The 72,089-nt window shown below is 46.3% G+C and overlaps 3 protein-coding genes across 3 annotated transcripts; 1 reads left to right on the plus strand and 2 right to left on the minus strand.

The window, feature by feature from the left end:
* Window positions 1–20,605: 20,605 nt before the first annotated feature.
* LOC109758611 (probable xyloglucan endotransglucosylase/hydrolase protein 12) lies at window positions 20,606–22,807 on the minus strand. The gene is made up of 2 exons (XM_020317476.4): window positions 22,467–22,807; window positions 20,606–22,340 (listed from the first exon to the last, which is right to left on the minus strand). The coding sequence occupies exons 1-2, from the start codon at window positions 22,734–22,736 to the stop codon at window positions 21,741–21,743; spliced, it is 870 nt and encodes a 289-aa protein (XP_020173065.3). The 5' UTR covers window positions 22,737–22,807; the 3' UTR covers window positions 20,606–21,740.
* A 17,938-nt stretch (window positions 22,808–40,745) lies between these two features.
* LOC109758610 (probable xyloglucan endotransglucosylase/hydrolase protein 12) lies at window positions 40,746–42,561 on the minus strand. The gene is made up of 2 exons (XM_020317474.4): window positions 42,241–42,561; window positions 40,746–42,114 (listed from the first exon to the last, which is right to left on the minus strand). The coding sequence occupies exons 1-2, from the start codon at window positions 42,508–42,510 to the stop codon at window positions 41,515–41,517; spliced, it is 870 nt and encodes a 289-aa protein (XP_020173063.3). The 5' UTR covers window positions 42,511–42,561; the 3' UTR covers window positions 40,746–41,514.
* Window positions 42,562–43,900: 1,339 nt separating this feature from the next.
* Window positions 43,901–44,413, plus strand: LOC109758613 (uncharacterized). The gene has a single exon (XM_020317478.1). It carries the CDS (start codon window positions 43,901–43,903, stop codon window positions 44,411–44,413), a length of 513 nt encoding a protein of 170 aa, XP_020173067.1.
* Window positions 44,414–72,089: the final 27,676 nt, after the last annotated feature.

The raw sequence follows: 72,089 nt of genomic DNA on the forward strand, positions 1-72,089 counted from the left end.
CAGAAGGTGATCCTTAGGTGTATCCACAAAAATCAGTATGGGTTCCTTTAGGGTAGGTCAATTCAGGATTGTCTGGCCTGGAGTTTTGAGTATATCCATCAATGTAAACAGTCCAAGCGTCCAATCATAATTCTTAAATTGGATTTTGCTAAGGCCTTTGACACTGTCGAGCATGAGGTTATTCTACAGATGTTGCAGCACAAAGGGTTTGATGCCAAATGGATATTTTGGGTTAAACAATTACTGTCCACAGGTTCTTCGTCTGTGCTGTTAAATGGAATTCCTGGAAAGCAATTTAAGTGCAAGTGTGGGGTCAGACAGGGTGATCCCCTATCACCATTGTTGTTTGTCATCGCAGCGGATCGGTTGCAGTCTGTGGTCAACCAAATGTTGGAGCATGGCACGCTCTCTTTGCCTATTCCAACCCATGACAGAGATTTTCCTATCATTCAATATGCGGATGACACGATTATATTTCTTGCAGCTAAGGATGATGAGCTTGTTGCCCTAAAGAACATGCTACTTACCTTCCAACAATCCAGAGGTTTAAAGGTGAACTTTGCTAAATCTTCAATGATTCCATTGAATATGAGTGATGAGGAGGCTACTATGCTTGCTGCTATTCTTGGTTGTAGAATTGGGCAGCTACCATTTACTTATCTTGGATTGCCTTTGGGAACTACTAGGCCAAGGATCATTGACCTAATGCCTCTAGTTGACAGTCTTGAGAGGAGGTTAACTGCAAGCTCTTCCATGCTGAATCAGGGCTCTCGCTTGCAGCTTCTTACCTCTGTCCTGACCTCTCTGCCAATATACTTTCTATGCAGCCTCAATATTCCACCAGGGATCATTAAGCAGCTAGATAGAATCTTCAGGCAATGTCTCTGGAGGGGCAATAGCGATGCTCCAAAGCAGTCTCTGGCTGCATGGGAGCTAGTTTGCAGGCCAAAAGATAAAGGGGTTTAGGAGTTATTAATCTGAACATCCAGCATAAAGGACTCCTCATCAAGCATCTTCACAAGTTCTATAACAAGGTTGATATTCCTTGGGTGACCTTGATATGGAACAGCTACTATGATCATGGGGTTCCACAGGCCATAGCTCAAGCTGGATCTTTCTGGTGGAGGGATGTTCTGAAACTGCATGAGGCTTATACTGCTATTGCCTCAGCTCATATCAACATGGGTGACACTGCTCTGTTCTGGACAGATTCTTGACAAATTGGGGGTTCTGCTAGACCCCTATGTTGGAGATTGCCTAGGTTGTTTTCTTTTGTCAATAATGATAAGATCTCAGTGTAGGAATTTCTTCAATCACAGGATCTATTCTCCATGTTTTATTTGCCTCTCTCTCTCATGAGGCTGTTGCTGAGTTACATATGCTGGAAGGTTGGATCATGCAGTTAGACAGAGACCCCACTATACCTGATGTTTGGATATGGCCTGGTAAATTAGGGGAATACACTGCCAAAAGCTTCTACAAGATCATGCACTCCCACGTACCTACAATACAACCTTGCAAATGGTTGTGGCAGAGTAGGTGCACTATGAAGATCAAGGTGTTTGGGTGGCTGTTATTCTTTGACAGACTCAACACCAAGGATATGCTAGTTCGAAGACATTGGCGCTCAAGCCAAGATGACAATCTCTGTCTCATTTGCAGTGAGCTGGTGTATGAGGATAGAATCCATCTGTTTTTTAATTGCACATTCAGCTGTAGAGTCTGGAGCTACTTGGGCATTGATTGGTCTAGAGGCCCCGATATACTGCAATGTATCATGCATGCTAGATCTAGCTTTAGGCACCCTTTCTTCTTTGAAGTTATGCTGACAGCAGCCTAGAATATTTGGATTTTAAGAAATGGCAGAACCTTCAGAGCTGAGAGAGCTACTTTCAGTGCTTGGAAGTGTAAATTCATCCATGATATTTCATTGCTTGCTCATAGGGTGAAGGATTGTATTAAACCAAAACTCTTGGCTTGGGTTGATTCTTTGTTGTAAAGCAGGTAAGGATGTTTAGTCATAGGTAGGCTCTTTTCTTTTTTCTTTGTATAGTCTGTGGCTTTGCCTCACAGTAAATATTCAAAAAAAAGTGAAACAAGATGAGATCAACCTACGCAAAAGGGGTCGCAAACTAGTTGATCAACAAGGTATCCTAAATATCCACCTACGGTTTCATTCATCAACCCACCTTGTCATCTTCTTGCTTGCATACCCACATGAAGGGACAATCACAGTACACAAGCATTGATCAAGTTTTAGTCATTAGTTCAAGTTATCAATTTCTGGCATTATAAATTTCTATGTCGTTCGTAACCGCGGACATTGGTTTCTAAAATATTTAACCCTGTAGGGGTGCTCCAACTCTCCATTAATATAGATTCCACATGCATACCCGTTCCTCCCGGTACATGGCCCCTTTGAACCGTCGTGTAAACATGATACGATCCGGAAGTTTAGAGGTAACAAGTTCCTCTAGCTAATGCCAAACTAATCCAGAAGACCTCCCGGTGCGTCGACGTCTGGATCAAAGCATACGACTAGCCAAACCCAGTTTCCCATTGTGGCCCCGCACACCGCCCAATGTGGACCAATGCTCTCTGGGTGCTTGTCCAAGTTGTTTTGAAAATACTTCAGATGTCGTTACACCCTATGCAAGTTTTATGTTTGCGAATTTTAGTACCAATGTTGGGCCTTCTGGAAGAGTTCAATGCTAGATAAAGGAGTTCAAGGGGCCCATAATAATCCACGTCATGGTAGGATGGGATAATCAAGGAACATAATAACCAGGTTCTCGGTGCTTAAGGTTGACCAGAGTGGAACAAATAACCAGGTAATAGGCCTGAGCCTTCCTCCCTTAGTCAGGTATATAGGCAAGATTAAACCATTGATAATAATAATGATGATGTCCCAGAGATATTCATGTTATCACATGGAAAGACCCGCACCTGCAACTAGCAAAGCTATAAGAGGGTTTGAGCAAGTGGTAACATAGCCAAACAAAATGTTTTTGCTAGGTAGTGGAGGTTAGAGGCTATATCGTGGCAATTGGAAGACTGTAAATAAAGTGGTAGGTAACGAGACCAAACGATAGCATCATGACATCTAGCAAGTAAAGATAGTAATGATATTCAAGGTAATGATCATCCTTGCATGTAGACTCCTCAAGTTGATGATAAGTTTGCTCATTAGAGTAGTTGTTGGGGATATTACTACTAGGTGTAAACCGGCCAAGCAAGCCGGGTTATCCCCATAATGGATTGTTTATACTTAAAGCCCATGAAGACAAGGAATAAAGCGGTTTACTACAGAGACTCGAAGGCCCAAGGCCCAAAGGTAGATTAAGGCCTGTAGCTATAAACCGCCATGTAATACATGACTTGTATTGTAAGGTATGACAAAGTAGAGACCGAGCCGGTATGTGTATAAACCGGCATCGGGACTCTGTAAGCCGGCGGGCGTCGACCTGTGTATATAAAGGCATGACCCGGCGGCGGTTCATGGACAAGAGACAACAACTTGAGATCTAGGTAAAGCGATTCCGCTCCTTGATCCTCGAGACCACAGCAATTCCACCACAACTAGACGTAGGCTTTTACCTTCATCACAAGGGGCCGAACTAGTATAAACCCTCGTGTCCTTTGTCCGTTTTAACCCCTTTAAGCTAACCCATTGCGATGGCTCCACGACTAAGTCCTCTCGCTAGGACATCTGCCGTGACAAACCCACGACAGTTGGCACCCACCGTGGGGCTATCGCGCGATGGTTTCGAGTTCTTGAAGGGCAATTTTGAAGGGCTCAAGGGATACGCCATGGGCCGGATGACCAAGAGTCGTCGCGGCAAGCTCTACATCGACGACGCAGGCTGGGGCCCCGAGGCCGGCTCAATCGAGTACGGGTACCGAGTCCCCTTTGGAGGAATTCACGTCTTCATCGGCAAGATCGGCGAACCGGGCCCTGAGCCAGACATCTGCACCGACCTCGTCGAGACGGCTCAGCGTGCAAGCCCCGCCCGGGTTCAGCCCGCCGTAAAGCGTGCGTTCGTAGGATTCATCAATGGTGCGGAACTTGAACCGGCGTCCGATGGCGGGACCGTCGTCTACTCAGATGGCGAGTCGTCCACCGGGGAGACCGAGTCACTGTACCAACTGCAAGATGGCCAGTTTTGGGGCTATTCCGATGGTGACAGTATTCCGGACCCCTTTTGAACCGTCGAACCGGTTTGCGATCTTCATGGCTGGAACTCAGCCCACGTTGCAATCTTCAGCCGCGGGAGCAATAATTGCAGGATCGGCAACTGGGGTGGGAGGCCCCACGCGCCAGCCGGCCCAAATCTTGTCCGATTTATTGGACGCCTGGATGACCTTACTGACCACACAAGTTACCGCTGACACCCAAGATCAGCATAATGCGGAGGTGGCTAAGCTGCAGGATCAGGTAACTCAAGCTAAGGAGGACTTAGCAGCTGAAGAAACCAGGATGGCTGAGGAGCGGGCCGCTTTAGAGGCACAAGCACAGCGGATTCAGGCGGAAAATTATCGACTCCTGTTGGATCAGAACGCTTCAAACGACATGTTAAGGAGAAGGCATCGGTCACGACTACCACCGGTTTATGAGGCAATGAACCTCTTTGGCACGCTAGGAGCAGGAACCAGTAATCCGGCAGCGGTGAATCGGATTGAGACGCCGAGGACCGGAGCACCGGACCAGCCACGGGTAACGGATCCCCCTCGACGGACCCATAACCCGCTGCAATATGTACCGGCGCCGCCGGGTCACTTCTCCACCCCTTTGGATAATATGATCGCCGCCGCATCATGATTAGCCGCTATTCCAATGGAGGGTGAATCCCCAGCGGCGGTTGAGACGCGGCGTACTAGGGATCTTCTTCAGACGGCTATGGTGCAGCAGCAGGCTTATTCATATAGCCGAGACAGAATTCATTCAACCCCACGCCCGAGCCGGAGTTATAGCAGGCACCTCGATGAACCGGCTGTGTCAAGCAGTGCGCGAAACCGAGACGCTCCTCGAGGACCTAATCCGGCGCGTGGTGGGGCAAATGCTTAGGATGTGGTGAACAACGGAGCACGTCGAGAAGCCGAGTTAGCAGCGCAGGACCGTCAGCTCACTCCGTTTCGTCCGGTGGCTTCCGTAGAGCAAGGCCTTACTTTCAGCTCGTAGGGGGTGCCCTACCTCGTCCCGGCTTTGCGCAATGTGCGGCTGCCCAAGGATTTCAAGGGCCCCCATAAGGTGCCTAATTATACCGCTGATGTGCCTCCCGAGTCATGGATTGAGAGTTATGAGATGGCTATGGAGATGTTAGATGTGGATGAAGCGGCCTGCGCGAAGTATTTCGCTATGATGTTGGATGGAACAGCTCGCACGTGGTTGAAAAGCTTACCAGTTAATTCCATTGGGTCATGGGCTGAGTTAAAAGCCCGGTTTATAGCAAACTTCAAAGACACGTGCAAGCAACCTATGTCAATTGTGGACTTAGCCGCCTGCGTCCAGGGAGAAGGCGAGTCAACAACCCATTGGGTGCGCCGGGTTTCAGAGATCTTACATTCTTCGGAGCGCATCAATGCCGACTAGGCGATTATAACATTGGAGGGTAATTGTCGGTTTCAACCTTTAAAGTTGAAGTTGGGACGGCTCAAGCGTCACTGCAATGACATGGGAACACTTATGGGTGCTCTGGTTAAGTATGCTGATTCTGATAGTACCAAGGACCCCGAGTCTGACGATGACAAACCGGGGAAGGGAAAGAAGAGCGGCAACGCCAAGGGGCAGCAGCATAACCCGATGGGCCACAATAATAATGGTAAGCGGAAAGCAGATCATAATTCAGATTTTGTGGCTAACACCAATACACAGGGTAATGGTCAGCGTCATAAAGGAAAGCCGCCCCCAAGAAGGGCAGAGCCCAGTCCTAATCCGGAGCGCCTGAATTACCTGTTGAACCAGCCCTACCCGAAGCATGGAACGCAGGACAAACCGGCCACGCACCTCTGGAAAGATTGTTATATCATGCGAGAATTTAAAAATTCAGATTTCTTCCAGAATGATCATGGACCATCAGGCGGTTCAGGACCTGGGTCCTATGGGCCGGGTTATGGAGGAGGCAACTCCAGTTCAGGATTCCAAGGCAATCAGGGTGGACATGGCAATCAAGGCAATCAGAGCAACCAGGGTGGTTATAACCAACAGGGACCGCAGCAGCAACAGTCAGGATACCAAAGTCACCCAAAGCAGTTGAATAGAAACAATACCACGTTTTCACCACCAGCTTATGCAAACGCGATCAGAAGCTTCATAAACGAGCGGTGAACTCGGTTGAACCGGCAGTGCCTCGCTATTTGCGATGGTCTGAGCAGCCTATTGTCTGGAGCCGAGAGGATCACCCGCCCTGGGTTGACACTCCGGGTCATTTGGCGTTGGTGGTGGCGCCTCAGGTTGGAGGTTATAAGTTCACTAAGGTACTCATGGATGGAGGCAGTAGTATCAACATCTTATATTATGACACCTTCCGTCGTATGGGGTTGACAGATAAGAATCTTAAACCGTCAAACACTGTTTTCCATGGTGTGGTGCCTGGCAAATCAGCTTATCTGGTTGGTAAAATAGCTCTGGAAGTCGCTTTTGGAGATTAGTATGACTCAAGATCAGAGACATTGACTTTCGAAGTGGTGAAAATCCAAAGCCCGTATCATGCCCTGTTTGGACGGCCGACTTATGCTAAGTTCATGGCACGACCCTGTTATGTTTATCTGCAGCTCAAGATGCCGGGTCATAAAGGGACTATCACAGTACATGGAAGCCGCAAGATCGCTTTGGAGTGTGAGGAAGGTGATGCTGCCAATGCTGAGTCGGTTTGTGCAGCAGAGGAGTTGAAGTTCTATAAGGACAACGTTGATCCGGCGGACATGACTTCTTTGAAGAAACCAACCACGGAGCATGATCCGGCCTTGAAGTTTAAATCGGCTGATGAGACTAAGATGGTTGATTTTGTGCCCGACGATTCATCCAAACAGTTCATCATCAGTGCAAATCTGGATCCGAAATAGGAAAGCGCGCTCATCGAGTTCATCCGTGAGAATCGGGATATCTTTGCATGGAAGCCTTCTGACATGCCAGGTGTACCGAGGGAACTCGCTGAGCACACCCTTAATATTGATCCCAAGTTTAAAACGGTCCGACAATTCCTTCGCCGGTTCAATGAAGAGAGGCGGAAGGCTATTGGTGAGGAGGTAGCCCGGCTCTTGGCGGCAGGGTTCATTGTTGAAGTTTTTCATCCGGAGTGGTTGGCTAATCCGGTGCTGGTGCTTAAGAAGAATGGCACCTGGCGTATGTGTGTGGATTACACGGATTTGAACAAAGCGTGTCCGGCTGATCCTTTTGCCCTCCCCCCTATCGATCAAATCATTGATGCTATGGCGGGTTGTGAGCGTTTGAGTTTTTTGGATGCTTACTCAAGTTATCATCAGATTAAGATGGCAGTTAAGGACTAGGAGAAGACAGCTTTTATAACTCCCTTTGGAGCCTTCTGCTATGTGTCTATGCCCTTTGGGCTCAAGAGTGCCCAGGCAACTTATCAGCGTTGTGTTCAGAATTGTCTTCATAACCAGATTGGGCGCAACGTTCATGCTTATGTGGATGACATTGTGGTGAAGTCCAGGAAGGAGGAAACATTAATAGATGACTTAAAGGAGACCTTTGATAACCTCCGGGTTTATAAGATGATGCTCAACCCGGCCAAGTGTGTTTTTGGTGTGCCAGCAGGCAAGCTTTTGGGTTTTCTGGTGTCTAACAGGGGCATTGAAGCTAATCCGGAGAAGATCAAGGCTATTACTTCACTGGCTAAACCGAAGTGCATCAATGATGTTCAGCGACTGGCAGGCCGGATTGCAGCATTGAGCCGGTTTATAAGTCGTCTCGGGGAGAAGGCCATCCCTTTATATCAAATGCTGAAGAAAACAGACAACTTTGTGTGGAGTGATGCGGCTAATGAAGCGTTTAAGTCTCTAAAGCGGCAGCTTGCCGAACCACCTTTTCTTGTTGCTCCCATTGACAAGGAACCATTGCTGTTATATGTGGCTGCTAATGCTCGGGCTGTCAGTGTGGCTATTGTGGTGGAGCGCAAGGAGGCAGGAAAGGAGTATCCGGTTCAACGGTCGGTTTATTATATCAGTGAGGTGCTCATTGAGTCAAAACAGAGATATCCACATTGGCAGAAGCTTGTATATGGGGTTTTTATGGAGAGCCGAAAGCTGAAGCAATACTTTCAGGGCCATCCCATTACCGTGGTCAGTTCTGCTCCTTTGGGAGATATCATCCAGAACAGAGAAGCGACTGGCCGGGATGCTAAGTGGGCTATTGAGCTTGGGCCTCACGGATTAAAATATATGCCTCGCACAACCATCAAGTCTCAAGCACTCGTGGATTTCATCAATGACTGGACAGAGTTGCAGGCGCCGGAGGATAGACCGGATAACAAATACTGGACGATTCATTTCGACGGATCCAGGCAATTGGAGGGCTCGGGGGCTGGAGTGGTTCTTACTTCCCCTCGAGGTGACAAATTTTGTTATGTTCTCCGCTTGATGTTTCTGTACTAATAATGCAGCTGAGTACGAGGCCCTGCTCCATGGTCTTCGGATGGCTAAGGAGATGAATCTGAGCCGGGTTAAATGTTTTGGTGGCTCGGACCTAGTGGCTCAACAAGTTTCTGGTACTTGGGATTCCAAGGACCCCCTCATGGCAGCGTATCGTCGAGAGGTGGATATTGTTGCAGGTCATTTCAAGGGTTATCAGGTTGATCATGTGGACCGGCGAAAGAATGAAGCGGCGAACGCTTTAAGCCGGTTGGGCTCCCAGCGTAAACCGGTGCCGCCCAATGTTTTTCTTGATGTTTTGCATAACCCGTCGGTCAAGCTACCCACGGAGGAGGACTTAGCTATTCCTGATCCGGAGGCTCAATTGGTGGCGGCCCTTCATGTCACCCCGGATTGGACGATCCCATATTTGGTGTATATGAACCGGGGTGAGTTACCAGAGGATGAAGTTCTGGCCAGGCAGATAATCCGGCGTTCCAAGTCCATGACTATTGTCAATAGCGAGCTACATCATTGCAGTGTCTCAGGGGCTTTTCAACGTTGTGTTTCTCCTGAAGAAGGTCGTGAAATTTTACGCGAAATTCACGAAGGTGATTGTGGCCATCATGCCGGTTCAAAGTCCCTGGTGGCTAAAGCTTTTCGTCACGGTTTCTATTGGCTAACGGCTCATGCTGATGCTGAGGACTTGGTCAAAAGGTGCGATGGCTGTCAGAAGTTTGCACGCCGGGCTCATGTTCCGGCTCAGGAGCTGAGGATGATTCCAATTACCTGGCTGTTTGCAACCTGGGGGCTTGATATGGTTGGACCCTTTAAGAGGTCTAAGGATAAGACCCACCTCTTGGTGGCGGTTGATAAATTTACCAAGTGGGTGGAGGCAGAGCCAGTTAGCAAGTGTGACGCAGCCACAACGGTTCAATTTATGAAGAAGGTGATATTCCGTTTTGGTTTTCCACACAGCATTATAACAGACAATGGCACGAATCTTTCCAAGGGTGTTATGGAGGAGTTCTGTCAAAGAGAGCACATCCGTCTTGATGTGTCTTTAGTGGCCCACCCCCAGTCTAATGGTCAAGCGGAGAGAGCTAATCAGGAAATCTTGAAGGGGATCAAGCCCCGGCTTATGGTTCCTTTGCAGAGGACACCGGGTTGTTGGGTTGAAGAGTTGCCTTCCGTTTTATGAAGCATTAACACCACCCCCAATAGATCTACGAGTTATACACCCTTCTTCATGGTTTATGGAGCGGAAGCTGTCCTTCCAAGTGATATTCGTCATGACTCACCACGAGTGGCAGCTTATGTTGGAGCAGATAATGAAAGAGCACGCCAGGATGCGTTGGACCTGTTGGATGAGAAACGGGACGTAGCAGCGGCTCGCTCGGCGATTTATCAGCAAGACCAGCGGCGTTATCACAGTCACCGGGTTAAAACCAGAACTTTTCAAGAAGGTGACCTAGTGCTCCGGCTTATCCAAGATCAGACCGATATGCACAAGTTATCCCCGCCTTGGGAAGGGCCCTTTGTGGTTAGCAAGAATCTGAACAACGGATCATATTACCTCATTGATGTTCGAGAGCATAAAGACTCACGCAAGTCAAAGGAGGAGACGATCCGGCCGTGGAACATAGCTCATCTACGGCCTTACTACACCTGAGCCATAGGCTCCTATCATGTACATATTTTGACGATGTATATATTATGATCAATATAATAAACCGGAGCCCCAGCTAAAGCGGGGTATCTGCTGTTCTTCTCATATCATGAGTGGTTACACGGAGGTTTCTGTTTGTAAAGCGACATCCGGTTTACCCTTTGATTCAGCTTCTACAGCTGTCTATCAATATAAGTCACTTGGGGGCTTGGTCGTATTTGAACCATAGCTACACCTCTTGGCTGGCTCAAGGCCACAAAAGAAAGTCACTTGGGGGCTTGGTTGTATTCGAACCATAGCTACACCTCTTGGCTGGCTCAAAAGCCACGACAGTAAGTCACTTGGGGGCTTGGTTGTGTTCAACCATAGCTACACCTTTTGGCTGGCGCAATGCCATTACTTAGGGGCCAAAGAGTGTCGTCAAGAACAACTCAAACATAGGCACCCGTTGAGCACAACTCAAAATGTTGCTTGGGGATTCTTTGCTATCGCAATGAACAAAGAAATCTACACTTGCAATAGGCTATCAAGCCGTGGCTTGGAAGCCTGGTGTATACACCTAAACCCCCGGGTTAACCTACCTTCATTAAGTAAGTCACTCCGCCCAGGTAAGCCTGGTATGACCCGCCAACTTGACAAGTCAATCGCATATGACCCTGAACTTGTCAATGATAGACCGGCGATTGGTTAAGGATTGAGGACCATCTTAAAAGGCTTTGTAAAAACGGTTTAACTCAGTGGCCTGGCAGCCCATGAAAAGCCTCGTATTTGGGCCTGGCAGCCCTTGAAAAGCCTCGACTACAAGTTTTTTCTCTGGTTTTTATTGGTCAGTTTTGTTTTTCTCCCTTGTTAAAGTTTTGAGCTAAACCGGCGTCCAATGGCCCGGCCTGATTATAATTCATCCGTATAAACCAGTGTTTATTTAACCCGGCCTGGAGTTAACTATAAGTTGCCAGGATGATCATCCGGTGTTTATCATAACCCGACATCACTTATTATATACCAGCATAACATGGTTTGAGTTATCAATACTCAGTATTTGGGTCGTCACCCTTATTACAAGAATGTTGGTAAACCAACAAAGTGATTCAATATCACAGGTATGATATGTTTCATATTTCATTATTTAAAGCTATGGTTATCAACCTTGGCTATATATTGGGCATTATGACCCGTCCGGCGGTAAACCGCCAGGACAGTTTTCACTTTGTTTTATGCAGAAACAGGGCTCTATAAAACCAATAAAGATCATAAGCAAATATAGCATGACGGATTAACAATATTGTGTGCAACAAGTATGCACGATGGCATATCAGATCAGCTGTTCAAACTAGCCTATTACAAGGCGTTTCGACGGCCGAAAAGAATGATTGTTTTTCACAAGGAGGACAATAGGCACAAGTTAAACCAGCTTCCGAATTTTGATTCTGCCTCAGGTTGATGTGAAGGTTGCGGATCTTTCTGCGCCGGTTCATCCTCCTTCTCTCCACCCAGTGGCTGGAAGTCAATAGTTGTCCAATCAATTCCTGTTAAGGCTTGAGAGACAGATTCGTCGTGTATAAGATCAGATGGTTCAACATCAGGAGCGTAAGTGTGCTTACGGATCGGCGGGATCAGATTTTCCACGTCATAAGTTGCAGCACTTATTCGCTTGCCGCTGGCGTCATATACATTCTGGTAAATTGACAAGTTAGTATCTTCAGCCAACTTACTTGCCAGTGGTCGCATCTCTCTTGTGATAGCCCGGAGATCATCATTGTTAAATTCTGAACCGTCCTCTTTTTGGCTTGGGTAACCATTTCCAACATCTTCCGGATCAAGGTCAGAGATCCAGGCCTTGGCGCGCATCAGTGCAGTAAGGGCACCGGACCTAGCAGTGGATTTCTTCAATTCCACAATCCGAGCAGGCATCATAGACAATTTTTCCAGTGTTTCCTTGATTAGCGACGGGGGCGGATGGTTATTGGAAGCTGTGCAGATGGCTCGTTGTGCGCCGGTATAAAGCTGCTCTACCAAAGTATAGACGACCTTCAATTTTTTGCGCATATCTGCGCCAAGATGAGTAACACGGCTACCTGCAAAAGGATCAAATTCTTATTAAACCGGAAGTTTTTATAACTGGTGTTGTTACATATTGGTGAAGAGATTGTTACCAAAGATGGCAGAGGTCATGGCATCAATCTGCTGCTTCAGGCTGCTCAGCTCTTTTGTGGCTTGTTTAAGGGCGTTTTCCGCATCTTCTGTCCGCTCTAACAAGGTGGCTTTTTCAGTTTCCCAATCTGCATGTTCACCTTTGAAGAATTCCTTCAGCTGCTCCATGGTTGTTAAAGCGGTGGTCAGCTCGCTTTTAACTTTGCAACTTTCGTCTTGCTGAGACTTGATGTTTCCTTGGAGGTCAGTGATTTGGGAGTCTTTTTTGGACAGCTCAGCCTGCAAAATACAGATAATAAGTTAGCATTACAACATTGAAGTCCCAACCACATAACAAGTTATCTACTTGACACTTGGGGGCTAATGCGGATTGCTTCTTATCAGCTATTAATTTAAAGTCTCAAGCACATAACAAGTTATCTACTTGACACTTGGGGGCTAATGCGTATTCCTTCAGATTCAGATGGATTGTCATCATTATAAGTGGTGAGATTAATAGGATGTACCGGTTCATTCTAAAAAGATATAAGCCGGTTCATGGGGACTACATCAGCAAAATGCAAATATCGATTCAAGACCCGGTTCAAACCAATGTTATGAAATGGCCCTTGGGGGCTACTGGAGTTGATACGTTAGACCGGTTCTAACAAAAGGACTATTGGAATATTTATGCAAAGGGAAAGTGACATTTACCTCATACCGCTCTTTCATCAGGCCTACTAAACCGGCTTCAAAGTCGCGGCTGGTATACAGGCGGTTTAAAAAACCAGAATGAAGGTCTTGAGCGCTGAGGTTGGTATAGTTGGATAACTCGGATTTCCATTTCCCTTTGTCCATAGCAGAAATTTCTTCTTTGGCGCTATGCTTTGATAAAGCGACAGGACGACCAGGGGAGCTGAAACCAAGGCCAGTTACGACAACATCGTCGTCCGTAGTCTTGGCAGGGTTTGGCGGTTTATCGGATGCTTTAGCCGGACTCGGCGGATCAACAGTTGGACTTGGTAGATCAGCTGACTGGTTTGTTGGATTATTTTCTACCGGTTCAGCAAGCGTGTCGGTTGCTTGAGGTTCCGGATTATCAATAACAGTGTTAGCCTCCGGGTCAATAGCCTCTGGGGTTTTCTCCGGCTCAGTAGCCGGTTCATGGTCGGTTGGCCTATTCAATCTAGCCTTCTTGCTTGGTCTGGCCTTAGCACTGAAAAAGAGCAGACACGAAGATCAATATGACAATATAATACAAGAGCAAAAAGTTAAAAGTATGTTATGCTTACCCAGGGACGATTTTCAGAGGAGGAAGTTGTGTCGCTGACGACTCACCGGAAGATGAATGGGAAGTTCCCTGATAATTTGAGTCAGACGGATTAAGAGGATATCGGATGTAACCCGCCTTAGGGTAAAGGGTGTCAGGAGTATAAGTAACCTCTTGGCGGCGTTTGCGAACCGGCGAATTTGGTAAACCGGAGGAGGTCACCACTTGGCAGCTATGCCGAGTTGTGCGGCGAGCTTCATGCTGCTGCGTCTTTAAAAGAAAGTGCGGGTCCAAATAAGAAAGAGGGCATGAAAATTTTACTTTTCGAATAGCTCGACGGATTCTTGGTACTGGCACAGGATCAGAATCAGAAGAAAGAATAGTTACCTCATCAGCATGGCTGGCTTCCGCTTCATCCTGATAATGATCATTGTTAATAAGGTGTATAAAAAATGAACCGAGAGAGTCAAGTTCTACCTCTGAATCCGGATACTCCAGATCATCATCAATAATGGGCTCGGACGGTTCAATGTTCCTTCTTTTCGCAGGCTTTCTTGAAGCCTTGATCTTAAGCCGAGGATTCTTTACCGGTTTATCTTGTGATTTTTTCTTCCAGAATGGATCATTGGCCTGCATAGACAAATAGTAAGTCATCAAAGGAGAAATTTAACAAAGGTGGATAAAGGCAGAAATACGGTAGATTATACCTTTGGCGGTTTATTGGCAGCATAGAAAGGACTGAGCCCGGTTTTGCTGCATACATCTATTAGCTCATTAAGCATCTTTTTAACAGCTTCGGTGACTTCATCATCAGTCAGCTGGATGTCAATATGGCGTTGCGGGTCTTTCAGATCCCCTGTGTATTCACACATTAAACCGGCCGCCGGCTTAAAGGTAAAACGCTCCATGAAACCCAGCATCGGACAAAATCCACGCCTGTCAGCCCATTTGCAACAAAGGCTCTGAGCTTTGCCAGTTGAGGGGCATATTTTGCTCGCTCCTGGGCGGTCAACCGTTGAGGAAAGGGATGAGCTTGGGTAAGCCGGTGTGGACAGTAACCCGGCAAAGGATTTTCATTGGCTGGGGCTGTGTTGCGGCAGTAGAACCACGTCTGATTCCAGTCCTTAGGATGACTATGAAGCTTGGCATGAGGGAAATCAACATCTCTCCTCTTCTGAATTGAAACCCCGCCTAGTTCAGTATTGGGGCCATCCGTAAACTCAGTACGGCGGTTTAGATAAAAGAAATCCCGAAACAGATCAACAGTAGGTTCCTCTTGCAGGTACACTTCACAGAATACTTGCCAGTCACAAATATTGGATATGGAGTTTGGACCGATATCTTGGGGATGGATTTGAAAGTCGGCGAGCACATCACGGAAATTTTTTGATCTGGGAGGAGTGAAGCCTCGGCTCAGGTGATAAGCAAATACAATAACTTCTCCGTCTTGGGGTTCAGGAGGAAATTCTGGACCGGGGACTCGCCAATGGATAGTGTCCTTATTTGCTAAAGCGCTCGTTGCAACACAACCAGCCAGCTGCGCTTCCGTAACCCGGGAAGGAACCCAATTACAGGAACATAATTGTTTGGCCATTTCTGGTGACAAACTGGAAAAAGGCACGATATCCGGTTTAAAGTTCATAGTTACAACTTACAAACCGGTGCAATGATGGAAGACGATGATATTTCAAGCATTTGGGTGTACTAAACCGGATTTCAGCATTTAAAGTAGGTTGGCGGTTTAACAGAGGGCTAATGGTATATGATGAGTTATCAAAGTTTAGAGGATAAACCACCCACAATGGTATAGAGGCTACAGATTTACAAAAATTTCTAAGTATGGCGCAAACAGATTTCACATATCGGTGGTGTAAATTTGGATCTACCACAATTCTAAAAAGAGGAAATAAATTTAACCTAAAATGGTGGCAGTGGAAGAACATGTTTGTTTGATTGGATCTCAGGCAGTAAAAGGTGTTTTCGAGGTTGGCAAAGGACGATGGACTATCATCGCCTACTTCTACTATCAGTTGCAGATCAAGTTATGAGATCTAAGAACAGAAAGAAGACGAATAGGGAAGAACACCGATGAACGGCGGAACCCTAATGCAGATCTGAGGTTGAAAAGGAAATGAACTCACCGGTGCCGCGGAACAGCGGAGGAGGGCCGCGTTGCTCTGGTTTGATCAGGTTGATGCAGCGGCCTTGGTTGATACAGATACGAAGGTCGACGGCGGCGGCAGAGCTCGGGTTCTGAGACGTCGCGAGGAAGAAGAAGGAGATGAAGAGAAGGGGGGAAATGGAAAGGACCCTCGGCCATATTTATAAAGACGAAAGGATAAGGGTCAAGCGCAAGAATCGAGGAGCCTAACAAATGGATATGTGACAGATTTGTCGCCTCGATTGTCGGAGGCTCATTAATGAAGGTGAGAAGTATACCATTTAAAATAACAGGTGATGTCACGGCGGTTTATTATGATTCTGAATGATGACGTCATGGCGGTTTACAAGATTTATGTGAAGATATGGAAGAAGAAATTTTCTCAAGGTTTCGGAGATTGACATGAACCAGTTCAAATCAATCTGGGGCCTAATGTTGGGGATATTACTACTAGGTGTAAACCGGCCAAGGAAGCCGGGTTATCCCCATAATGGATTGTTTATACTTAAAGCCCATGAAGACAAGGAATAAAGTGGTTTACTACAGAGACTCGAAGGCCCAAGGCCCAAAGGTAGATTAAGGCCTGTAGCTATAAACCGCCATGTAATACATGACTTGTATTGTAAGGTATGACAAAGTAGAGACCGAGCCGGTATGTGTATAAACCGGCATCGGGACTCTGTAAGCCGGCGGGCATCGACCTGTGTATATAAAGGCACGACCCGGCGGCGGTTCATGGACAAGAGACAACAACTCGAGATTTAAGTAAAGCGATTCCGCTCCTTGATCCTCGAGACCACAGCAATTCCACCACAACTGGACGTAGGCTTTTACCTTCATCGCAAGGGGCCGAACCAGTATAAACCCTCGTGTCCTTTGTCCGTTTTAACCCCTTTAAGCTAACCCGTTGCGATGGCTCCACGACTAAGTCCTCTCGCTAGGACATCTGCCGTGACAAACCCACGACAGTAGTCGTCACTGGGTCTCTCGAACTCCATAACATTTCCGGACTCTTCAATATTGTGTAGCTCACCCAGGAACATGCTTAGGAGATACATCATGAGATTACCACTAGAAGAGCAGTCCCTCGCAGCAAAAGAAGACTCAGAGCAGCGCATCCCCGAAGTCATCTCCTCCTTGCTGCTTATCTCCCATGTACAGCCGATCATCGAGTCCTTCGAACAAGCTCGCCAAAGCAGCGCAAGCGCACTGCCTCTAATGGTATCCACGCGTATAGGAGGAACGTTGTGTGGTGGACTACTAGGTCCGGTCACACAACCTGGGTGTGGAGAAGAGGGTAGATAAAACTCTTGTAGTTCTAGACGGATCAACTCTTGATCCAAACAACGATCAATCAACACCAAGGGTGTCTCTCCACTTATATAGACATTCCACCATGGGCTCAACACATAGGCCCATTGGGACTCTATATTCCCAAAGTCTACTCGGCTCAGATCCAAGTCCTGGTCAAATCTTATATGACCAGTGAAGTCGAACCCGACCTCGTAGGTTCCTTATCTCTTAAGAACGCAACCCCTTAGGTTCTCGTCCACTTGATCACAAGTCAGATCACGTCCGACTCGACCAGTCGGTAGCGGCTTCTAGCAAATTGTGCCGACTCCAAGTGTCTGATGAAGCTGGTCCAGCGAAGTTGTACAACGTATTAGCTTCCATTTCTTTTGCCTCACGATATATGTTGCAAGGGTCAAAGCGAGTCGGTCATCCTTCTTATAGCCCAGCCTCTTTCTGTTCCAGTGATGTCGACCTCAAAACCAGATTATCTCATAATCCTCATCATATGGCCATGCTTATCCAGTTCTGATCACACGAGGGGCTCAAAGTATATCTCTCCACATCAGAGGGGCAAATCCCATCTTGCTCGACCATGTCTCATGGCATGAATCTAGACAAGATTGAAACCAACCTTTATAACTACCCAGTTATGAAGTAGCATTTGTTCGACCAAAAGCAGGTCGGTCACCATCCCGAGTCCATGCGCCAACCTCAGCTCTAGGGCATATAATGCATGTCATACTAGAGACTAACAAATGACCAAAAATCTTCGCGTCTCTGTTCGGGTCTGTCCGACTCTGACTTTGTCTAGACTTGGATCCGACCAGATCTTTCCAAGTCCGTATTAGCCGGCCAGCATCCAATGCTACATGGACAGTGAGACTAGGCCATCCACTATGTCATACTAGTCTATTTGGCTGCGAGCTCACACAACCCTTTCGTCTAGGGACCATTTAGAACAGCCATCGTACAATGTATAGTCTAGTCGTGTACTTGTCGATACACATCATTGCTAATGTCCAAGGACTATCTTAATTCATAACGCATGGGATATATCATTATACATGATTGCCTCTAGGACATATCTCAACAGTAACATCCAAAAATATTGAAATAAAAATATTTTGTAAAATATAATGTTGATTTACCTTGTTTGTGATTGGATTTTATATCTGGATTTTTTTTGTGAATTTCCATTAAAAAAATCCTAACCTTGTTTAAATTAACTTGAAGACATGTTGTCTAAGATAAATTTTCTTATACTTCGAGAGCAATTAAAAATATTTTTCAACCCTATTTTGACTATCGAAATAAGGGGAATGCTATTAATTTATAAAATAAAATAAACATACATGATATTTTTACATTGACTATTATGTATTTACTATATTTTAGGGAATTTAATAAATCCTTAAACTATTTTAGGATTTGTTAAAGTCTCCTTTGAATTGTTTTAAAATATTTTAAAACTAAAGTCATGGGGAAATAATCTTAGTATGCCCAATTCTTTTACATATAATTTTCTTCAATTTTCTAGAAGTTATTTGGCAACTATAGCCAAAATGATTTTACACATCTTTGTAAGAAAGGTCTTTAGAATTTTTTGCCTATTAAACTCTAAAATTGTGCCCCATATTCTAGACATTGGATCAATATACAATGGCATACCTATGAGCCTCTAGCCACTTTAAAACCGGCCTAAAATGTATGCTTTAATCCTGAGTGTGTGATCTTCATCTGAGGCCGAGTGCGTGGGCTACATCACCACTCATATCTCGAAGGATGTTTTTCTTTCTGTGTCACTCGGTCCAGCTCTAACGCCCTTGATAGGCGACATCGCTTCCTAGGCCATTTTCTATCTTTATTCCCCACTTAAGCCGCTCCATCACCAATCATGTTGGGAGTACTGCATTGTCCTCCGACTCCTCCCCTAATTTGCGACCAAGTCCAGGTACATCCCACATGCCCCAGCACCACATTCGCATCCCCCTTTCCTTCCTTCATTGCACCCATGTCACTATCTCCGATGTGCTATGTGGTAAGATCCAGCCGCGGTCCCTATCAGTGATGCATGTCCACAATTCTTACAATAGACAGTTTTGGACCCGACAATGTGATGTTCCTCTATGCCACGATATTAGCTTGGGGCTAACAATACGCATCAACAAGCATGATGCAACCTTTTCAAGGCGCCTAAACTTTTACCATAAAAGCAATGCACTAAACAACGAGTCAATATCATTCTAATTTATCCAAAAACTTTGCAAACTAATACAAAATTAAGCTTTTTAAATGAATCAATGCAAATCATGGACAATGGACCATCATTATAGTACTAATTATTAATTTACAACATCAAACAGCAGAGCTAACCATGTTTATCTTTGTTGATGCCAAGATCTTGTAGTAGCCATTTCTTGTGACCCGTCGTCATGGTCTCTAGAAAATTTAAAGTTTTACATACATCTTATTCGCTTTAATTTTTATGTAAAATCTAGATGTGTTAAAAAACCACATAAAAAATAGAATGGGTCATGTTATGACCTCATAAGATTGTTTTTTAAGTTCTAGACGGTTTCACAAAACTTGGGATGTAAATTGCTTTGTAATGGACGAATCACAAAGGTTACATCATACCATTCAACGCAAACTATGAAGTGTGTACTCCGCAAAAAATTCTTCACCATTTCACTTATAGTTTGGACTACAACATTCTTTAACACTAGTGCACACAAGTATATACATTCGAAATATTTACATCCTAAGTACTACACAACATTTCTGCATGGAACGTATTGGAATGCATTGTTCATGTCAAAGTTAACCAATTTTCCGAAATCATTTCTTATTATTTATGTATTAAATCAATTTGAGGCTATTAACAAGATATAATTCAAAAATGAAACATTTACATTCACTTGTTAGTTTTTCTATAAAATCTAAATGTGGTACAAATATATTAAAATTGGCATGGCATCATATAATGGCGTCATAAAACCACCTTTAAAATTTTAGACCGTATCACTAAACTAGGATTGTATACATCTTTGTAATTTCGCACAACTTATAAAACTTTGGAATCTTGAATTAGAATTATTTATTAAGAACAAATTAAATCTTACTATTAACCTCCATGGAAATGCCATGAATAGATACTTGGGAAATTATGAATATTTCCATATATTATTCATACATTTGGTGGTTCCTATGAATTTTGTATAAAGAATTGCAATACTAAATTGGCCACTTTAATTTTTTCTGGAAAAAAAAGAAATAGGCAAAGAACAAAATTAGAGAGTAGTAGTTTGGGCTGGCCTCGATTGTCTTATTGGGCCATGACCCTGTCGTAAAAAATAGAAGGGAAAAAAGGGAAGGAGAAGGGAAAGTAAACATGGGTTTGGCCCATTTAGTGGTAGAGGGAAATGGAAGAAAAAGGAAAAGGAGAGAGAAGAGATTTGTTTTGGCCCATTAGATTTTCCTTCCTTTATGTTCCATCTTGTTATGTTTTTTTCTATTTCTGAAATAACAAGATAAGGTACCTTGTATAGGACCTTACAAAAATAGTTGTTTGCAGTATTCCAAATGTTTTGTACATGGAATATACTATTGTAGTGTTCATATCAAAGGTAGTATTTTTTTAAAATCATTTGCCATTATTTAGGTCTTAAATGAGTGTCGAGTTAATTATTAGATATTATTCAAATTTGAACTACATGTATCTCTCTCTACAGAAAAAAAAGTACATGTATCTCAAATAGGATCTGTAAATTCAAAATAAATTCATATTTTAAGTAGTTATGCATCTCCCTTATATGTGATGTTTTTGGTGGTAACCCTCCTTTGGTCATGAAAAAGCACCACCCAATTGGGCATTGTAAGCTTTCTTTTGATCGAGATGAAAAGTTTAGTGCCACCGCGGGATTTAGGCCAAAATTATCATAGTAAATTTGCCATAGATCAATAGATTATTATAGTCATGGTGTGTTGTGGTTGTGGGTAACCTTACTTCATTCTTTAGGGGGCCTAGCTCGTTGGTTCATGCATGCAACCAATCATGCCCTATGTGATCCATTCAAAAAAGATTGTTCATGATTACTCAATCGGGTAAGCATTGAACAAAATTTGGAAAAAAAAAACATCCCGGGAGCACCACCCAATTAGGCATGGTAAGCTTTCTTTTGATCGAGACGAAAAGTTTGGTGCCACTGCGGGATTTAGGCCAATCTATGCCATTTAAAAAAATTATCATAGTAAATTTGCCATAGATCAATAGATTATTGTAGTCGTGGTGTGTTGTGGTTGTGGGTAACCTTACATGATTCATTAGCGGCCTGGCTCGTTGGTTCATGCATGCAACCAATCATGCCCTATGTGATCCATTCAAAAAAGATCGTTGATGATTACTTAATCGGGTAAGCATTGAACAAAATTTGGAAAAAACATCCCGGGAGCAACAAGAATGAAAAACCTTGAGAAAACAAAAATATATGTATCAAAAAATAAATAAATAAAGTCCCAATGGAATCAATGGGTCGTGTATGCCGTGGTAGTAGATCGGCCGGCCAACCATTGCCGCTTGGTGCGTGCCACGACCACGATCAGACTGCAGCTGGATATGCATGGGTCGATCAGTACTGCGGCAGGCTGCACTCGGGGCCGGGCTTCTTGTTGTCCCTGTAGTCGACGCAGTAGTCGTAGATCCTGTGAGTCTTCTGCACCTCCTGCATCTTGGCCCGCTGCTGGTCGGTGAGGCCAGCGCAGTTCTGCTGCCGCCCGCCGTGGCTGAACGCCCCATCGCAGCCGTACACGCAGGAGTCGGCTCCGTCGCAGGGGCAGACGTCGAGGACCATGTCGCGGTAGCCGGCGACGAAGGGTGCCTTGTTCCAGTCGGCCTTGACGCGGCCGCCCTGCGTGGCCCAGTCCTCCGCCGACCAGATGCTGGAGTAGCCGAACATCGGACGCTTGATCGGGTACGCAATGCCCTTGTCCCGGTAGTTGCGGAACACCCGGATGGGGACGTCGTCGACGTACCAGACGATCATGCAGGGCGTCCAGGAGATGGTGTAGGCGTGGAAGTCGGCGGTGGGGTCGAACCAGGGCACGAACTGCATCTCCTTCTTGCCGACGCCGTCGGCGAACACGTTGGTGTGCAGCGTGTAGGGCTGCCCCGTCTCGTTCCCCAGGAACTCGAAGTCAATCTCGTCGTGGTCGTCCCCCACAGAAGATGTCTGAATCCATGATAAATTAATGCATACACAGTTAGTATTGCAGTACATCAGCATTTCAGTACAAGCTCATTAGTAAGTATTATTGTAGATAATTAAAGCTAACCACGATAGGATAGATATACGTACGTAGTATGTGGTGACGGTGCCGGCCGAGTTCCCCGGGACGAGCTTGATGAGGGTGGAGACGCTGCCGTAGATGAACTGCTTCTTCGTCTGCAGCAAGCAGCCAGAGGAGTTGCTCTTTAGGGACATGGTCAGGCCGTGGCCGTCGTCGGAGAAGGCCGCGTTCTCGGGGTTCCACTTAATGTCGCAGTTGTCACGGAAACTGGCACTCGCGAGGCCGATGGCCATCGCCGCCACCGCCACCAGGAGGAGCGCCCTCCTTGAGCTCTCCATCTTCTCCTACTTCGTAGTTTGCACTAGCTTAGCTTTTGGTGGTGTAGGAAGTGTATGTCAAGAAGACTTGATGAAAATGCAGAGGTGCACAAGGGCTTTATATAATCCTCTCTGCGTTGCGCGCGGATCTGTGCTAATTATTTTCAGTCAAATTCAAAAGTGTCTGGTGCGCACGTAGTGTAGTATGTAGCTGGGTTACTTTGCGCCATGCATGTCTTATTATTCTCTCTTCAGGTTGCACCTACCTAGTGCTTCTTGTCGGCTTGTTCAATTATCATATGGATTGCTTGCATCTGACAGCGTCTGGATTTGACTAGTTAGTGGTCAGCACATGCTACGTTCCCGTAGCACCTCCCTGCGTCTCGCCGGGATCTGGATCTGGAACCAGAAGAATAGTCCCGGAGGAAGAGAGAACTTGGAGGAGGGAAAAGAGCAGGGAGGAAAGCTTGATAGGAATAATGTTCTGATTACAATTCGATAGTCTCCCTCACTCACACACACAACTATAAGTACTTGCTATTACAAGCCACTTGGGCCAAGACGGCCCACCACGCAGTCGCCCACTCTTGGGCCGGGTCCAGGTTGTTGCATTCCCCTCTCCTTAAGGAACAGCTCGCCCTCGACTGTTCAGTATCAGGTCGTTGTCGCTGGCGCGATCGTACTTGCCCACTCCCAGGTTGCCATGGACAGCGGCAACCCTTGCCAAGCAATCTTCAGTTGTGTGCGGGTATGACCCCCCACTTGCACCATACGCGACTGGAGAACTTGAGCTGGTCTGGACGCGTGCTCGAGCACATAATGGAGCGACTCTGAAGAATCCTCTGAGTTGGATGGAGGAGCCGCCGCCTTAAGCAGTGAAACGTGCACCACGGGGTGGATTTTGCTGGACTCCGGCAGGGCCAACCGGTAAGCCACCTCACCAATGCGAGCAACTATTTGATATGGTCCGAAGTACTTGAAACCCAGCTTGTGGTTCGGTCATCGGGCAACTGACTGTTGCACGTAGGGTTGGAGTTTCAGGAATGCCGAGTCACCCACCTTGAACTGACGATCAGAGCGTTTAGTATCTTTTTGAGCCTTCATTCGCTGTTGGGCGCGCAGCAAGTGCTCCCTGATTAAGCCTTGCATCAGATTTCTCTCAGCTAGCCATCCTGACAGGTCAGAAGATAGTGAACTCTGCAAGTTGTCAACTCCCAGGTGACGAGGTTGGTAGCCATACGAGACTTGAAATGGTGTTGTGCCCAGTGCTGAATTGTAATTCGTATTGTACCAATATTCTACCTGGGGCAGCCAGTGTGCCCACTTCTTAGGAGTGGAGTGGACCATGCATCTCAGGAACGTTTCCAGACACTGATTCAGCTTCTTTGTTTGGCCATCTGTCTCGGGATGACTAGCTGAACTCATGTTCATGGTAGTGTCTGTCAGTCTGCACAGCTCTTGCCAAAGGGTGCTTGTGAAGATGGGATCCCTGTCAGTTACCAGCACTTTGGGTAGGCCATGCAGCCGATAGACCTGATCCACATAGAGTTGTGCAACCTGCAGTGCAGTGAAAGGATGTGACAGAGGTACAAAGTGCCCGTACTTGCTGAACTTCTCGATCACCACTAGGATAGTGTCGAAGGATTTGCTCTTGGGTAGCCCGCCGATGAAATCCATACTGACTAAACTCCAGGCCTCTTTGGGTATAGGTAGAGGATTGAGTAATCCGGGTTTCTTGATATGTTCAGCCTTAGCCTGCTGACAGACTGTACAACTTTGCACATATGACTGGATGGCCTGTTTCATGGCAGGCCAGGCAAATAAGGCCTTAATTCTCTGATATGTGCCTTGGAACCCTGAGTGGCCCCCAATTCCACTGCTATGCAGTGCTAGCATAATTGCCTGGTGTGCTTCAGTATTATGGCCTAGCCAAATTCTGTCCTTATATCTAATAATTCCATTATGTAGAACATAGCATTTTTCATTTCTGCCAGAGAGAGCCAGTTCTTGGAGAAGTTCCTTGTCTGCTGAATGAGTTTGATATCCTTCGGCAACAACTGACAGCCACTTGGGGGTGCAGAAGGAAATTGCATACAGTTCCATGGGAGCAGGTGGTCTGGACAGAGCATCAGCTGCAATATTTTCCAATCCTTTCTTGTACACAATAGTGTACTGTAGTCCAAGCAATTTGAGAAATGCTTTCTGTTGCATGGGGCTGTACATTTTCTGATCTTGCAAGTGAACCAAGCTTCTGCGATCTGTAGCAATAGTGAAGGGATCATGCTACAAGTATGATTTCCATTTTTCCACAGCCAGTAATATTGCTAAACACTCTTTTTCATATGTGGACAATGCCTGAGATTTAGGGCCCAGAGCTTTGCTGAGATAGGAAATGGGGTGGCCTTCTTGCATCAACACAACACCAATGCCACTGTTGCTGGCATCCGTTTCCACAATAAATTCTTTCTTGAAATTTGGGAGGGCCAACACTGGGGCTGTGGCCAAAGCTTCTTTCAAATGCATAAAGGCAGCCTGAGTAGTTGGTGTCCAAGCAAACACCACATCCTTTTTCAGTAGGTCAGATAGACTCCTGCTAATGATCCCATAATTTTTAATTAATCTCATGTAATATCCAGTAAGTCCAAGGAATCCTCTGACATCTCTTGTAGTAAGAGGTACTGGCCACTCCTGAACAGCTCTGATCTTGGAAGGGTCTGTGTGAACTCCCTTGCCACTGATGACATGACCCAAATATTCTAGTTCTGACTGAGCAAAAGTGCACTTAGAGTATTTCACAAAGAGCTGGTTGTTCTGCAGAATTGTGAACACCTCTTCCAAGTGTGCTAGGTGTTGTTCCAAAGTCTCACTGAATATGAGGATGTCATCCATGAAAATTAGTACACACTTTCTTAACAAATGAGCAAAGAGTGCATTCATTGCAGCTTGAAAGGTTGCTGGTATATTTGTAAGTCCAAATGGCATAACCTTAAATTCATAGAGACCCTGATGTGTTTTGAATGCTGTTTTATATTGTTCACCCTCCACTAATCTTATCTGGTGGTATCCAGATCTGAGGTCTAGTTTAGTGAAGTAAGTTGCTCCTGCTAATTCATCCAAGAGCTCTTCAACTACAGGCATAGGATACTTGTGCTACACAGTAACTAAATTGAGCTGTCTATAATCCACACAGAATCTCCAACTCCCATCTTTTTTCCTGACTAACAATACTGGAGAAGCAAATGGGCTGGTGCTCTCTTGAATGACTCCTTGTTGTAGCATGGTAGAGATCTGCTGCTCAATTTCACTCTTCTGCATAGGATTGTATCTGTAGGGCTTGTTGTTGACAGGTTTAGCTCCTGGTAACAGGGGAATCTGGTGACAAATGATCTGTGTGGGGGCAATGAATCAGGTGTATTGAACAGCTGCTTATGTTTGTCCAAAATGGACTGAACTGAAGGAGGTATCAGGTCCTGAGTTGCTGGGACTTCTACAATGTGACACAACTGAATTACTTGTTCCACAGCTCCTGTATTGAGCAAGCCTTGTAAGTGCTTCCCTGAAATTGCTGTGCAAGAGGTGAGCTTGTCTCTGACTCCTCTCAATGTAATTCTCACACCCCGGTACTTAAACCTCATTACTTTTTTCCTCCAGTCTACCCACATGGGGCTCATTGTTTCTAGCCATTGCATTCCCAAGATGATGTCATATGTGCCAAGAGGAAGCACTTTCAGGGATGTGTTGAAGGAGTTGTTCTGACAGAACCACTGAAGATTTGGCACCTGTTTGTTGCACTGCAATGTTCCACCATTAGCAACAGTGACTTTGGCTGCAGCAATTTCCTCCACTGGACAGTGTAATTCTTGTACTAGATCTGCACTGATGAAATTTGTGGAGCTGCCCGAATCAACCAGGATCAGGAGTTGTCTTTTCCCCACCATGCCCTGCAGTTTAATACTTTCTTTAGAAGAGGTTCATGTTGCTGCATGAACCGATAGTTTCATGCAAGCATCAGTGTCAGTATTCTTTGGCCTAGTAGTCTGTGGTGTGTCCACTTCCGATTCAGACTCACTGTCAGGGATCTCAGACATCTGAAGAGCCTCTATGAGTTCTTCCAGGACATGCAGTTGCACTGCTTGAGGACACTTGTGGCCAGGACTGTACTTTTCTCCGCACTTGAAACACTTACCCCGTGCTCTGCGTTGGGCCCGTAAAGAATCCACTCTGTCAGTTTGTTTGGGACGCTCATCAACACTTTTGACAGTAGGTGCATCACCCATAAGTCCTTCATGCACATAAGGTTTGGAGTGCCAACGCTTGCTCGATCTGTATGTGTCCTCGGCCAGCAGAGCTTCTTGTGTTTGAGCCAAGGAATAAGCCAAATCCAGTGAGGTAGGTTGCTGTAACTTGACAGGAGCGCGAATGGCAGGTTTCAACCCTTCCACAAACCGATTGATGAAGAAGGTCTCATCATATGAGTGATTGTACACCAGCATTTTGTGCATTTGCTCCTCAAATGTGTGGGCATAGCTGTCGACTGAATCATGTTGTTTCAGAGAGAAAAACACATCGATGTCTCGAGAGTACTTGTTCCTGTTAAATTTTGCATAGACAGCCACACACAGTGCTGCCCAACTGTCAATGCCGTGCATTGCTTCATAGGTTTGCCATAACGCCACATTTCCTGCAAAATGCATTGTCGCAAAATCGACCCATAACTCAGGCTTGACATTGTACATGCGAAAATATTTCTCGCATTGTTTCTTCCACCACTTGGGGTTCTCTCCTTCAAACTTGGGGAAATCAGATCGCGGAATACGAGCAGTTCCCAGGAGTGTACTGGAACTAAGAATTCGGCGATCCATCGCAGTCCTCATACTCATCAGACAGTTCTTCCTAGAAGTGAGCCTGGGATTTGGAATGCTCACCGCGGCTTCGATGCTGAGATGGTACCCGGAGACCCCTGATGTCATGTCCTGACTGCTGTTGAGTAGCCCCCTGCCGATTTGTGTGCTGTGGCTCTATCCGCGCGGTCAGCGGGTCCTGGGACTGCGTTGTGTGTGGCGGCTGCTCCATGGTGTCGACGCGGCGGACGATCCCCTCCAGAGACTTCCTCATCTCCGCCCCAGTCGCATCGAGGGAGTTGTGCGCGGCGAGCACGCGACCCAGTGTCGACTCTGTGCGAGCCAGCGACCCTGTGGTCATCGTGGCCAGCGCGTCGAAGGCCTTGGCCGAGGAGGAGGCATACTTGTCGAAGGAGTCCTGGAGTACATCCAATCGCTCCGCCGTCTTCGCGCCCGCCTCCGAGACCGCCTTGCTTTGTAGGATCGTCGCTTGAACAAGCTGCTGCAGCTCCGCCAAGGTGAGCTCCACGGCCGCCATGCGCGCCGAGAGGTTAGGCTTGGCCAAACGAGCCGTCGTGGTTCTCTTCGATCTACTCGACCTAGCGCAGGTACACCGAGGTGTTTTGCGCGAGATCGCCCGAGGGGATCTGCACCTTTTGCCAGGAATTACAAGCAGATCGAAGGATTGATCGCGAGATCTGGATGAAAATTTTCGGATCAGAGGAAGCGGATCGATACACGACACTGAGTACCAAATGCTACGTTCCTGTAGCACCTCCCTGCGTCTCGCTGGGATCTGGATCTCAAACCAGAAGAATAGTCCCAGAGGAAGAGAGAACTTGGAGGAGGGGAAAGAGTAGGGAGGAAAGCTTGATAGGAATAATGTTCTGATTACAATTCGATAGCCCTCACTCACACACACAACTATAAGTACTTGCTATTACAAGCCATTTGGGCCAAGACGGCCCACCACGCAGTCGCCCACTCTTGGGCCGTGTCCAGGTTGTTGCAACACAACGATGTTTCGTGCTTCCTCTTTGTTTCATGCCAAACTGCGCACCTGTCGATGAGATGAGATGAGGGAGTGCGCCAACTGTGAGCCAAGAAGGGAAAGGACACCTTCCACGTAAATGGGCATTGGAGACGTTCCACGGAAGCAGTTTTCACCCAAAACATTTCAGCCACCTCTAATAGCCTAATGGAGGCGGTTATTCATCCTCGTGAAACTCATGCATGCGGTTAAAGAAGCAAAACCGGCTATGATAACTAGCTGAGGCTGTCCATAAATCTTGACCGCCTCTAATTAATAATTTAAGTTCAGATGCAGTTTTCCAGTCAACAAGATATCAGGTGCCGATTGGTCTGAAAAGACAACACTACTAGAAAATACCCTATAGATAGATGCTTAGCCACAAGCGTGGGGTAGGAAGACCGCGCTACTGTCGGGGCCAGAGCCAGCGCTACAAGTACATCTTAGTAGTAACATAGGCTAAGCCGACCAGCGCTACTACTAAGTGGTACCCACGGTACCCTAGGAAAAAAATGGACACGCCTGCGCAAAAAATCAACCCAGAATGTCGCCAAAGTTGGCTAGGGCGCTGCCCCGAACACCTTGTGACGGTGGACCGTCACAGAAATTATGATTTTAAGCGACGGTTCCTATTTCGTCACCAAGGTTTTTGTCACTGAATAGAGCAAATTTTATAGTGATAACAAGGACCCAGATCCTCTCTCCCGGGGCTAGCCTATGGGAGGTCGGAGACACGGTTAGAGTGTCAGGCTATGAGCGGGATTTGTTAGACTGGGAGGCTATGGTGTGGATAAAGTGTACAGCCTCTGCAGAGTGTGTGTTGAATCTATAATACCTAAATAGTTCATCCTCACTAACCTATTTATCTTCACATGCAGCCTATCCACATCAGCGGAGATGCCATGTCAGCAGTTATCATCCAATCATTCTTCTCCGTTTGCATGTAAACAGCCGAATAGTCTCCCACTAGAAAAGACCACTTTTCAACTGACGACGAGGGCATATGAGGTCATCCACCTGGTTAGCACTAAGGCCGTAATTCTCATGTGATTCATAGACTTCCGTAACTGATGCCCTTTGGCTTTTCTAAATAAATAAGGGAAACTGCTTCAAAACGGTCGGATGCAAACAACCGCATCGCGCAGCCGCCGTTTCCTTGTGACGCGTGGCCTGTGGGGGCCACCCACGTGCCCCCTTTTCTTCCGGCAAATTTGACAATTTTGACCTATAAGCGAAAGCAAATCACAGAATGAACTGGTTGCGAAACTATGAACCATGAACCATGCCCGGGTTTGTCGCGGCCATGGCTAACAACAACCTAGGGATTCAGTTGTATGCTTCCTCCCATGTACCATACAACATCTTAAATGCGGCTTGCTTCGCCTTCCATGCCTTGTCGTATTTCACCTTGTAATGAAAGATGGCTTTCACAAGGTCAATGACATGTTGGACGCTCATTGTTGGAAGTGTGGATATTGAGTTGGAGAGCCTGTAAGCGATGAACTCGGACGTGAGTTGTTTGTGGTCTTGGGACACAATCTTGCCATCCACCCTTTTGCCTTGGCACATGTGAGTTGGCACACAACTCACTACATGCCAAGTAGGACCTCCTTTCCATGGTCTTGCACGCACAATCCACGGACAACCGCCACGGCGTCTTGCCACTCCTTGTTGGACCTCCTTTCCACGACCTCTACCACCACCACGGCCTCTTGTAAGTCCAAGTTGGACCTCCTTTTCATCTTCACATGCACATGCAACCATGTAGCGCACATTGACGTCCGAGTGCACCACCTTGTGTGGACGATAATGCGTAACCGAGTAGTTGTCGAGCCACATCTTCAAATCCAACAAGCTGTCGAACTTAGAACCTTTAGCAATCCGGTTCTTGTCGTCTACCAAATCACGGTGAGAGCTTGGCCTAACCCCAAGAGCTACACATTGGCCACCATCTACCACGGCTTCATCCGCGAGACTAACATCCTTGAACAATGTAGTCCGATGATCCCGACCAAATACCTTCTCGAAAGCTTCGGCCTCCTTCACCGTGAACCCCTCCGCATCAACTTGTTCATCGGGACCATCGTCATCCGAGTCCGATGCATATGCACGGGAAAAAGGGATGGAATGGTCCATTGTCTCTTGCAAATGATATTTGTCGAGATCACCCACATTGTTGTCATGGAGATCAACTTCATTGTCATCATCCGCATACTCATCGTTGTCCTCTTGCAAAGATTCATCTTGGTTGTTTCTACACGGGCTCAATGTTGGCCTCACTTCTTGGGTCAAAAGAGGTTCAACAATTTCATCTTGCTTCAAGGGTGGGGGGCTACTAGCAACCAAAGGGGAGGGGTTCCGGTTCAAGTCCAAATGCAAACTTGACTCAACCTTCTTCATTGCAAATAACTCAAGAGCCTTGTCTAGTGATTCGGCCACCGTCTCCTTGTATGCAACCCAACGTTGCTCCGAGTTTACACGCATTGTCTTCCAACGGATGTGCATTCCAAAACCAACATTATGCCTTCCCTCCAACTCAATGATATCACTAGGGTCCATCCAATTCAAATCTTTCCTAACTTGTTGCAAGAGCTCGGCATAGCTAGGACTACTATCAAACACAATGTCAAGCTCATCCGGGTCCGGTTCTTTATTGCCTTTCAAAAAGGCGTCTTTGTCCCCATGATGAACAAACACACATGTTCTTCCCATCCCTATAAGCAATGAACACAAGGTAACATTGCTTCCATGAGTACTAATCCATGGATTAACACCGAATACAAACCCTAATATATATATGAAACAACAACCCTAACGCTAACCATAACCCTAACCCTAAACCTAACCCTAACCATAACCCTAGCCCTAAACCTAACCCTAGCACCAACATAAGAACACCCATAAGAATAACCCTAGCATACTAACAAAGCGTAATCATAGAAATTGGCAAACAAACATCTCACATCTCCATGCAAATCTCTAGATCCAAACTAAACTAGGGTTTCCCCAAACTACCAACAAATGAGCAATGGGAGAACTTTACTTCGATCAAAACAAGGGGATCGGAGATTATTACCTTGAGGGAGGGTTTGACTTCGAAATCCACGGACAAATTCTTCAAATTTGCAAGATTTGAAAGAAGATTTGAGAGGGGGGAGAGTGGGAGAGGGGGCAAAGCTCGGGGAGAGAGTGAGAGAGTGTGTGGTGGGGGGGGGGGTGGGGGAGGGGGGCCCAGCCAAGTGGCTGGATAAGTCACAGTGCAGCGCCTAGCCGCTAGGCGCTGCACATTACACGTGCAACGCCTAGCCGCTAGGCGCTGCATATTACAGATGCAGCGCCTAGCTCGAAGGCGTTGCACGGCTGGGTGCGGGCCCGTGGGCTGCCACGGTGGACAGTGGTGCAACGCCGCGGAGCTAGGCGCTGCACCGTAGGGTGTGGCGCCGGCGTGGCGGGCGCTACACAAAAGGGTTAGGGGTGTGAAATAATTTCGCACCCAGTTCATTCTGTGAATTTATTTCGTTTCGAGGTCAAAATTGTCAAATTTGCCTTTTCTTCCTTATCTCCTCCCCGTGTCCCTCTCCATCCTTATCCTCTTCCTCCTGCTCTCTTTTCTTATCCCGCCTGCAAAACACACCAGATGTGGTTCGCTGCACTGCGTGGCAGAGCTGCGGGGGCGCCGCCGTGCTACAAGGCAGAGCTGCGGGGGGCGCCACCGTAATATGAGTTGCGAGCAAGCAGACCCACAAGACATCAATACTGCGACGGCCAGCGACGTGCTTCGAGGCGGTGCTACAACGGCGCCGCCGTGCGTCAAGCCGGTGCTTCGACGATCCGACAAACGGCGACGTGCTGCGGGGCAGTGCTGCCACGAGTCGACGACCGGCGACATGCTGCGAGGCGGTGGTACGACGACCGGCGACATGCTGCAGGGCGGTGCTGCGACGACGACGTGCTGCGAGGCGGTGCTACGACGGCGCCATCATGCTTCAAGCCGATGCTGCAACGAGCCGACGACTGACGGCATGCTGTGAGGTGGTGCTTCGAAGACCGGCGACGTGCTGCGAAGCGGTGCTGCGACGGCGTCACCGTGCTTCGAGCCGATGCTGCGACGGTGCCGCCGTACTTCTAGTCGATGCTACGATGACTGGCGATGTGCTGCGAGATGATGTTGTGACGGGCCGCCATGCTGCAAGGGGGTGCTGCGACGACCCAACAACTCTCCGGCGACGCCCCGACCGAGCTCCGATCTGGTGCCGCTTTGGGATGCTATCTTGCTGTGTAAGTGCTGCATGCCACGGCCGCTGTTTGTTTTTCAACAGACACAGTAGCGGAAGGCGATGACTGAGTCAGTGCGCATGGAGCAGGATGGGATGGTTGTGATTATGTGCATCCAACGGCTGATTAGGCGGATGTTTTTTCGCTGGAGGCATCCGGATGACGCCTAGCAGCCGCCGTCTCTGCTGCATCTCTCGATCCTTCGATATCACGCATCCTTCTCTGCAGCCGCCGGCCGCCTCATGGCGCCTTCATCTCCTTCTGCTGCCCCCGTTCGCCTTGCCGTCGGTCGAATCATGCGACGCCGTCGACCTATTGTAGAGGTTAGGAGGAGTTATGGTGTCACCGGATGCCCTGGGCAACATGGATCTTGATTCTTGAGCCGCCACCACCCCTGTCTTTTTCTATCAGGTTGGATGCTCCGCACAAAAATCTGCAAGACTATTGGTGACAGTGTTTCCCTGCTCCCTGTCACAGGGCACTGATTCAAGGCACACCCAACGTCATCTATGATCAGAGGAAAAAATTCTGCACGGACTCTATGAAACCGAGGAGGTATGTAACTACTATATATCATAGGCTTCTATGTTCGACAAGCTTTGGTAATGATATGAGATGGTCACTTTCCTTGATTTTGTTCAGAAGAGGTGTGGATCTATTATGTTTAATTTTGCTCCATGACGTATTCTTGCAAATCCTAGGAACTGATCAGATTAAAAGAGAAGTATGATGCCCAGTTGTATGGAAATATTTCATACATTCAGGACTACAGTCATGGGATGATTGATGGAAATATTACCAAGAAAATGAATATACTGCATCAATGTATTCATTTTCTAAGCCTACTGCAGTATATTCAGAACAAGGAAAAGAGCAGATTACTGCAGTGTATTCAGAACAAGGAAAACGGCAGTTGTCCAACTTTTCTCCAGGTTATCTATGGTATGGGCTCAGTTTAAGTTTGAACCCTTTTATTTTATATTTTTCATAGTTGACAGTTTGCTACTCATCTCTGTGCACTAAGCCTTGATGGATCGTACATGCACATGTCCTCCTCTGTTTAAGTATCTTGCATATAAATCCAAACAAATTAATCAGTGCTGACTGTGTCATCTTCCCAACTATTCTGCAATTTGGATATGCTGAACTGACTAAATATGCCTATTTGTCCAAGGTCTGAACAAAACAATTCGTCATGTTTGAGATTTTAAACCACAGAAATTGCCATTCTCTATTTTTTATTCACTTAATGTAGCTTATAAGGTGTTAGAGTAGTCATTATGGTATACGACTTCTAGTCCAAGTCAGTTTTGTACCCCTACCCCAAGTCGGTTTGTACCCTCTTATATACTCTTGTATGCCGCACCAAATCATCAATAAGCAACAGTTTTATTCAGCTTTCATGGTATCAGATACCGGTCCCAGGGTTTAGGGTATGGCTCCGCCAACGCCGCCGCCGCCCGGCTACTTCGAGCGCCGGGCTGCACTCATCGCCAAGGCTGCCAACGCCGCGGCCGCTTCTCTCTCGGCCCTCACCATAGCTCCACAAAACTACCCTGCACCCATCCTCGCCGCACCAATATCTCTTGCTGACACAATCTCCGACGTCAGCCCCTACATCCCCATAGTTCTTGATCTCGCCGCCCACAACTACTACCATTGGAGACATCCGATCTCCACCTCGGCCGCTGGAACCTGCGCTCGCATGTCGCCGCCAACTGTCTTCCCCGCCCCGACGATCCGCAATGGTTGAAAGACGATCTCGCGATCGTCCAGTGGTTCTACACCCGCATCACCACCGAGATCTTCAACATGCTCGATCACGACGGCGCCACCGCTGCCAACATCTGGCACTCCCTCCGTCAGCTCTTCCAAAGCAACACCGACGTTCGGAAAAACACTCTCCACACCGAGCTTCGCAATATGGTGCAAGGAGACGCCCCGGTGAACCTGTTCTGCCAGCGCGTTAAGACCATTGGCGATGAGCTCCGCGAACTCGGCGATACAGTTAGCGACTCACAGCTAATCAATATCGTCGTCGTCGGCCTCAGCGAAGACTTTGACAAGCAAGCCTCGTTCATACCGATGATACGACCACCTTCTACATTCGCTGAAGTACGTTCCTTGCTACAACTCGCGGCGGAAACACAAGCTCGCAAGGATTCTCGCCCCAAGGTCTTTCATGCTGCGGCTCGTCCTCCTCTGTCGTCTACACCAGCGCCGCCTTCCAGGCCGGCTCCTGCCGCCGGGCCGTCCGCATCGTCATCTGTTGAACCGCCCCCAGGCTGGCGTCCTAGTCCGAACTACCGTGGCAAAAATCCTATCTACAGGCCGCCGCCGACTCGTTCGGTTCCGCCTACGACATCACCAGCACCGAGTCCTGCACCACCCACCAGTGCTCCATCCTGCGGTTGCATGGCGGCCTCCTCATGATCCTTGGACGGGGCTTGTTCAAGCATGGCCCATGCCCTGGTCCGCTCCGTCCACCCTCGGTGCTCCGCCGGCATACTCAGGTGCCTGGCAACTCGGCCTTCGGCCGCCTACTGGTGCTCCCGGGGTTCTCAACCCCCGACAGCCGGCCAATGCCTATCACGCCGCCCCGACGTATGCTCCTTATGGTCATTACAGCACCGACGGCGGCGCCTACTACACACCTCAGCCGGCCCTGCTCCCGACGCCACCCCTACCACAGCCGGCCAATGCCTACTACACTCCCCAGCCGGCCCTACTGCCTTCACCATCGTATCCGCCGGCACTGCTTCCGACGCCACCCTCACCTGCGACGCCGAGCTGGGATCAAGCTGCCTTTCTCCAGGCCATGAATAACTTTGCTGCACAAGGAAACTCAGGTACGGATTGGATCTTTGATTCAGGGGCCTCTAGTCATATGTCTGCATCTAGTAATTGGTTATCTTCTTGCACTAAATCTCCTTTCCCTTCCATTATCCTTGGAGATGGATCATCTATTCCTATATATTGTGTTGGTCAGGCTCAACTTCCCTCTTCCACCAAACCTCTTTTACTTCGCGATGTTCTAGTTGCACCCGCCCTCATTAAAAATCTTATCTCTGTTCGCCAATTTACTTGCGACAATCTAGTTTCGGCTGAATTTGACCCTTTTGGTCTATCTGTGAAGGATTACCTGACCAAGGCCGAGATCGCTCGCTTCAATAGCTCCGGTGATCTTTATTCTCTTAATGGAGTTCCTGCCGCCACCCCTCCAACATCCATGCTGGCCTTCGTCGATCTCTGGCATCGTCGCTTGGGCCATCCCAACCCCGCCGTCTTAGCTTCTATGCTTAGTGAATTTACCATACCATGTAATAGGGACTCTCATAATTCTGTGTTTTGCGAGTCTTGTCAATTAGGCAAACATGTGCGTCTTCCCTTTAGTTCCTCTAGTTCTTGTAGCACTTATCCCTTTGAATTAATACATTGTGATTTATGGACCTCTCCCATTGCAAGTGTTTCGGGTTTTAAATACTACCTTGTTATCCTAGATGATTTCACCCACTTTGTCTGGACTTTTCCTCTACGCAACAAATCTGAGGTCCATTCTCTTTTCCTTAATTTTCAACGCTATGTGTCTGTTCACTTCTTCCTCCCAATTCGCTTTATCCAATGTGACAATGGTCGCGAGTTTGATAACATTAAAAATCGTACTTTCTTCTTACAACATGGCATCCTGCTTAGGTTCTCATGTCCCTACACCTCCCCTCAAAATGGTAAAGCAGAACGCTCTCTTCGCACCCTCAATGATATAGTTCGCACTCTCCTCATTCAATCATCTATGCCTCCCAAGTTTTGGGCTGAAGCCCTACACATGGCCACCTTCCTTCTAAAACTAAACCCAACACTACTCCCTATTATTCCCTCTTTCTTTCCCACCCCGACTACTCCGCGGTTCGTGTTTTCGGCTGTCTCTGTTTTCCCAATGCCTACGCCACTTCTGCAAATAAATTGTCACCACGCTCTATCCCATGTGCTTTTCTCGGCTTCTCTGACGAGCACAAAGGCTATCGCTGTCTCGACCTTCACACCGGACACGTTCATGTCTCTCGTCATGTCACGTTTGCTGAGCACATTTTTCCTTTCTCACAACGCACTACTACACCATCCAACACCCCTAGCTCCGCAAACACCCCCTCTCCCCATCCTTTCCAACTATATACTTCCCTACCTGCCGAACACAACTTATCACCACCACCATTAACACCCACCATAGCCAATCCCAACCATACACTCACCCCACCCGAGACGTCCCCAACACCCCCGACCCCTGCTCCCTCCCCAACACCCCCGGCCCCTCCTACCACTCCACCACCCAGCCCTGCTCCCACTCCACCACCCAGCCCTACTCCTTCGTCCGACTCTTCCGCTGCGCCGGACTCACCAGTACCCACCTTACCCCCTCGTGCTATTCCTACAGCAGCCCCGATTAATGATCATCGCATGCGTACTAGGGCCAAATCAGGATTTCATCAACCCCAAGACCGCCTAAACCTTCATACCTCCGTATCTCTCACTTCTCTTCCAAAGAATTACAAAACTGCTCTACTTGATCCCAATTGGGCCGCTGCCATGCAAGAAGAATATAATGCTTTACTTCAAAACAACACCTGGTAACTTGTTCCTCGTTCTCCCAATACAAATATTGTTTCTGGCAAATGGATTTTTCGCCAAAAGTTCCACTCCGATGGGAGCCTCTCACGATATAAAGCCAGGTGGGTTTGTCGTGGCTTTTCTCAGCAACAAGGAATTGATTACGAAGAAACCTTCTCTCCTGTTGTTAAACCTAGCACCATTCGCACCGTTCTTAGTGTTGCTGTCTCCTCTTCATGGCCCATTCACCAACTTGATGTGAAAAATGCTTTCCTCCATGGTTCCCTTCAAGAAACTGTCTACTGCCAGCAACCTCTGGGTTTTGAAAATCCATCCTTTCCAACTCATGTATGTCTTCTTCAGAAATCTCTCTACGGTCTTAAACAGGCCCCACGAGCTTGGTTTCAACGCTTCTCCTCCTTCATTCAAACAATAGGCTTCACTCCATCTCTCTCCGACACCTCTCTTTTTGTGTATCATCAAACTTCTGACACTGCCTATTTACTTCTCTATGTAGATGATATCATTCTTACCGTCTCCTCTCAAAAGTTCTTAGATCATATTGTCTCTCTTCTTAGATCTGAATTTTCTATGACTGACCTAGGACTCCTTCATCATTTCTTAGGCATTGCTGTTGTTCGAGATTCCTCCAGCCTTTTTCTTTCCCAATGCCAGTATATTCTTGATCTTCTTAATCGTGCTGGTATGCTTGACTGTCAATCATCTCGCACTCCTGTCGATACTAGTTTTAAACTTTCGGCTACCGGTGAACCCTTTTCCGATCCTACTCTCTATCGTAGCCTAACAGGTGCTCTCCAATATCTCACCATTACTCATCCTGAAATCTCTTTTGCTGTTCAACAAGCATGTCTCTATATGCATGATCCCCGGGTTCCTCACTATAATCATGTTAAACGCATTCTTCGGTATTTAAAAGGAACTCTCAATCATGGTCTCCACCTCAATAATTCTTCTCCAAACTCGCTTACCGCATACTCTGATGCAGACTGGGCTGGTTGTCCTGACACTCGAAGGTCCACTTCCGGTTTTTTGTGTTTTTCTTGGTAACAATTTGATTTCTTCGTCTTCGAAAAGACAGGTTACAGTCTCACGTTCGTCGGCCGAGGCTGAGTATCGCGCTGTGGCACATGCCGTTGCAGATACAATCTGGATTCGGCAGTTACTCTCCGAGCTACATAGGCCTATTGAGCAGGCCACTATTGTCTACTGTGACAACATATCAGCAGTCTACATGACCAGCAATCCAGTTCAACACCGACGCACAAAGCATATTGAGATTGATATTCATTTTGTTTGTGAAAAGGTTGCTCTTGGTCAGGTTTGGGTGCTTCATGTTCCCTCTACGGCTCAGTTTGCTGACATTTTCACCAAGGCACTGCCTACTAAGCCGTTTCAAGATATCTGTTTCAGTCTCAACGTCGTCGAGCCTGCCGTTGATACTGCGGGGGGATGTTAGAGTAGTCATTATGGTATACGACTTCTAGTCCAAGTCAGTTTTGTACCCCTACCCCAAGTCGGTTTGTACCCTCTTATATACTCTTGTATGCCGCACCAAATCATCAATAAGCAACAGTTTTATTCAGCTTTCATAAGGTTTCATGCATAGTTTCTTTTTGTTGCAACAAATTCTGTTTTCAACTCGACAATTTGGATCTTGGTGCTTATGTGTATAATTACTCATGCTCTATTCAGCCTAATGCTTTGAGCAAAAAGAATTGGTACTCACTTTGGCAAACAGAGAGAGAGGAATATGTTTTTTGTTGATATTGGAGCTCCATCACTCCTTGTGAAGTATTGCAAGCAAGCAGCTACAGTGGCCAATAATGCATATATGAAGATTGATTTACAACAACAGCTCCAACATTTCTACATAATCATTCATGTTGTGTCTCTTTCCGAATCCTTGTTAGTGTGTTTATATACATTAATATTCATGCAAGTCAAACGAGATTACTTATGCCATATCAAGATGTGTCCATTGCAGTTTTCTCATCTTAAGTTCTTAATACATCATGCAAAAAGTTATTCAATTTATCTATCATCATCTTCATAGGACAAAGAGTTCCTGCAAAAACACGCGGGGTATCATCTAGTCTATTTTAATAGCCCAGTCCCTGGCAAAGGGACACAGTTCTCGTTATGTCACACTATTTGACCAGTCACCCTAATTTGTTTAAGTTAAACGTTGATAGTTGTGTTAGACAGGTGGAACGATCACATGAGATGATCTACTATGAATAGCTGGATGATCAAGGATCATGCCAGGAAGAGGTCCATAGGACATTTAACGTGCAAACTAAGTTTATGCAGTAGTTATGCTAGTATTTGTTTTACAAGTCTTTACTTTGTGGTTATGATTGTTTACCTTGTTCTTGCTTGCTTTTGGATTGTTTGTGAGTTTGCGAGTACATTCAAAGTACTTACCTGACTTATCATGCCAGATATAGGAGAAGCTCCGTAGAAGGACGTCGAGAGTGTGAGCTAGATCGTGTCCTAGCAGTGTCCCTCTAGAGAAGCCCCGCCACCGTCATGTCTTCCGTTGTGTTGTACTGTTTCCACCACTAGTACTTCCGTAGACACTAGACCATGGAATACAATTTGAGCATGGCTGCTCCTATTGTACTACCTTGCGGAGCAAGATTATTGTAACCTAACTCCGTTTACTATGAAGTACTCTATTAGATCATGGTTTATCTGTATCAAACTATAGTCGTGTTCCAAAAGACATAGATCTCTGGGACGGAACGCAAGGCCTCCGGTTCTCTGAATTGGGGTACCACACGACCTTGGAGAAGGGGAAGGAGGTGGTGCCGGAATTGGAGAAGGGCAAGGAGGAGGTGCCGCCCTTGGACGAAGACGTCGTGCTGGAGGAGCCCCCCAGCGGCAAGCGGAGGAACTACAAGCAAAACCATGAGGAGGCAGGCCCAACTCACTTCTACAAGGTGATCCTTGTCCCGAAGTTGGAGTGCCTACCTATGCCTGTAGACTTCACGAAGTACTTCCCGACCGTGCCTCGGGAGTCCAAGCTGAAGACGAACACCGGCTGCTCATGGAGGGTGACGGTCCGGCTGATGAACGGCAGGGTCACCCTCGATCAAGGTTGGCCACCCTTCGCCGTTGTCCACCAGATCAGGATCGGCTACATGGTCATCTTTAAGCTTTCGACTCCCGACACCCTGAAGATGGTCGTCGTCCAGTGCGGGAAGCATGACGACGCCTTCGTTGTGAACGTCTAGGGGAGCTCTCGGTTGCGTGTGTTGGTTTGGTTTAAGACTATGTCGTATTGGTTTGGTTGAAAATTACTCGTTTAAGTGTCGTACTATGTTTAACTTTTTCGTATATGCTATCTATTTTGTGTGTCTTCTGTTTGTTCTGCCTGCTAGTGTGCTGCTAACCTCACCACATCCACGAGGAGCTTACCAGAAAACGTGTGTTGCATGTAACCAAACACCATGGCTTGTGTTTTCGCCAATGTTGGGGATATCGCTTATGGAGAACTTATCGGTCGACCAAATATAAGGGGCAGATCGGCATATCGGCCGACGGGAGCACCACCCAATTAGGCATGGTAAGCTTTCTTTTGATCGAGACGAAAAGTTTGGTGCCACTGCGGGATTTAGGCCAATCTATGCCATTTAAAAAAATTATCATAGTAAGTTTGCCATAGATCAATAGATTATTGTAGTCGTGGTGTGTTGTGGTTGTGGGTAACCTTACATGATTCATTAGCGGCCTGGCTCGTTGGTTCATGCATGCAACCAATCATGCCCTATGTGATCCATTCAAAAAAGATCATTGATGATTACTTAATCGGGTAAGCATTGAACAAAATTTGGAAAAAACATCCCGGGAGCAACAAGAATGAAAAACCTTGAGAAAACAAAAATATATGTATCAATAAATAAATAAATAAAGTCCCAATGGAATCAATGGGTCGTGTATGCCGTGGTAGTAGATCGGCCGGCCAACCATTGCCGCTTGGTGCGTGCCACGACCACGATCAGACTGCAGCTGGATATGCATGGGTCGATCAGTACTGCGGCAGGCTGCACTCGGGGCCGGGCTTCTTGTTGTCCCTGTAGTCGACGCAGTAGTCGTAGATCCTGTGAGTCTTCTGCACCTCCTGCATCTTGGCCCGCTGCTGGTCGGTGAGGCCAGCGCAGTTCTGCTGCCGCCCGCCGTGGCTGAACGCCCCATCGCAGCCGTACACGCAGGAGTCGGCTCCGTCGCAGGGGCAGACGTCGAGGACCATGTCGCGGTAGCCGGCGACGAAGGGTGCCTTGGACCAGTCGGCCTTGACGCGGCCGCCCTGCGTGGCCCAGTCCTCCGCCGACCAGATGCTGGAGTAGCCGAACATCGGACGCTTGATCGGGTACGCAATGCCCTTGTCCCGGTAGTTGCGGAACACCCGGATGGGGACGTCGTCGACGTACCAGACGATCATGCAGGGCGTCCAGGAGATGGTGTAGGCGTGGAAGTCGGCGGTGGGGTCGAACCAGGGCACGAACTGCATCTCCTTCTTGCCGACGCCGTCGGCGAACACGTTGGTGTGCAGCGTGTAGGGCTGCCCCGTCTCGTTCCCCAGGAACTCGAAGTCAATCTCGTCGTGGTCGTCCCCCACAGAAGATGTCTGAATCCATGATAAATTAATGCATACACAGTTAGTATTGCAGTACATCAGCATTTCAGTACAAGCTCATTAGTAAGTATTATTGTAGATAATTAAAGCTAACCACGATAGGATAGATATACGTACGTAGTATGTGGTGACGGTGCCGGCCGAGTTCCCCGGGACGAGCTTGATGAGGGTGGAGACGCTGCCGTAGATGAACTGCTTCTTCGTCTGCAGCAAGCAGCCAGAGGAGTTGCTCTTTAGGGACATGGTCAGGCCGTGGCCGTCGTCGGAGAAGGCCGCGTTCTCGGGGTTCCACTTAATGTCGCAGTTGTCACGGAAACTGGCACTCGCGAGGCCGATGGCCATCGCCGCCACCGCCACCAGGAGGAGCGCCCTCCTTGAGCTCTCCATCTTCTCCTACTTCGTAGTTTGCACTAGCTTAGCTTTTGGTGGTGTAGGAAGTGTATGTCAAGAAGACTTGATGAAAATGCAGAGGTGCACAAGGGCTTTATATAATCCTCTCTGCGTTGCGCGCGGATCTGTGCTAATTATTTTCAATCAAATTCAAAAGTGTCTGGTGCGCACGTAGTGTAGTATGTAGCTGGGTTACTTTGCGCCATGCATGTCTTATTATTCTCTCTTCAGGTTGCACCTACCTAGTGCTTCTTGTCGGCTTGTTCAATTATCATATGGATTGCTTGCATCTGACAGCGTCTGGATTTGACTAGTTAGTGGTCAGCATAACGGTGTTCCGTACTTCCGCTTGGTTCCATGCCAAACTGCACACCTGTCTATAAGATGAGGACTTTGCTTGACACATAGAAGGATTTTTACAGGTTTGACGGACTGTCACACGTGGCATCATTCGACTGGGATTAAGGGGAGGAAGGGCCCCACCCACCCTGAAAATCAGGGGGCGGAAAAGTTGATTATTACTAAAGCCTCCGTAAAAGCCCGTGTTTTGCCCATGAGTGAGTGTAGGTTTATTGATAAGATAATTAGCACTAAGGCCTTTGTAAAAGCCCGTTGTTTGCCCGTGAGTGTAAGATTATTGATAAGATGAGATGAGGGAATGCGCCAACTGTGTGCCAAGAAGGGAAAAGACACTAGTACATAATGGGCGTTAGAGGCGTTCCACGGAAGCGGTTTTCACCAAAAACTTTTCAGCCACCTCTAACAGCCTAACCGAGGCGGTTATTCATCCTAGTGAAACTCATGCATGCAGTTCAAGAAGGAAAACCGGCTCTAATAATTAGTTGAGGCGGTCCATAAATCTTGACTACCTCTAATTAGTAATTTAATTGAGTTCACCCATGGTTTTTTGATCAAGAAGATATCGGCCGGCGATTGGTTCGAAAAGACAACATGAAACGTTAAGATGGGTACTTGAGCGAAAGGCATTAATGTTGAAACCAATATTATTCAAACAATGACACCGGAGGAACACATAGAGTAGACCTTCCGAAATGCTCCAGAATCCCGAAGAGGAGTAGGTATGTCATACGGTAAGTAAACCATCTCCAAAAAATTCATAAAAAATATTTTTGTCCGTTTTGGAATATTATAAAAATTAGAAAAATAAGAAACATCCGAGAGGACCCACGAGGAGGTCACAAGGCAACAGGGCGCGCCGTGTTGCCTTGTGGCCCCCTCGTGTGCCTTCCCTACTCCTTTTTCTTCCCGAATACTTGTTTCGCAAGATAAAAATTCATTATATATACTCCGGATGTTTTGACCACTGTATCGCAAGTTTCTCCTCTGTTCTTGTTTCAGACTGTTTTTCTGACAGATCTAGATCGCCATGTCGCCCTCAAGCTCGTCCAAGGACAAGTTCTACGAGAAGGCCATCAACCCCTACCTTCCAGAGGTGATGAAACACCCTCAAACCATGGAGTTGAGTGAGGGGGTGTTTCACACCCGGGACGTTCAAGGGCCAAAGAAGGAGGGAAGCGAGAAGGCCAGGCTTGAGGCGGTGGAGCAGGAAATCTTCATGTGTCAAGGGATGGTGGAGCGCGGACTCAGTGCCAACCACTCCATGATCATGGAATTCATCCATGAGCACAAGGGGGACAACAAGGATATTGGAGAGGCCATCTTCAAGCTTGATGACCGGGTTAATCATCTCCAAGCACAAATCTATGACCTACAAAATCAAAACTGTGAGTATGAGTCCAGGTTTAAAAAGATGAGCCTAGCTGCAGATTTCGGGATTCCGGAAACTCGTTCTTCTTTCTTTGATGAAAAGCCCATGCCTTGGAAGCCAGAAAACAAGCCCACTACTTCATCACCACCATCACCGAAGAACGAAGCTTGAGTACACGGGTATGGGCACCACCCTTGACTTGTTCCAAGCTTGGGGGAGATGCCCCGGTATTGTTAGAAATATGCCCTAGAGGCAATAATATTTGTATTATTATATTTACATATTCATAATTATAGATTTTATATTCTATGCTATTACTGCTATGATCCTGGAATACACGATTCAATGGAAAACTCATATGCACGTGTGGAATGATAAACGGTTAAATAGAAGGTTCCTAGTCTTGCCTCTGGGACTAGCTTAAGTGTTGTTGGTGATCACGTTTTCCGGATCTTAGGATATCGCTGAGTGTAATGTTAGTCCTAAAACAACATTGAGATTATGACACTGGAAGAACGATCATATTGAATCAACCCAAACTAGTTTGTCGTGAATTGGATTAATATCGTCTATATGAAATTGTAATAACACGAAGTCTTAACATATGATCTCGCTCCTTAGACCATGAGAGTATTGTGGTCACTTCTTACCATACGATGGGTTTTGAGGTTGCTCAAACATCACATTTAATACGGTGATCATGACGACAACTTACAGGTTCATCAAAAAGTTTGACAAGTGGCCGGATAGTTCGAGAGTGGGATTTGCTACTCCGACGATGGAGATATTCTTAGGGCCCTCTCGGTGTGACGACATCTATCATCATCTGGCCAGACACAGGTGACTTCGTCACGGGGATGCCGGAACACAATAACGAGAAAGAAGAACAAAACCGCTAACGAGGATTTCAGTATAGTGAGCATGGTGATGACTCAGGAGGATACCGAGAGATCCCAGGTTTTGTGAAGTATCGCGAAGCAAAGGGAACATCACATGATAACCAAAGGTTCACTCGAATATCATTTGTGTGCTCATAAGGATCGATATGGATGTCCACGGTTCCGCTATTAGTCATTGAATGAACGGTTTTCGTTCATGTCTATGAGTTACCGCTACGGGGTCACAAGCTTAAGGTAATCATGATCTGCTAAGTGTTAGTAAGACATGAGTCATGAGAATATATTTGTGAAATAGTTTTGAGAGGATCCAGAAGTGTTTGGGGGTCACCGAAAGGGTTTTGGTGAATATCGGGTATTACCGATATATTATATATACGTGTAAAATATTTCTAGAGATGTTAATATATATATATATATATAATGGTCTAGAAGTATTTAGAACATTTTATATTTAATTTAAATATCAACAGGCCTAAAAAGGCCAAGAGGTGGAAGGAATTATGGGCCACAAGGGCCAATAAGGAAGTGGCGCCCCCCTTGCCATATTGGTGGCGTGCCTTGTCGGCACACTGGAAAGGGGGTACTCAGGGGCGACTAATGACCCACAAGTATAGGGGATCAATTGTTGCTCTTTTCGATAAGTAAGAGTGTCAAACCCAACGAGGAGCGGAAGGAAATGACAAGTAGTTTTCAGTAAGATAATGTCTACAAGTGCTGAAATTGTAAGTAGCGAGTATTTTGATAGCAAGATAATTTGTAACAAGCAAGTAACAATCGTAGCAATAAGTATGCAGCAAGGTAGCCCAATCCTTTTGAGGCAAAGGACAGGCCAAAACGGACTCCTATGATAAGCAAAGCATTCTTGAGGGTACACGGGAATTTCATCTAGTCACTTTCATCATGTTGGTTTAATTCGTGTTCGCTACTTTGATAATTTGTTATGTGGGTGGACCAGTGCTTAGGTGCTGAAATTATTTGAACTTTTCAAATGTTTCAGATTTATGTTTCATCAAGTAGATCTTTCGTTGTGCCATTGAGAATAATTAACCATAATATTATCTAGGAGTTTAGTAGCTTATCCTAAAGTGATTTCCATAAAAATGCCTCCCGCCGCCGAATCTAAAAGGTTTCTAGAAGCAAAATTCAATCCGGCATAAAAAATTTGTATAATCATCCAGAGATTCAAACCATGTGTAGGGCAATTACGTATCATTAATTTCATCCTCTCCCAAGCTTGTGCAACATGTTCATGGTCAAGTTGCTTAAAATTCATGATATCGTTTCAAAGAGAGATGATTTTAGCGGGAGGAAAATACTTAGAGATAAAAGCATCTTTGCACTTATTCCATGAATCAATACTATTTTTAGGCGAAGACGAAAACCAAGCTTTAGCACGATCTCTAAGTGAAAAAGGAAATAGCTTCAATTTAACAATATCATTGTCCACATCTTTCTTCTTTTGCATATCACACAAATCAACAAAGCTATTTAGATGGGTAGCGGCATCTTCACTAGGAAGGCCAGCGAATTGATCTTTCATGACAAGATTCAACAAAGCAGTATTAATTTCACAAGATTCAATATCGGTAAGAGGAGCAATCGGAGTGCTAAGAAAATCATTATTGTTGGTATTGGTAAAGTCACACAATTTAGTACTGTCTTGAGCCATAGTGACAAGAAAGCAATCCAACACACGAGCAAACGAGAAACTAGCGAAAAAGAGGCGAACGGAAAAGAGAGGGCGAATAAAACGGCAAGGGTGAAGTGGGGGAGAGGAAAACGAGAGGCAAATGGCAAAAAATGTAATGCGAGGGATAAGGGTTTGTGATGGGTACTTCGTATGTTGACTTTTGCGTAGACTCCCCGGCAACGGCGCCAGAAATGGCTCGTTGTCGGGAAACCAAATCTTGACTTGACTTGGCGCGAATCTCCCCGGCAACGGCGCCAGAAATCCTTCTTGCTACCTCCTGAGCACTGCGTTGGTTTTTCCCTTGAAGAGGAAAGGGTTATGCAGTAAAGTAGCATAAGTATTTCCCTCAGTTTTGAGAACCAAGGTATCAATCCAGTAGGAGACCACGCTCAAGTCCCTCGCACCTACGCAAACAAATAAGAACCTCGCAACCAACGCGATAAAGGGGTTGTCAATCCCTTCACGGTCACTTACGAGAGTGAGATCTGATAGATATGATAAGATAATATTTTTGGTATTTTTATGGTAAAGACTAAAAGTAAAGAAAGCAAAATAAACGGCGCCAGAAATAGCTTATTGACGGGAGATTAATATGATGGAAAATAGACCCAGGGGCCATAGGTTTCACTAGTGGCTTCTCTCAAGATAGCATAAGTATTCGGTGGGTGAACAAATTACTGTCGAGCAATTGATAGAATTGAGCATAGTTATGAGAATATCTAGGTATGATCATGTATATGGGCATCACGTCCGTGACAAGTAGACCGACTCCTGCCTGCATCTACTACTATTACTCCACACATCGACCGCTATCCAGCATGCATCTAGAGTATTATGTTCATAAGAACAGAGTAACGCTTTAAGCAAGATGACATGATGTTGAGGGATAAACTTATGCAATATGATATAAACCCCATCTTGTTATCCTCGATGGCAACAATACAATACGTGCCTTGCTGCCCCTGCTGTCACTGGGAAAGGACATCGCAAGATTGAACCCAAAGCTAAGCACTTCTCCCAATGCAAGAAAGATCAATCCAGTAGGCCAAACCAAACTGATAATTCGAAGAGACTTGTAAAGATAACCAATCATACATAAAAGAATTCAGAGAAGATTCAAATATTGTTCATAGATAAACTTGATCATAAACCCACAATTCATCGGTCCCGACAAACACACTGCAAAAGAAGATTACATCGAATAGATCTCCAAGAGAATCAAGGAGAAGGACCCGAAGGTCTGAGGTAAAGTACCCACACATCATCGGAGAGGCTATGGTGTTGATGTAGAAGCCCTCCGTGATCAATGCCCTCTCTGGCAGGACGCCGGAAAAGGCCCCAAGATGGGATCTCACGGGTACAGAAGGTTGCGGCGGTGGAATTAGGTTTTCGTGGATGCCTCCGATGGTTTGGGGGTACGTAGGTATATATAGGAGGAAGAAGTACGTCGGTGGAGCAACGTGGGCCCCACGAGGCTGGAGGGCGCGGCTGGGGGGGTAGGCGCGCCCCCTTGCCTCATGCTCTCCTCGTTGATTTCTTGACGTAGACTCCAAGTCCTCTGGATCACGTTTGTTCCGAAAATCACGTTTGCGAAGGTTTCATTCCGTTTGGACTCCGTTTGATATTCTTTTTCTGCGAAACACTGAAATAGGCAAAAAAACGGCAATTTGGGCTGGGCCTCCGGTTAATAGGTTAGTCCCAAAAATAATATAAAAGTGTATAATAAATCCCATTAAACATACAAAACAGAATATAATATAGCATGGAACAATAAAAAATTATAGATACGTTGGAGACGTATCAAGTATCCCCAAGCTTAATTCCTGCTCGTCCTCGAGTAGGTAAATGATAAAAAAATAGAATTTTTGATGTGGAATGGTACTTGGCATAATTTTCAATGTAATTCTCTTAATTGTGGTATGAATGTTCAGATCCGAAAGATTGAAGACAAGAGTTTAATATTGACATAAAAAAATAATACTTCAAGCATACTAATCTAAGCAATTATGTCTTCTCAAAATAACATGGCCAAAGAAAGTTATCCCTACAAAATCATATAGTCTAGCTATGCTCTATCTTCATCACACAAAGTATTTAATCATGCACAACCCCGATGAGAAGCCGAGCAATTGTTTCATACTTTTGGTGTTCTCAAACTTTTCAATCTTCACGCAATACATGAGCGTGAGCCATGGACATAGCACTATATGTGGAATAGAATGGTGGTTGTGGAGAAGACAAAAAGGGAGAAGATAGTCTCACATCAACTAGGCGTATCAACGGGCTATGGAGATGCCCATCAATAGATATCAATGTGAGTGAGTAGGGATTGCCATGCAACGGATGCACTAGAGCTATGAGTATATGAAAGCTCAACAAAAGAAACTAAGTGGGTGTGCATCCAACTCGCTTGCTCATGAAGACCTAGGGCATTTTGAGGAAGCCCCTCATTGGAATATACAAGCCAAGTTCTATAATGAAAATTTCCCACTAGTATATGAAAGTGATCACATAAGAGACTCTCTATCATGAAGATCATGGTGCTACTTTGAAGCACAAGTGTGGTAAAAGGATAGTAGCATTGTCCCTTCTCTCTTTTTCTCTCATTTTTTTTCATTGGCCTTTTCTCTTTTTTTATGGCCCCTTTTTTTTAGTCCAGAGTCTCATCCCGACTTATGGGGGAATCATAGTCTCCATCATCCTTTCCTCACTTGGGACAATGCTCTAATAATGATGATCATCACACTTTTATTTACTTACATCTCAAGAATTACAACTCAATACTTAAACAACAATATGACTCTATGTGAATGCCTCCGGCGGAGTACCGGGATATGCAATGAATCAAGAGTGACATGTATGAAATAATTATGAGCGGTGGCTTTGCCACAAATACGATGTCAACTACATGATCATGCAAAGCAATATGACAATGATGAAGCGTGTCATAGCAAACAGAATGGTGGTAAGTTGCATGGCAATATATCTCGGAATGGCTATGGAATTCCCATGATAGGTAGGTATGGTGGCTGTTTTGAGGAAGATATATGGTGGGTTTATGATACCGGCGAAAGGTGCGCGGTATTAGAGAGGCTAGCAATGGTGGAAGGATGAGAGTGCGTATAATCCATGGACTCAACATTAGTCACAAAGAACTCATATACTTGTTGCAAAAATCTACAAGTTATCAAAGCAAAGTATTACGCGCATGCTCCTAGGGGGATAGATTGGTAGGAAAAGACCATCGCTCGTCCCCGACCGCCACTCATAAGGAAGACAATCAATAAATAAATCATGCTCCGACTTCATCACATTACGGTTCACCATACGTGCATGCTACGGGAATCACAAACTTTAACACAAGTATTTCTCAAATTCACAACTACTCAACTAGCATGACTCTAATATTACCATCTTCATATCTCAAAACAATTATCAAGTATCAAACTTCTCATAGTATTCAACACACTCATAAGATTTTTTTACTAATCTTGAATGCCTATCATAATTAAAGCAAATTACCATGCTGTTTTGTAGGACTCTCAAAATAATATAAGTGAAGCATGAGAGAATAATAGTTTCTATAAAACAAATCCACCACCATGCTCTAAAAGATATAAGTGAAGCAGTAGAGCAAAACTATATTGCTCAAAAGATATAAGTGAAGCACATATAGTATTCTAACAAATTCCGAATCAAGTGTGTCTCTCTCAAAAGGTGTGTACAGAAAGGATGATTGTGGTAAACTAACAAATAAAGACTCAAATCATACAAGACGCTCCAAGCAAAACACATATCATGTGGTGAATAAAAATATAGCTCCAAGTAAATTTACCGATGGATGAGGACGAAAGAGGGGATGCCTTCCGGGGCATCCCCAAGCTTTGTCTTTTTGGTGTCCTTAGATTATCCTGGGGTTCCATGGGCATCCCCAAGCTTACAATCTTGCCACTCCTTGTTCCATAATCCACCAAATCTTTTACCCAAAACTTGAAAACTTCACAACACAAAACTTAACAGAAAATCTCGTGAGCTCCGTTAGCGAAAGAAAACAAAACACCACTTCAAGGTACAGTAATGAACTCATTCTTTATTTATATTGGTGTTAAAACTACTGTATTCCAACTTCTCTATGGTTTATAAACTATTTTACTAGCCACAGATTCATCAAAATAAGCAAACAACACACGAAAAACAGAATCTGTCAAAAACAGAACAGTCTGTAGTAATCTGTAACTAACGCAAACTTCTAGAACTCTAAAATTTCAGCCAAAACAGGACGACCTAAATAATGTGTTTATTGATCTGCTGCAATTGGAATCAATATCATATCACGTTCTGGTAATTTTTAACAATTTTTTTCGTGAACAGGAAGTTTCTGGAATTTTCAGCAAGATCAAATAACTATCATCCAAGAAGATCCTATAGGTTTAACTTGGCACAAACACTAATTAAAACACAAAAAAAAATCTAACCAGAGGCTAGATCAAAGATTTATTCCTAGACAGAAGCAAAAAGCAAAAAAACTAAAATAAAATTGTGTTGCCTCCCAACAAGCGGTATCGTTTAACGCCCCTAGCTAGGCATAAAATCAAGGATAGATCTAGGTATTGCCATCTTTGGTAGGCAATCCATAAGTGGCTCTCATAATAGATTCATAAGGTAATTTTATTTTCTTTCTAGGGAAGTGTTCCATGCCTTTCCTTAACGGAAATTGGAATCTAATATTCCCTTCCTTCATATCAATGATTGCACCAATCGTTCCAAGGAAAGGTCTACCAAGAATAATAGGACATGAAGGATTGCAATCTATATCAAGAACAATAAAATCTACAGGCACATAATTCCTATTTGCAACAATAAGAACATCATTAATTCTTCCCATAGGTTTCTTGATGGTGGAATCCACAAGGTGTAAGTTTAAAGAGCAATCATCAAATTCGCGGAAACCTAACAAATCACAAAAAGTTTTTGGAATCGTGGAAACACTAGCACCCAAATCACACAAAGCAGAGCATTCACGATCTTTAATTTTAATTCTAATAGTAGGTTCCCATTCATCATAAAGTTTTCTAGGGATAGAAACTTCCAACTCAAGTTTTTCTTCATAAGATTGCATTAAAGCATCAACGATATGTTTGGTAAAAGCTTTATGTTGACTATAAGCATGAGGAGAATTTAGCACAGCTTGCAACATGGAAATACAATTTATCAAAGAGCAATTATCATAATTAAATTCCTTGAAATCCAAAGTAGTGGGTTCATTGATATCTAAAGTTTTAACTTCTTCAATCCCACTTTTACAAATTTTAGCATCAAGATCTAAAAACTCCGAATTTTTGGAACGCCTTCTAGGTAAAGGTGGATCATCTCCAGTCCCATCATTATCAAGATTCATATTGCAAAACAAAGATTTAGTAGGGGACACATCAATAACTTTTAGATATTCATCTTTATTCTCATAAAAATTAGAAGAACACGCTTTCACAAAGCAATCTTTCTTAGCACGCATCCTAGCGGTTCTTTCTTTGCACTCATCAATGGAAATTCTCATAGCTTTGAGAGACTCATTGATATAATGCTTAGGTGGAATAGATCTAAGTTTCAAAGAATCAACATCAAGAGAAATCCTATCAACGTTCCTAGCCAATTCATCAACTTTAAGCAATTTTTCTTCAAGCAAAGCATTAAAATTCTTTTGCGAATTCATAAATTCTTTCACACTAGTCTTAAATTCAGAGGGCATCTTATTAAAATTTCCATAAGAATTGTTGTAGGAATTACCATAATTATTAGAGGAATTACTAGGGAACGGCCTAGGATTAAAGTTTCCTCTATACGCGTTGTTACCAAAATTATTCCTACCAACAAAATTCACACCCATATATTCATTATTATTCTCAATGAAAGTAGACAAAGGAATATCATTAGGATCAGAAGGAACACTCTTATTGGCAAATAATTTCATAAGTTCATCCATCTTTCCACTCAAAACATTAATTTAATCTATCACATGCACTTTTTTATTAGTAGATCTTTCGGTGTGCCATTGAGAATAATTAACCATAATATTATCTAGGAGTTTAGTAGCTTCTCCTAAAGTGATTTCCATAAAAATGCCTCCCGCCGCCGAATCTAAAAGATTTCTAGAAGCAAAATTCAATCCGGCATAATTTTTTTGTATAATCATCCAGAAATTCAAACCATGTGTAGGGCAATTACGTATCATTAATTTCATCCTCTCCCAAGCTTGTGCAACATGTTCATGATCAAGTTGCTTAAAATTCATGATATCGTTTCTAAGAGAGATGATTTTAGCGGGAGGAAAATACTTAGAGATAAAAGCATCTTTGCACTTATTCCATGAATCAATAATATTTTTAGGCAAAGACAAAAACCAAGCTTTAGCACGATCTCTAAGCGAAAAAGGAAATAGCTTCAATTTAATAATATCATTGTCCACATCTTTCTTATTTTGCATATCACACAAATCAACAAAGCTATTTAGATGGGTAGCGGCATCTTCACTAGGAAGGCCGGCGAATTGATCTTTCATGACAAGATTCAACAAAGCAGTATGAATTTCACAAGATTCAGTATCGGTAAGAGGAGCAATCGAAGTGCTAAGAAAATCATTGTTGTTGGTATTGGTAAAGTCACAAAATTTAGTATTGTCTTGAGCCATAGTGACAAGCAAGCAATCCAACACACGAGCAAATGAGAAACTAGCGAAAAAGAGGCGAACGGAAATGAGAGGGCAAATAAAACGGCAAGGGTGAAGTGGGGGAGAGGTAAACGAGAGGCAAATGGCAAATAATGTAATGCGGGGGGTAAGGGTTTGTGATGGGTACTTGGTATGTTGACTTCTGCATAGACTCTCCGGCAACGGGCGCCAGAAATGGCTCGTTGTCGGGAAATCAAATCTTGACTTGACTTGGCGCGAATCTCCCCGGCAACGGCGCCAGAAATCCTTCTTGCTACCTCTTGAGCACTGCGTTGGTTTTTCCCTTGAAGAGGAAAGGGTGATGCAGTAAAGTAGCGTAAGTATTTCACTCAGTTTTGAGAACCAAGGTATCAATCCAGTAGGAGACCACGCTCAAGTCCCTCGCACCTACACAAACAAATAAGAACCTCGCAACCAACGCGATAAAGGGGTTGTCAATCCCTTCACGGTCACTTACGAGAGTGAGATCTGATAGATATGATAAGATAATATTTTTGGTATTTTTATGGTAAAGACTAAAAGTAAAGAAAGCAAAATAAACGACGCCAGAAATAGCTTGTTGACGGGAGATTAATATGATGGAAAATAGACGCGGGGGCCATAGGTTTCACTAGTGGCTTCTCTCAAGATAGCATAAGTATTACGGTGGGTGAACAAATTACTGTCAAGCAATTGATAGAATTGAGCATAGTTATGAGAATATATAGGTATGATCATGTATATAGGCATCACATCCGTGACAAGTAGACCGACTCCTGCCTGCATCTACTACTATTACTCCACACATCGACCGCTATCCAGCATGCATCTAGAGTATTAAGTTCATAAGAACGGAGTAACACTTTAAGCAAGATGACATGATGTAGAGGGATAAACTCATGCAATATGATATAAACCCCATCTTGTTATCCTCGATGGCAACAATACAATACGTGCCTTGCTGCCCCTGCTGTCACTGGGAAAGGACACCGCAAGATTGAACCCAAAGCTAAGCACTTCTCCCAATGCAAGAAAGATCAATCTAGTAGGCCAAACCAAACTGATAATTCGAAGAGACTTGTAAAGATAACCAATCATACATAAAAGAATTCAGAGAAGATTCAAATATTGTTCATAGATAAACTTGATCATAAACCCACAATTCATCGGTCCCGACAAACACACCGCAAAAGAAGAATACATCGAATAGATCTCTAAGAGAATCAAGGAGAACTTTGTATTGAGATCCAAAGAGAGAGAAAAAGCCATCTAGCTAATAACTATGGACCCGAAGGTCTGAGGTAAAGTACTGACACATCATCGGAGAGGCTATGGTGTTGATGTAGAAGCCCTCCGTGATCGATGCCCCCTCCGGTAGGACGCCGGAAAAGGCCCCAAGATGGGATCTCACGGGTACAGAAGGTTGCGGTGGTGGAATTAGGTTTTCGTGGATGCCTTTGATGGTTTGGGGGTACGTAGGTATATATAGGAGGAAGAACTACGTCGGTGGAGCAACATGGGCCCCACAAGGGTGGTGGGCGCGCCTGGGGGGGGGGGGGGGGTAGGCGCGCCCCTCTGCCTCGTGCTCTCCTCGTTGATTTCTTGACGTAGACTCAAAGTCCTCTGGATCACGTTTGTTCCGAAAATCACGTTCCCGAAGGTTTCATTCCGTTTGGACTCCGTTTGATATTCTTTTTCTGCGAAACACTGAAATAGGTAAAAAAACAGCAATTTGGGCTGGGCCTCCGGTTAATAGGTTAGTCCCAAAAATAATATAAAAGTGTATAATAATGACCATTAAACATCCGAAACAGAATATAATATAGCATGGAACAATCAAAAATTATAGATACGTTGGAGACGTATCATGCCAAGTGTTAGTTGCAGTTTTTTTTTTCCATGTTTTCTACATCGCAGAAAATCATTATCAAACGGAATCCAAATGCCATGAAACTCCATGATGATATTTTATGGGCCAGAAGAAAGGCAATGGGCCCTGGTTGCACCTGGGGGGTGCCCCGAGGGGGGCACTACCCACCAGGGCGCGCCAGGAGGCCCAGGCGTGCCCTGGTGGGTTGTGCCCACCTCGGGTGCCCCCGGACCACCTCTTTGCCCTATAAATACCCAAATATTCCAGAAACCCTAGGGGAGTCAACGAAATATTCATCCAGCCGCTGCAGAGTCCAGAACCACCAGATCCAATCTAGACACCATCTTGGATGGGGTTCACCACCTCCATTGGTGCCTCTCCGATGATGCGTGAGTAGTTCTTTGTCGACCTTCGGGTCCGTAGTTACACTACTAGGGAAAAGGCTAGCAGCAGCGCGGGTTCTAGGTATATCAGTAGCGCGGGAACCGGCGCTACTAATAAGGCGCTACAGCTAAACCATAGCAGTAGCGCGTGCACACACGCGCTACTGCTATACAAGTGTAGCTATAGCGCGCTTCGTGGAAGCTCGCTACTGCTAATAGCTCTGCGCGCTTTGCCGGGACGCGCTACTACTATTGTGGCGCTGCTGCTAACTTTTCTGCACTCGCTACTGCTAATTTTAGTAGTTTTTGTTTTTTTTCTGCATATTTGTTTTGTATTTGAACAGGCTTTATACAAGAATCTTTAGCAGATACAAATGTCATCATGATACACATACAAATGGCTGTGAGACCACAAATGTAATCATAGCATATACATACAAATAGTCTCATCATAATCATCATCCAATACAAAGTGGTATCTCGTCATCATCTCGAAAATAGCGATACATGCAAGTCTCGAATACTTGCAACTACAACGTCATCCATCTAACCAATGGTATACGCGAGAAGAGCTATCACTATGAGTGAGAGCGGAACTATGCAGTACATGAGGCGGCGGTCACGAGTCCTCTCTCGCGCTAGCGTGAACCTCAAGTAACTAGCTTCTCCTTCTTGTCTGCTTTTGAAGCCTTTATGGCTAGCGCCCGAGACCCCATTCACTTGCGCCTGACACTCAGGCCACTCGTTGTACACCCCCAGAACCTTCCCTTTGTACACGACATAGCACCGCCATCTCGCCATCAAGAAACTAGGTACCTGTTATAGATGCATGTTCATCAAGAGGATGTACAGTCATATGCAACAAAATATATTAGAGCAACACGAAAAAGAAAGGGTTAATTAGCAACTAGATGCAACACACAGTACGCAAACTAATTAAGTAGAGGTACGCAGGTCATCGTACCCAAACAAACAAAGTAGCGTTACGCAAGTTCGGCAGGGACCGTGGACGTCACAAAGTTTCATCGCTACAGAAAGTATACAAGTTCAACCGACACATATCATCATCATCGGCATCGTAAATCACTAGAAGTTCCATCCTTCCATATCATCGAGGATGGACCCTAGCTTCTTGAACGGCGTGAGGTCTTGACGTTGCATGCCTATGCGAGTTCGGACGTCAGCTCGCGATATAGGGCCGTGGTGGAACATCCCCTTCTCCTCGACGACTTCTTTCATGATGATCGTTGCAATGTCCCTTTGGATGCGAAAGAAGTCATCTATAAGTTTATAATCCGCTTCTCCATGAGATTCTAGCCACTTGTGGATATGTTCATCATTTCTGCTTGTCATGCGAAGCTTTTGGTGATCCGTGTTGAACTCAATCATGAGATGGAGGATGTAGAATCCATCCTTCTTGTTTGGTTTTGGGACATGGATGCAGCAGAAGTTAGTTTTATGCGCGAAACCCATCTTCTTGTTCCTTTGTTTCCTGATCTGCATGTGGCCACCTCTAATGCTGAAGCCTTGGAGAGCATCATCTAGAATATTCATTATGTGGGTGTAGTCCTTCTTCTCGTAGTCTCTGGAAGGGTCGAAATACACGGCGTGGGAGACTCGCAGGTAAAGAACGATAAGGACGGCGCGCCCGTTGCTGTGGGGAAAAGACACCTCAAATTATTCTCCATATGAGCGAGAAGGAATGATTGAAATATACGAAAGGGTTGTCTGGAACTGACTTACTTTGGATGATAAGGCAGGAGGACAATTTCCTGGTCCTTATTCTGTACCATGAAGTTTTGGAGGTAGTCCCTAGTAGTTTCACGCTCAAAGTCGCCGAGACTCAAGAAAGACTCTTGCATGTAGTACGGATCCACCACACAGATTTGCGAGACTTCTTCTCTCTTCATGACGGAGCTCATATGTAGTGCAAAAAGGCGGACGATTGTAAAATCGAGCCGCCTTGTCAGAAACATCTCAAAGATATGGTCAAACCGCAGGAAGAACACCTCCGCGGGCCGTGTGTCGACGTAGCACTTCCCCTCAGGCACACGAGCCGCGTATGTCGGATATCCTGGATCCTTCGAGGCTAGTAGGCTTTTCTCAATCGACAACACATGGTCGTGCAGTCTCCTGAGATCCCCTGATAGTGCCTCCAGCGGTTTCGACGGTAGCATCGGCTCGCCCGTGAGATGGAACATGGCCGCACCTTTCACGGGTACACGCTCTTTAGAATCCATCATCTGGCTCCTATGTGCTCTGGCTTGTTTGGAGGCAGCTATCTTCCCCGATCTCTTCCTCTCCTTTTTCTTGGGCACACCTTCCAGACCCTTCCTTAACCCCTGCCCCAGTGTTCCCGGGCTAAGCACTGTACGACCCTCGGCTAGTTGAGCCAGTGTTGAGGCGGCATCTTCAGGCGTGTCCTGTGAGGATTTCATGAAGAGAGACTTTTTGCAATCCCTGCTACGACCTTCCTGCCCGGTCAGATCATCCATATCCTCATTAGCATGCTGATAGCCCGATTCGTCATATGGTTGACTCATCATATCTATGTCACATTCATACACGTTTGTATTGAGGAAACCCATTGGGTCGGCCTCCGTCTCATCATCCATTCTATGTTCTACAGGACCGATTACATCAGCCAGTACTATTGCACCCCCTTCATCACGTCGTCCGCCGCTCTCACCCGACACTACATGAGCTGGTAATTGCGTAGGCGGGGTGGTGGTCTCCGCACATGGTTGTTGATGCGTGGTTATTGGTGTCCTCTCGGCCGGCTCCAGACGAATAAGATTCTTCGACCATAGCAGCACCCAACCCTTGCAGCTTCCAATCCGCGGTGGGGTCTCGTCGTCCTCTCCCATAGGCTGTACTGGAGGAGGCAAATGCTCGTGCCCTAATTTCACACTGGACAAGTTAACTCTGAAGTGCCCAGCAGGGATCGGGTGGTTGTGGAACGTGGGTTGCAAGGGGTTCATTATCATCCCCTTTCCCACGTCCACCTTCTGGCCTTTGATCAAGTAGAGTATGGTGCACGGGGTTTCTTCGGCCTGCAAACACATGTCTGTGGCGTAAAACATTCGAAAGGCAACGAAAATGGAATATTCTATGTTGGTGCGACATGTAATTACCGTGAGGGCATCGAGCTCAGCCAAAGACGAAGGCCCACCTCGCGCGCCAGAGACTGAGGACGGGCTGCTATGAATGGGAGCGACTGCGAGAGGAGGCTCGGTTGTGTGAGCAAGTGATGGTGCGGTGGTGTTGTTGTTCACGGAGTTGCTCCCGACGAAACTGGGCAACGGGAAATCATGTACCGGCTTGTCTGGATTTTCCTTCATCCAGTTGATGATAGCTGGAACCAAGTTAGTAGCGAAATAATTTCTGCAGGCAGTTACAGCTGCATTGACTGCCTGCTGTAGCAACTCATTTTTCTCCTCGGCTGTTTTTTTCGCGTCCTCAGCTGCTTTTTTCTCAACCGAAAGCTTCACCTTCGTGTCGATGTCCGCCTGACTAAACTTGTTTTTGTGCTTCTTGGCCTCCGGGCCCTCGTTGTAAAACACCTTCCACGTGGTGCTGTCTCCAGCGCTGTGCACACGACCATATTGCGGCCGCTGGCCCAAAGGGGGTCCCTTAAGTTTGTTCAAGGCCCGGTTGAGAGGGGTGTCCCACTTGGGCCTCATCAGATGTCACGTCCCTAGCCTTGCTATGCACTTGGACTAGCTTGGTTGCTGCATCATGTCTAAATTTCATTTAAAGTTGAATTGGGGATTGTTAAACCCTAGCACCAAATGAATTCAACTAGGTTCAAAATAAAAATATTTTCAATGAACACAAAATGCCCTTCAAAAATGTTCATTATTTATGGAAAAGGTTAAAACCTTTACCAGAGGTCATGCACATTTTTCCAAGGCATTTATGGTCTTTGAATTAATCCATATTGTATTTGAATTGGGGCATTTAAATACCATTAATATTTTCTAATGCTCCAACAATTCTGGAAATAGTTAAGGGCCTCTGTAATAATTCATTTAATGCCCACAATTATTTTCAGGATTTATTAAAATGATTTGGGCTATAAACTAAATCAAAACAAAATAACAAAAATAGAAAAGCAGAACAAATTATTGTTAGAGAGAGAGAGAGAACTGACCTGGCGCCCACTGGTCCGGCCCCGCACGGCCCAGTCCATCTGGCCGTGCCAGTCGTCCCCTTCCTTGGGACAGAAGGACACCGGGCGTGTGCCCCTTGCGCGCGGCCACGCGTCTCGGCCACCTCCTGCTTCTGCCGCCTCCCCGACGTCGCTCTGGACACCCTGGACGTCGACACGCACCCCCCCGACCCCTCTGACTCTTCCCCGAGGCCCTCCTCCCCTCTGCTCCCTCTCTCTCGCTCGAACCTGAGCGCCACCGTCGCCGCCGCTCGTTGCTGCCGCGCCCACCACCGATGCCTTGCCTCCCTGATCAGTCCAGCACCTCCGCCACCTCGCACCACGCCTCTCCATCGAAGAAAGCTAACGCGGAGGCCATGTGGAGCCGCCATCGCCGCCATCTTCCTCGTCCCTGTCCGGTGATCGCCGTCATCGATTCGCCGCACACAGGACGTCTCCGAGCCCGCTGAGCTTGTATACCTGACCGCTGTGAGCTCTCCGTCTTTTCCCCCTCGTTATCTTTGTCGCTTGCGACCTCCAGCGTCTGTAACCGCCGTGGCCGAGCTTCCCCTGCCGCCGGCCATGTCGCCGTCGTCATTACAGCCACTGCAGCTCGAGCCTAAGCGCGTCACCGTGCTCAGCATGTCTGCAGGAGCACGAAGCACCCCACTGCTCGACCCGCCGTGCACCACAACGCAGATTCCAAGCTTGACTGAACCACGGCCGCCGCAAACCTCGTCGCCGGTGTTGATTCCGGCGACCCCCGCACCCAACTCCGCCTCCTCTTGATGCGGGGGCTATGCCCTGGTGCCCTCAGCGCGCTGACCCGACGCCTCTAGCGCAAATCTGGCGCGCCCCGCCGTGTTCTGTGGTCGCCGTCGGCTGAACTCCGGCGAGGTCGACGTGGTCCCATCATTAGCAGCTAATGACATCGCTAATTAACCCTAGAGCCACTTACAGACGGGCCCCACTTCCTAATTAACCACGGCTTAGTTTTGTTTAGACTAAACTAACCCCGCAGGGCCCACAGGTCAGTTTGACATGGCCACGTCACCTGTTGACCGACCCCACACGTCAGCGTTGACTTGCTGACGTGGCTGTTGACCTGACCCCACCTGTCAGTGACCCAGACAACACTGTGTGACTGACCAGTGGACCCCACTGGTCAGGTTTGACCTGGTCAGCCGCAGTTGACCTGCTGACGTCATAGTGATGCAATGATGACGTAGTTAATAATTTTCTGGATTTAAAATAATTCAGAAAATTCCATAAAATCCTATAAACTTCAAAAAATCATAGAAAATAATCTATAGCTCAGAATGAAATAATTTATATATGAAAAATTATTTGAAAAATCCAATCTATCCATCTGCACTGGTTTCATGCATGTTAGAGCAACTTAAACCTGCTGTTTATATCAAACATGATAAGGCACTATTTAAATTCATAAGTTGAGTTTGGGATTGAACCTTTGGTTCAAAATGACTCAAACCACCCTGGTAATAGTTGCATTAGCTCAATCAACAGCATATTGCCATGTCATGATCATGCATCATATTGTGCATTGCATTGATTGAATTTCTTCTCTGTTGCCGGTATTTGTCCCCTCTCGGTAGACGATGTTCCGGCGTTGTGATTGTTGACACTAATGAAGACTCAATGCTATCTTCAGAAGTGCCAGGCAAGCAAAACCCCCTTGTTCATTCTGATACAATCCCACTCTCTCGCTCCTCCTCTCTTTTACTGCATTAGGACAACAACGATTCATCTGTTACTTGCTGCGGTAGTTGAACCCCCTTTCCTCTGCATGACCTGTCATTGCCACAGTAAATAGATGAAACCCACTAGCATGAGTAGGAGTTGTTTGAGCTCTGATGTGCCTACTCATTCATGCTTGTTTGTCATGTCTGCTACTGCTTAGAGTTGAGTCGGGTCTGATTCATCGGGGATGAGTTGGAATGGTGATGAACATGTCCTACTGTTGAGAGCTAAGTGTGTGAACACGATTTGGTAAAGGTAGCGGTGAGAGGCCATGTAGGAGTACATGGTGGGTTGTCTCATTGCAGCCGTCCTCAGGAACTGAGTTCTGTGTTTGTGATCCATGAACAGTTACTACCACACATTGGGTTCCGGTAACTCGACCCCTCTCGGCTTATTAACCGCCTCGATCTCTGTCCAGGAGTTGCAACTAGTTTCTGGTGTTTGTAGGTTGTGTTATTAGTCTACCAAGTGGTACCCGGTACAGGTGGGCTTGGGACAGACTAGGCACCGTGGCACGGTGTACCAAGCGTAGATCCATCCGTCGAGGTGGGCTTGGGAACCCTGCACACATCGTTTGGGGCCGTGAGCGACACCCCGGCCGGATCTCCTTGCGGATGGAACCCGAATAGGCGATAAACCTGGACAAGAGACTTGTGTGGTTAGTCAGGTCGTGGCCGACTCCCTCGCCAGGCTTCCGCTTGAAGGTTGCCGAGGTATACGACGTGTACATGGTGGTAAGTGGCGAGAGCGTGTGTGACAAAGTACACCCCTGCAGGGTTAATATGATCTATTCGAATAGCCGTGTCCGCGGTAAAGGACTTCTGGGTTGCCTGTATAGTTCATAGACAAGTGAAAGTTGATACTCTAAAATGCGCAAGATAAGCGTGAGTGTTATGGATGGCGTTCTCGTAGGGAGACGGGAGCGGATCCATAGTGGTGTATTGATATGGTGAATATGTGGACTCGTGTGCGCCACCTCAAAAGAGTTACTTGCAGTCGTAGTTCAGGTTAGCCACCGAGTCAAAGCTGGCTTGCTGCAGTTAAACTCCACCACCCCCTTTGTTGATACCGATGCATATGTAGATAGTTCTGATGTAAGTCTTGCTGGGTACATTTGTACTCACGTTTGCTTATTTTATGTTTTGCAGAGAGACGTCAGTCTCGCTAGTAGTTCCGTGTGGACTTCGACGTTTAGCTTGATACCTCAGCTACGATCTTGTGCCCTCGGCAGGATCTGGTAGATAGTCAGGCTTCTCAGCCTTTTCATTTATAGATGTCTGTACTCAGACATGTTAAGCTTCCGCATGTGCTTTGACTTGTATGCTCTGAGTGTTGGGTCATGAGACCCATGTTTGTAATATCTGGCTCTTCGGAGCCTAATGAATAAATACTCTGAGTCGTAGAGTCTTGATGTGATGCCATGTTGTATTTGCACATATCGAGCATATTGTGTGTAGGATTGAAATGCTTGGTATGTGTGGGATCCGACGACCTAGTTGTTTATCCTTGGTAGCCTCTCTTATGGGGAAATGTAGTCTTGTGCTTCCATGAGCCATAGTAGTCCGCTACAGCCCGGTTCACCGGAGTCCTGCTAGCCCAGCACTACTGCTCCGGAACACTTGACTGGCCGGCATGTGATTCACTTCGTTCCTGTGTCTGTCCCTTCGGGGAAATGTCACGCAGTGACATCCGGAGTCCTGCCTAGCCTGCTACAGCCCGGTTCACCGGAGTCCTGTTAGCCCAGTGCTACAGCCTGGATTCGCACGCTGCTGACCGACATGCTCGATATTGATTCATGTATGCCTGTCCCCGTAAGTTAGTGCCACTTTGGGTTCACGACTAGTCATGTCGGCCCGGGTTCTCTGTCATATGGATGCTAGCGACACTATCATATACGTGACCCAAAAGACGCAAACGGTCCCGGGTCATGGTAAGGCGACACCCGTGGGAATACCGTGCGTGAGGCCGCAAAGTGATATGAGGTGTTACCGGCTAGATCAATGTGACTTGGAATCGGGGTCCTGACAGCTTTGGTATCAGAGCCTGACTGCCTATAGGATTACCAAGCCAAACTGGTCGAAGTTGAGTCTAGAAATGCTTTAGTTATATAAGGGAATTGATTGTGGATGGGAACGTAAGGCTCTTTTTACTCCTTTACCTTATAGCCTTCTGATCTGAGTCATCCTCTCTCTTCTACGGGGATTAAGAACTAGGCTTCTCATATTTCTATCAGGATCACGTGTTACTAATCCGTAGACTCGTAGGATTGTTGGTCTGAAGCCTCAGTTCAGTTTCTACTACTTCCATGTGTTGACAGTTCATCCCAGAACCTTGATATGATGTTGTTAAGTGACTATGCAAATCCTTGTGAATGTCTCAAATCCTTTCTGAGCATTTACAGCCGTTATGCTGTCCGAGTCATCCCAGGTTTCTAAATAGTCTGATGCATTTGCAAATCCCTTCTTTCCGTTCCGATGTTGCTTTGGGCCAGTTCAACCACACTAATCGGTGAGTTGAGGTACTCTATTGACTCGACATATATGTTGGAGCTATTATTATGACCCTAGGTGTCTTAGGGAGTCACCTAGTAATCTAGCAATGCTTTGTATCACAAGTGTGATGATTCTGGCCATTATTCTCGAAAGCATCCCGTGATGCCATTTAGTAGTAGGTATTCTACCCCTGGGTTTTGAACCCGAGATTCACCCTACTTCATGTTGTTAGTATTTGCTAGTTCCCTTAAGATATTAGTAACCATTGCGATAGTCCTCGAGGTCCGTGGTATCTCATTCTTCCAATACCATGAACCATCCTTGGCAGAAGTTCCTCGTTGAACCAAAAGATCACAACAAGAGTGCTCTCGATGAGTTCTCCATTCTACATTGTGAATCTGCCAGTCCTACCTTTCTGCATGGGTTATCTGAAACCTGTTGAACTTGGTTCGACATTAATCTATGCATCGACAACTCAGAAACATATATGTCCCCTTGAGTTGTCCCTCTTCATTGGTATTCCGACCATCGTCTATCAATTGATAGTCAGGAGTAATTGTGCATTTGTGTTATCGATGCCTATTATTCTTGTAGTCCGTCAAGTCGTTCTATTGCAGAATGACTAGGAGAAACTAACTCCAGAACCTCATCCATATCTAGGATCGGGTCAAAACAATTGTATTCCGCAGATCAAAATGCCAATCCAGCTTTTGCTCTGCTCTACCTTGGAGCGTTACCATCTTTATGTCAAGAGTGTCATGAGAATTGCACCACCTCTTATGAATTCTTGACGCAATGATACTTCTCTCCATCATTATTCATTCCTCGGTCCCGTGTTGTCACAACCGGAATACCGACAAGTGAACCGTGATGTGTGAAATCAATACTCTGAGCAACTCGTTGCTTGGTAGTTAATGGCAATACTCTCATTCTTAGCGTGCTGGTTATTGAATCATCATTCTAAGATTGATCGTGCTACCTAGTCCTTATTTTTGGTGCACTCTTCAATCAATGAGTTAGGATTTTGTCAAACCCTTGCTCAGTTGATCATATCGTCTTGCCCTGAAAAGCAAGATTGTTCTCGAGCTTAGTAACATATCGGTGGTTCATGATTTTCCGAATATCTTCTCAGAAGTATCACCAGGTTGTCACCTGACCGCTATGTTGAGTTCGTGATCAAGTTGGTTTTCTAATAAACCACTCTTTCTCCAAGAATCTGTGTTGGATACCCCTGAGCTAGTTGATTAAGCCAAACAACAACTTGGAGAGTTGGAAGATAAAAGCTTGCCTGGCTTAGTTCATTTTAAGGGATATCTTTTTGTGAGTGTGTTGAAGAAAGATGATATCTTTATTGATTGATCCTCGTGATCAATTGTTGGATCTATTGCCTTGTCAAAACTCTGACTTGAGTATGGGCTATCATCAAGTCAAATCAGAACCAACGATGTTCGTAATGTTGTCTTACTCGTGGTTGATCCCTCGAGCATACACCATTACATCTTTTTGTCTGACCAATGCTATCACCGTGTTCACATGATGGTGGAAGTCCAGTGATATGAAAATTCCGATGAGTTGCTATTGAGCCCATCAGCAGCATCTCGTCTCCTCCATGATTCATGTTGAACATCAAGCTAGTGTTGGAAACTTTTGTAAGCATTATCTTCATGTCCCGTTCATGAAATACATGTTTGGTGTAAGGAGTGACTTCCTCTAATTCACGTGCATTTGATGTAAGTTGCCGCCGTGAATTTGAGAAAGTTTGTTTTTGCTTCCCCTGGAATCATCCCAAGTTAGTCACGCATATGTGCAAAGTACTCTATGGTTTGATAGGTTGGCCGCCTGCATTCTATATGTGTTCCTAGCACACCAAGCCACTGATTGACTTGCTCAAGGATAAGAAGTTCATCTATAAGTGCACAAGGACTTCGATATCCTCGCTGATGGTTCCCCACCTGAACTCGATAGTGTTTTATTATAAGACTACCACGTGGTCATGCTTGTCTTGGATAGCGTGTTCACAGGTTTGTAGCAGAACCAGCTCATGTTTTGGAGCTTGCTATCGTAGCCCATTCCCTGAGAATCTCGCAATGTCATCTCGTCGAATTGCGTTGCAAACTTTCATTTTTCTTTCTAGACTTGATGAGTCTGGAATATCCCGACACCAACCAGATCTGAATCTCAGGCAGATATGATGGTTGGAACATACTCCAAGAACTATAATGTTGGTCTCTCTATAACCGGTAAAGTGGATGTCGTGGCCAACACACCCAGCCGGAAGACCTATTATTGTAGAATCTTGATTGAAGAAGTTGGCCACATCCCCATAAGGATTTCGTAGGATTTACCCCAGAAATTGTTCTTTATGGATCCTTTGTATTCCGAAGTCCGACCACTACTTGATGGCTATGTTGATGCTTTAAGCATGACCGTAGTAACCAGTACATCAAGGAGAACATTAGAAGCGGAGTGCTAAATGTCTCTCGGTCGATCATCCAGATTTCGTTCCCTTGGCCTCGCTAAGGTGAAATCTGAGAAAGGGTTGTCTTTCTATGCATCTGCATTGTCCATCACTATTCGTCAAGGTAGTAAGATGTGTTGCCAGGATCCTCGGCACGGATGTTGGTAAAACCTTGATGAATATGGGAATGCTCAAGTTCTTGAAAGCACGCTCAGTCACTAAGTTATATCCTTGGTATCAACTGGAATGTGCATTCCATTTGCCGAGTTGTTATATAACCATAGTTTCCTTTCCAAATTGAGTGTGCCATTCTTTTGAATTCTTTCAAACGATCATTTGTAAATTGCCTTAGGCTGGTATGAAGAGTTTCAATGATCTCTGAATCAAAAGTAATTCTTTTTACCACTTAAGGGATATTTCTATGAGCCACCTTCCCTAAGGTGCCCCGTTATGGAATCGTGGCAACTATCTCCTCGCTACTTTGAAACCATGCACCATCCTACCTAAGCGTGGGATTGTTGCCCACCAAACCAAATCTCATCGTTTGTTCTTCCATCCCTCTCGATGTGTTTTGTGTCTCAACTCGAGATGTTTCAACATCTCATTCCGCAAGTTGATCTTGTATAGCTCGATCTTCGAGAAGATCAATCCTGTAGAGTTTCCCTCTCTTCCGTCTTCATAGTTGGATGAAGCTCTCGAAAGAAAACATGTCAAGATCAAGATGATGCAATGAATCAACATCTTCGAGAAGAACAATTGGATCGTGAAGATTATGTTACTTTGCGTTCCCCTTTCATCTTACCCTACACTTGAATCTCGGGACGAGATTTTTGTTTAGTGGGGGTGAGTTGTCACGTCCCTAGCCTTGCTATGCACTTGGACTAGCTTGGTTGCTGCATCATGTCTAAATTTCATTTAAAGTTGAATTGGGGATTGTTAAACCCTAGCACCAAATGAATTCAACTAGGTTCAAAATAAAAATATTTTCAATGAACCCAAAATGCCCTTCAAAAATGTTCATTATTTATGGAAAAAGGTTAAAACCTTTACCAGAGGTCATGCACATTTTTCCAAGGCATTTATGGTCTTTGAATTAATCCATATTGTATTTGAATTGGGGCATTTAAATACCATTAATATTTTCTAATGCTCCAACAATTCTGGAAATAGTTAAGGGCCTCTGTAATAATTCATTTAATGCCCACAATTATTTTCAGGATTTATTAAAATGATTTGGGCTATAAACTAAATCAAAACAAAATAACAAAAATAGAAAAGCAGAAAAATTTATTGTTAGAGAGAGAGAGAGAACTGACCCGGCGCCCACTGGTCCGGCCCAGCACGGCCCAGTCCATCTGGCCGTGCCAGTCGTCCCCTTCCTTGGGACAGAAGGACGCCGGGCGTGTGCCCCTTGCGCGCGGCCACGCGTCTCGGTCACCTCCTGCTTCCGCCGCCTCCCCGACGTCGCTCTGGACGCCCTGGACGTCGACACGCACCCCCGACCCCTCTCACTCTTCCCCGAGGCCCTCCTCCCCTCTGCTCCCTCTCTCTCGCTCGAACCCGAGTGCCACCGTCGCCGCCGCTCGTTGCTGCCGCGCCCACCACTGATGCCTTGCCTCCCTGATCAGTCCAGCACCTCCGCCACCTCGCACCACGCCTCTCCATCGAAGAAAGCTAACGCGGAGGCCGTGTGGAGCCGCCATCGTCGCCATCTTCCTCGTCCCTGTCCGGTGATCACCGTCATCGATTCGCCGCACGCAGGACGTCCCCTAGCCCGCTGAACTTGTATACCTGACCGCTGCGAGCTCTCCGTCTTTTCCCCCTCGTTATCTTCGTCGTTTGCGACCTCCAGCGTCCGTAACCGCCGTGGCCGAGCTTCCCCTGCCGCCGGCCATGTCGCCGTCATCATTGCAGGCACTGCAGCTCGAGCCTAAGCGCGTCACCGTGCTCAGCATGTCTGCAGGAGCACGAAGCACCCCACCGCTCGACCCGCCGTGCACCACAACGCCGATTCCAAGCTTGACTGAACCACGGCCGCCGCAAACCTCGTCGCCGGCGTTGATTCCGGCGACCCCCGCACCCAACTCCGCCTCCTCTTGATGCGGGCGAGCAAGGGCTATGCCCTGGTGCCCTCAGCGCGCTGACCTACCAAAGCTGTCGGGACCCCGATTCTAGGTCACACCGATCTAGCATGTAACACCTCATATCACTTTGCGGCCTCACGCACGGTATTCCCACGGGTGTCGCCTTACCATGGCCCGGGACCGTTTGCGCCTTTTGGCTCACGTATATGATAGTGTCGCTAGCATCCATATGACAAAGAACCCGGGCCGACATGACTAGTCGTGAACCCAAAGTGGCACTAACTTACGGGGACAGGCATACATGAAACTACATCGAGCATGTCGGTCAGCAGCGTGTGAATCCGGGCTGTAGCAACTGGGCTAACAGGACTCCGGGAACCCGGGCTGTAGCAGGCTAGGCAGGACTCCGGATGTCACCGCGTGACATTTCCCCGAAGGGACAGACACAGGAACGAAGTGAATCACATGCCGGCCAGTCTAAGTGTTCCGGAGCAGTAGCGCTGGGCTAGCAGGACTCCGGTAAGCCGGGCTGTAGTGGACTACCATGGCTCGGTGGAAGCACGAGACTACATTCCCCATAAGAGAGGCTACCAAGGATAGACAACTAGGTTGTCGGATCCCACACATAGCAATACACGTTACACGTACGCATAACATGCAAGTATGTGCTGTACAACATGGCATCACAACATAACGCAAACTCATATAGATAAAAGGCCCAGAAGAGCCACATAGCATTAAGTACAAACAGGGTTCACATGATCCATCATTCAGAGCATACAAGCAACGGAAGCATTACATGTCTGAGTACAGACAACTACAAAAGAAAAGGCTGAGAACCCTGACTATCTACAAGACCCTCCCAAGGGTACAGGATCGTAGCTGAGGTACAAGCTACTCGTCGAAGTCCAAGCGGAACTACTAGTAAGACTGAAGTCTCTGCTGCAAAAACATAAATAAAGCAACATGATTACAAAGGTACTCAGCAAGACTTACATCAGATCCTATCATACATGCAGTTGTATCAAGAAGGTAGTGTGGGGTTTAGTTGCAGCAAGCCAGCTTTGACTCAGTGGCTATCCTGTTCTACGACTACGAGGAACTTCTTTGAGGTAAGAAGGCGCACACGAGTCCACTAGTCACCACCTCAATACACCACTATGGATTCATTCCCGTCACACTACGAGAAGCCATCCATAGCACTCACACTTATCTTGAGCATTTTAGAGTATCCACTTCAAGTTGTCTATGTACCACGTAAGCATCCAAGAAGTCCATAACCGAGGACACGGCTATTCGAATAGATCATGATAACCCTGCAGGGGTGTAATGCTCACACACGCTCTCGCCACTTACCGCCATGTACACGTCATGTACCTCGGAAACCTTCAAGCGGAAGCCTGGCGAGGGTGTCGGCCACGACCTGACTAACCACACAAGACTCTAGTCCAGGTTTATCGCCTATTCGGGTTCCATCTGCAAGGAGATCCGGCCGGGGTGTCGCTCACGGCCCCAAACGATGTGTGCAGGGATCCCGAGCCCACCATCTGGGTGGCACTCGGTACACCGGGCCACGTGTGCCTAGTCTGTCCCAAGCCCACCCTGCCGGGTGCCACTCGGTAGAAAAATAGCACTACCTACAAACACCAGAAACTAATTGCAACTCCTGGACAGAGATCAAGTTGGTTAATAAGTCGAGAGGGGTCGAGTTACCGGGACCCAATGTGTGGTAGTAGCTAGTCATTGGACAACATACACAGAACTCAGTGCTTAAGGACGGTTCCAGTGAGACAACCCACCATGTACTCCTACATGGCCTCTCACCGCTACCTTTACCAAATCGTGTTCATACACTTAACTCTCAGCACCAGAACATATCGTAACACTCCAATTCATTCCCAATGAATCAGACCTGACACAACTCTAAGTAATAGCAGGCATGGCATGGTAGGAACACAACATGGCTCAATCAACTCCTACACATGCTAGTGGGTTTCAACTATTTACTGTGGCAATGACAGGTCATGCAGAGGAATGGGTTCAACTACCGCAGCATAAAGTAGCAGTTGAATCGTTGTCCTAATGCAGTAAAAGAGAGCAGGTGCGAGAGAGTAGGATTGTATCGGAATGAACAAGGGGGTTTGCTTGCCTGGTAGATCAACAGGGTGGCACTGCTCCTCAGACAGGTACTCTGGAACACTCTCCGGAGCAGGACCTATCGAGAAGGAACGGTGTCGACAATCAAAACACAATCATATGCAACAATATGATGCATGAATATGGCATGAATATGTGATGTGTTTTCAGCCAATGCATTTAGCATTCAACTTGGAAGAGATCCAATTGAACCAAAGGTTCAAATGCAACTCTAATATAAGTCCCTTTAAATGCCATAACTGTGTTTTCATATATACAGCATGTATAGGTTGGTTTGTCATGCATGAAAATGGCACAGATGGATAGATTGAATTTTTCTGATTATTTTTCATATATAAATTATTTAAATCTGAGCTACGGTTGAATTTCTATGAATTTTTGAAGTTTATATCATTTTCTGGAATTTCCTTATTTAATTTAAATCCAGAAAATGAATAACTGCGTCAGCACTGCGTCACCAAGTCAACAGCGCTGACTGGGATCAAACCTGACGTGTGGGGGCCACACGTCAGTGACACACGTTTTAAACAGAGGGTTTAATTTATTCTAATTATAGGATTAGGCGCAGGGGCCCACTGTCAGTGTCACAGAGGGGGAGTAATTAGTGCGGTTTGACCCGGGTTGACTGGCGGTTAGTCGCCGGCGAGGCCGAGCGCGGCGGAGCGCGTCGGGTTCGTCGCTCCGGCGACCATTTGGGCAGCGGAGGCAACCTACGCGAAGCCCAGGCTCGCGCGCATCCAGTGGGACACGCGGGACACCGTGGGGTGGTCGGAGCTCGCCGGAGCGAAGCTCGCGGCGGTGGCCGGAGTTCGGCCAAGGGCGGGCGCAGCGCTGCGGTGCACGGGGGCGTGAGCGGAGAGGCGCTACGGCCTCCTGGCGTCACTAGGAGCACGGTGACGCGCTCGGTTGCGGGCTGCGGTGGCCAGGGCGACGACGGCGACATGGATGGCGGCGAGGAGCTACGGCCATGGCGGGGGAAGGGCTACAGCGCGAGAATGGAGGAACGGGAAGAGGGAAACGGAGCAGAGGCTCACTGCGGACTCGACGGCGTCGACGGCGGGCTCGGGGAAGGGCTGGAGTCGGCGGGGCGGCGAAGACGATCTCCGGCGACCGGAGATGAAGACGGCGTCGATGGAGGCGCTCCAGGGCCTCCCGAGGCGCGTGGGTTGACGGAGAGGTGGTGGACGACGTGGCGGAGCT

This window comes from Aegilops tauschii, chromosome 2 (assembly GCF_002575655.3).
Source record: "Aegilops tauschii subsp. strangulata cultivar AL8/78 chromosome 2, Aet v6.0, whole genome shotgun sequence".
NCBI classification, from domain to species: domain Eukaryota; kingdom Viridiplantae; phylum Streptophyta; class Magnoliopsida; order Poales; family Poaceae; genus Aegilops; species Aegilops tauschii.

Excerpts from the sequence above, each read along its gene's own strand:
- LOC109758611 (XM_020317476.4), bottom strand. The coding sequence starts at position 22,736 with ATGGAGAGCTCAAGGAGGGCGCTCCTCCTGGTGGCGGTGGCGGCGATG. Across the intron at positions 22,341-22,466 it reads GCACCGTCACCACATACTAC|ACATCTTCTGTGGGGGACGA; the intron begins GTACGTATATCT and ends TCATGGATTCAG.
- LOC109758610 (XM_020317474.4), bottom strand. The coding sequence starts at position 42,510 with ATGGAGAGCTCAAGGAGGGCGCTCCTCCTGGTGGCGGTGGCGGCGATG. Across the intron at positions 42,115-42,240 it reads GCACCGTCACCACATACTAC|ACATCTTCTGTGGGGGACGA; the intron begins GTACGTATATCT and ends TCATGGATTCAG.
- LOC109758613 (XM_020317478.1), top strand. The coding sequence starts at position 43,901 with ATGTCGCCCTCAAGCTCGTCCAAGGACAAGTTCTACGAGAAGGCCATC.